Source organism: Camelus ferus, chromosome X, assembly GCF_009834535.1.
Source record: "Camelus ferus isolate YT-003-E chromosome X, BCGSAC_Cfer_1.0, whole genome shotgun sequence".
NCBI lineage: Eukaryota > Metazoa > Chordata > Mammalia > Artiodactyla > Camelidae > Camelus > Camelus ferus.
The window spans coordinates 82,127,347-82,199,435 of NC_045732.1; the positions used below are offsets into that span (position 1 = coordinate 82,127,347).

The 72,089-nt window shown below is 43.2% G+C and overlaps 1 protein-coding gene across 4 annotated transcripts; it reads right to left on the reverse strand.

Moving 5' to 3' along the window:
• Positions 1–21,513: 21,513 nt before the first annotated feature.
• On the reverse strand, positions 21,514–29,441 carry SLITRK2 (SLIT and NTRK like family member 2). 4 transcript variants are annotated; one of them, XM_032475084.1, is made up of 4 exons: positions 29,282–29,441; positions 25,560–25,613; positions 25,303–25,465; positions 21,514–25,083 (listed from the first exon to the last, which is right to left on the reverse strand). In XM_032475084.1, exon 4 carries the CDS (start codon positions 25,038–25,040, stop codon positions 22,503–22,505), a length of 2,538 nt encoding a protein of 845 aa, XP_032330975.1. In that variant the 5' UTR covers positions 25,041–25,083; positions 25,303–25,465; positions 25,560–25,613; positions 29,282–29,441; the 3' UTR covers positions 21,514–22,502. The 4 variants fall into 4 exon arrangements, with proteins under 4 accessions (XP_032330975.1, XP_032330977.1, XP_032330976.1 ...); XM_032475086.1 differs by lacking the exon at positions 25,303–25,465; XM_032475085.1 differs by lacking the exon at positions 29,282–29,441 and adding an exon at positions 29,011–29,106 and having other exon boundaries at positions 25,303–25,613.
• Positions 29,442–72,089: the final 42,648 nt, after the last annotated feature.

Below are 72,089 nucleotides of genomic sequence, written 5' to 3' on the forward strand. Positions count from 1 at the left end.
GCACATTGCTCAGGCCCTGTCCCAAATTTACTGAGCACCCACTGTGGGCTGGGTGCTGTGGAGGTTATAGAGTTAAGGTTTCCAAGACCAGCTTTTCCTTTGCAAAAGTCTTTATGGCTTGATGCGTAAAGAAACAGTTGTGCCTGTGCAGAGGTTTTCACTTCGTTAAAGGCTGTATGTCTGAATCCTGCTACATCTATAAAAGCAGCAACACAGTCACCCTTTCACTCTAAAGGACACTTGAAAAGGGGCCATGGGGAAGAGCTGAGGATCAGTGGCCAAACCACACTCTCAAGGACGCAGGTCAGGCTGCTGCAGTGAACGAACCCCCGGCGTTGACTACAGGAGTGAGCAAAGCATGAGTGGCAGCCGGGAGTTTGCAAGAAGATCTAGCCATCTCAGGAATCCCAACAAAGCAGTGAGGAGGAGGGCCAGCCCACTGACTTCCAGTCATGTGTGCTCGCTGGGAATCCCAGAATTGTGATTTCCCAGCTGCATCATCTTGGGCAAATTTATTTGGCTTCCCTGAGCTTCCATTTCTGCAACTGGAATGTGGAGACGAATAGTACTGGACTCATGGGGTTTTATTCTGGTTGTGTTATGTCGTCGTTAACATTTATTGTGTCCTTTCTACTTGCCAGGTGTGTTTCTAAGTGCTTCACACATGTGATTTTATTTCCTCTGGTCAAAACCCCGAAGAACGTATCCAAGCCACCCAGCCAGTAAGCGGTCAGCCTGGATCCAGTCCATCTGACTCCGGAGGACACATGTCTCTGAAAGAAGGTGGACGCCCCAGGCCTCGTCTCTGCCTCTCCCTTCTTTCCGCTTAGCGCGGTCGGCAGCTCCAAATGGACAGAAGCTACTAAATTGCCTCTTTACCAGCTAAGTCCATTAAATCCTCTCCATTATGAAAATGGCTTCTCTAGTTCCAGAAAGTGCTTTTTACAAGATTCATTAAACTCCCTTTCCCTGTGTACATGCCATTTTATGAGGGTGGCAGAAATACAGCCATTAGTGCCATGGGTTTTCACAGACTCATAGAATAACAATGTTAGAACTTGAAAGGCCCTGAGGCTTCATTTAGTCTATTGCTCTCATTTTACACGTGGGGAAACTGAGGCTCAGGGGGAGACGTGATTTAATCATGAAAACTCACCAAGCTTGTGCCTGAATCAGAACCAAAGCCCAGGTTCTCTGTCCCCTACGTCGGCGCTCATTTTACTTTATCACTCACTCACATCAGCAAGCAACCGTGCAAGCAGGAACCACTGGTGGTTTGTTCATTCATTCATTCATTTACTCAAGAGATATTTACTGAGCACTTACTGTGTGCCAGGCACTGTACAAAGCCCTGGGGTAAGAAGAAATAACAGTGTTTGGGTCAAGCAACTCACAGTCACTCTTCCTGGGACAGGTGGAAGGGGGAGGGTGAGCAAGGGAACCTGGAATGAGCAGTGCTTGACTTCGGCCTCATACTAGAATTACCTCGGGATCGCTTAAAAATGATAATGCCCAAAGCGCCTGGGGACCCATCCTCGACAAATTGAATAGGAATCTCTGCAGGTAGGGCCTGGGCATCTGTGGTTCCCGGGCAACTGTATTGAGCCCCTGCACTTGGGAACCACTGCTCTAAATGTGGGTCCTCCTGCCCGTGGTCAGGAAGAGTATAGAAAGGAGAGTGCGTATGCAAAACGCTAAGGCTCAGCCGGAAATCGCTGTTGTAAGCTAAGAAGAGTCTGGCTGGAGAGTCAATGGCTCAGCTCGGGGAACGACCGAAATATATTCAAGTGGAGCTCATGGCTTAGCACACTCAGCATAACACTGGCTACTTTCTCATTCTTGATACTGAGATTCTTTTCAACGTTATGAATCAACAACTGGGTGCCAGACACTGTAGGAGGCACTGGCACTTCCGTGAGGGCTGAGTGCCTTTAATCCTTGCATCACCGTGAAGTAGGTGCTATCATTATGCCCATTTTCCAACTGAGGAAACGGAGACTCAAGGAGATGAACTTGCTGAAGATCACAGAGGAAGTGGCAGAACCAAGGTTGAAATATATGTCTTCTGACTCTAGGACCCTTTTCCACCACATCATGTTGCAAAGGAAAAGCCCTTCTGGAAACTAAACAGGATGTGCTATTAGGTCCCGGGTGATTGCAACTGTGCAGTCAAGATGTTGCTCAATAGCCTGTTAGACTGGTCTCCTCCACCCTGCTTCTGCTCCCTCTCATCTTCCCTGCTTGCCAAGTGTGTCTCCCTGCCAAGCCAGCCAAAGGAGCTGTCGTGAAAGATGGAGAGTGCAGAGGAAGACGCTTGCCATTCAACCACCCTCCTCCAGGAGGCATGAACACAGCGTCTCTGATGACTTTGCAATCACTTCCCATAATAAGCTTTGCTAGAAAACGGGCACGAAGAATTGTGTCTTATTCTTAGCACATATTCTCAGCAAGCCTTTTAATGACTCCTGTGGAACCAGTTCCGTGCACGCTGCGTTTCTGTCTATTCCTGCACATTAGCAAGCACAAACAAACATTTCTCTACAATGCTTTGAAATTAGCAAGACAACGTTGAGCACATTTCTGCTCTTTTGTTGTTAAAAACTAAAATATGTATTTACTCTCTTCGGAAGTAACCAAAATTTTCAGACTCCACCGTGCCTGTCTGTTCTGGCTGCATTTAAGATGGAAAGGAAAGCCCACCAGTTGACATACTATGTCCTGTGTCCGTACTGTGTAGATCTGAGCCCTGGCCTGCAAGTATTTTCATCGAGTGTTTGGAGGTGGTAGGAAGAATGATGGAAGTATTTTTATTTCATCTGTTGGCAGCCCAGTTCCCACGTCCACCGTGCTCATGAGAAGTCTCTGCAATGAACAGCCAGCACAGGGTGTCAGAAGAAAGAAAAGGCAAACCAAATTTAATCTTGGGATTTTTCTGGGTACTGCGAGGGAAAAGTAAATGTCACAACGCTGCCTGCAAGATGCTACCACTTCCCTGCCAGCTTCCCTTTCCAGTGTGACTTATCAACAAAGTTTAGTAGCCACTGAATGAGAAGCTTTTCAGAATAAAAACATGCTCACACACACAGTAGCTCCCAAGACATTCACACCCAAACGAAGACAGACCCAATCTTGCAACCTGCTTAGTTTATACTGCACAGATGACTTTGGGGAGCAGGGGCCTATGTGAAGCCTGCCTTATCCCCAGAGTCATTCATGCTTAGGCCCGGGGATGGGCTGGGGGAGGCGTACTCGGAATCATACAAGAAACTCTTTACAACAAACAACAACGATGGTTTCGTGCTACCCTTCGCAGGAGGAGGAGGGCGTCTCTGTGCTCAGGTTGTCAGAGTAAATTAGATAGTCGAATCCAGCTTCCAGAGCTCTCACTGCTGCCTGAGCAGATAAGGGATTATTACTGTCTCACGAAATAATGTTGAGTTTACTGTCACTTTCCTGGTGACTGTTCAGAGCTGGTTTAACTATTCTGTTCACGGGATTTCAGACCTTATCTAGATGTGGACTTTTGTAAGCGTTGTGTTGATACAAGTGCTTTTTAAAGTGCTTGGGAAGACCTGGGCAAGGGCACTGTGCAGGTCGCCGAAAGCTCTTGCTGGAAAAAGAAACACTGTGGGGTGCGGTTCCAGGAGGGCGCTGTGCGGCGCCCTGCGGGGTCGTCCCCGGGGGCCGCGCGCTCCCTCTGCCCTCCGGGGCTCCTCTGAGATGAGTGTCTCCCTCGGTCCTGCATCTCCCTAAGCGGGACGAAAGTAGGCACAACGTGGGCTCTGCGCCCGCTGAAGCCGCTGGGCCCTGCGCGGACCGGCGCTGGGAGGAGCACCGGGCCACGGCCGCTCCAGGCCTGCGCGCCGCCCGGGTAGTTCCTGGGCATGAAAGGCTGCCGGGCCAGGGCTGACTGCCACGGCGCCAGAGGGGAGAAGCCGGCCAGCGACGGCGATCTCCCTTTTCTGTTCTCAGGACCTCAAACTAAAAGTGAAACAGGACACCGTGAACTGCTCAAAATACAAGCCAACACAGGGGGAAACACCCAGCCATGCACAGAGACACACACAAACACACACACACACACACAGTCACACAGCCACTCAGGGTGGGTGCGGACACGGCCTGGATTCACACCCACGGAGCACTGCACGCCGATGCAGATTAAGTGCTGTTGCACTGTTGTCATTGTTACTTGTGTTCACGTGGGCCTGTGCCTGTATCGGATCAAAGGAATAAAACACACTGAGTCGCTCAAGATATTTGCTTCCCAGTCAGGTATGGACAAGAACAGACCAAGTTGTAAGAGGACCCACCCTTGCACATTGAAATGACTACAGAAAGAGAAATGAAAGGACCAACGGGAGCCACCAAGCTCAGGCTAAGCACGGAAGACGAGGAGAAGAAGTGTGACAGTACCAAAGGCAGGCTCCCAGAGAAAAGCAGGCGTCCGGTGACCAAGTAAGATCACTGAACTTCAGAAAATGTTTTTAGAACCGCCTCCTCCCTTAACTATTAGGAGTCTTGGGAGCAGCCGTGTGATTACAGAGGGTACAGGTTCTCAGACTTACAGAAGCCAAACACTGGAGCTCTGCTCCTGTCTGCTCGCCTTCTCCTGGAGGTCAGAAGCCCCCACGTAGCCAGCGTGCCGGTCGGCCTGCCTGTGTCTGTGTAACACAACTCAGACTGAACCTTCGCTGTCGGACCTCTGCGTTCAGGAGAGGCTGTCCTTAGCTGTGATTTGTGAGTGGCCGTATCCACCAGGATGCTTCTTCCATGTAAGACTAATTCATCACCCTGTTCAGTTTTCTCTTCGAGTTACTACCCTTGAGACATATTTAGAATCCTGGAACGTGAGCGCCGGAAGGGGCCTTTGAGATCGGCTGGTCCAGCTTCCACATTTTACACTCACAACTGCATTCCAATTTGTCGCCAGCGTTGCTTCTGGCGTGATGAGGGCTGCTACCACTGGGAAAGGGCTAAGTGTTCCTCTTCCCCACGTTCTCAAAAGGGCCAAGGTCATAGTCACCCCTCCCCCAGCCAGCCTCACACACAGTTGTCACTGTTTCCTTTCTGCTGCTGTGTGAGGGAGCTCACAAAGCAAGGGCCCTTTGTTGCTGAGGGAAGAACAAAACCTCGGCCTCCCAGCAGTGGAGAGATTTATAAGAGATCAAGGAAGGTCAGAAGGGTAAATTACCCTGTGACTTGTATGTACCCAGCATCCTCCTAGCATACCACGGGGTGAGGCTGGTTACAGGGCAGGCAAAGGTGGGGAAAGGAGCATAAAGAATCACAGAAAATGAAGCTCAAAAAAGGTATGGTCCTCATCTTTTTTTTCGGACTTTACACAGCATTCTGCTAAGTCTTTTTTGGAAGAGTATTTAGGAAGAACAAACATTAAAGATTCTTTCTGGATTTAGTTAAAAGTAGGAATAGGAAAAAACTTGGTATCATGTGAGATTTTCTTTAATTTTAGTCAAGAAAGAATATGCCCGCAAGCTGGAGGGGATGGTCCAGAACCGAGAGCTGCAACTACAGAGGACTCACTTCTGTTTGGAGGATACCGCAAAGGCTTCACAGGGGAGGTGCGGCCTTCACACCTTTCCCCTCTTCCTATTTCATTCTTTATTGTTTTTTGCACAGATTTCTGAAAGAATGTGGTTATATTTAGGTAAAATTAGGATAAGCATCTCTCCTCTCTCTCTCTCTCTCTCCCACTCTCTCTCTCTCTCCTTCCTTCCTATACATCATGCACGGAAATCTCAAGTGCCCACTGCATCCTGGAAACTTCTGGTCTCTAGTTAACCCCACCGTAGTGCTCAAAGCATTGCACTGCAAATACTCCCCAGGACACAGTAAGCTTCGTGAGGGCAGAAACCTTGTCTGTGTTAGTTACCACTGTGTGCTCAGCACAGAGAAAGTGCCCAGTCAGAGGAGTGAATGAATGATTATGGCACCAGCTCTTTGGAGAGCTGTGTGGCTATGACTTCAGGTGAGACTGAGAATACATTTCTAGGCAGTGTTTTTCCAAATCCCCTCGACTTTTATAAGGGTCACTGCCCATCTGCCTTGTCCATGCAGGGTTCCAGTACCTGGCACGGGCGGGCGCTTGGATATTGGTGTAATGACATAATGAATACGTTATAGAAATCATTTAGTAAGGCGACCATAGTAGACTTAGAGGTTTTAGGATAGCCTCTTTTAATATCAAATAAGTAAGCCCTTTTAAGTAACAAAATTGAGAAAGAATGAAATGTAAGTAATAACTCAATTACAATTCTCTACTTGAATGCTTTCCAAGCGTTGCTGTGTGTAAGACATGACTGACATCCAAATTATACTGACCTTCCACCTAACAATAATCCCAGTTTTGCAGTAAATTCGCATATTACAGGTTCCCATAGTCTGTGCAGAATTCATGTGCTCATACAGGTTCAGACTCAAGAATGGACACCAGCTAATGTCATGATATGGAGGAACTGTTAGTACATTCATTAATTAGGGCATTTATTGATGTTTCTGTTGGAAGTAAATCCATTTATTTAAAGCAAGTCATTTATCTACAAAAAGCCTTCAGTGAATGTGAAGAAGTAAAAATATCCATGCTTCTCATAGGTACTTTGGAATTCCACGCACAGACAGGGCTATGAGCTTAGTAAATGCTTTTCACGCCAAGATTTTCTTTCTTATACGAAGCTTTAGTTCAATATATGCGAACATCCCGTATAATATAAACATGCGGGATTCTGGAAGGATTTGACTCCTCCACTTTTCTCACCTTGCGAAGACAGCTAGTAATAGGTCCTCCAGCTCCTCACCTCCTTTTCTCACGGGGGCTTCCGCACCCCTAGTTCCAGCTGCTCCAGCTCCTGCTTTGACTTCCCAATTGTTTTCCCACCTCCGGTTTCTCCCTACCCTAGCCCATTATTCAAGGCACCAAGGAGATTTTTCTAAATATAGGTTTGATCGTATTACTACCCCGCTCAGACCCGCAATGCCTCAGTCTCCTTAGCACGACGACCGGGGCCCGCGTGACCTGACTGCAGCCTCCTTACCAGCCTCATCCTCGCCAGCCTCCCTTTAATACTCGAGTCGGAATTTAGTTACACCAGGTGTCTCACCTCCACCAAAAAAGGTGATGCGTTTGTCTACATCTATGCCTTTGAATCTCCTGTTCCCTTTTCCACCTTTTGCAGCCAACACAATTCTCCTCACCCCTCTGGGTCCCGCGCTAGTGTAACTTTTGCTAGGTCTCCCTGCCCAGAGCAGGCTAGTAGCCACCCCCGCTCTGTTCCCCATGCACTGTGTCTCCAGCCCTCCTGGCATTCACAGCTCTGCATTAGCATTCGTTTTATGCATGGCTTTCTGCACCACTTGATTGTGAGCTCCTGGAGGATTAGAGCCAGAGTTTTGCGCAGTGTTTAATAAATGTTTGTGACATGAATGAATGAATGAGTTAATGAGTTAATTATTTCCTCCTGCTATGGACATTAGTCAGCATTCAAAACAGTCCTTTTCCATTTGGGAGTCTCTTTATTTCCATATGGTAATAATGAGGCCTCTTAAGTTTACCAGAGGTCTGGGGAAAGGAAATGTAATAAATGGCAATGTATTTTTAAGTAGGCATGTGTGGGCATTAGCTTAAACCTTTTAAATACAGAAGTTACATTGCAGAAAATATTATGAATGAGAATGTTGAAAAAATAATTTGTTACATAATAGCTCAGAGTGAAAAGTTCTTTTCTTTAACCCTGGGAACAATAGGTGATAACCCGTATTTCACCCCTGCTGCCCCGCTCCCCACCGCAAACTCTTGCCAGCGTTCACCGTGCCATACGAAAAGACTCATCAAGTTCTTCCATCCAGACTGCTGGTCTCTAAAAAGTGAAAAGGAAATATTTTCATATTAATTGTTCTTGATTTTCATAATTTTATGAAGACCAGGTAAGATCTACAAATGTGGTAGCCTGGTTTAAAAAATAAACTGCTTGCTGTAGGTAAAAATTATTTGTTCAGCTTACAAAACCATGGAGGAAATTTCTTCATCCAAAATTTAATTCACAGATTTACTTTAGTGTAATTCTAATTATAGCACAATTTGTACAAAAGCCATACAATTGTGCATTTTTGACCAAAGAGGTCTTAGGACCATTTTTGTCCAATGTAGGTGACAGATTTGGGGAAGTTTTGATGTCATTACTACTTACAGAAAAAAATAAGACATTTGCAATATAAGAAATGCTATGTTTATAAAAAGCAACACAACAGTTTTTAATCTACCAGTTCTAGGGATAACCAAAAATAAAACTAAAGAATTCTTGATTTGTCTTATTTAAGCTCCAGGACCAGATGGCTTCACTGGGGAATTCTACCAAACATACAAAGAAGAACTCATACTGATCCCTCTCAAATGCTTCCAAAAGCTTGAAGAGGAGGGAACACTCCTGAACTCATTCTATGAAGCCACCATCACCCTGATACCAAAATCAGACAAAGACACTACAAAAAAAGAAAATTACAAGCCAAAATCGTTGATGAACATAGATGCAAAAATCCTCACCAAAATATTAAACAAAATCCAACAACACATAAAAAAGATTATACATCATGACCAAGTGGGGTTCATCCCAGGGACACAAGGGTGGTCCAACATATGCAAATCAATCAATGTAAGACATCACATCAACAAGAGAAAGGACAAAACCCACATGATCATCTCAATAGATGCAGAAAAAGCATTTGATAAAATTCAACACCCATTTATGATAAAAACTCTCACCAAAGTGGGTATAGAGGGAACATATCTCAACATAATAAAAGCTATATATGACAAACCTACAGCCAGCATAGTACTCAACGGTGAAAAACTCAAAAGCTTCCCACTAAAATCTGGGACAAGACAAGGATGCCCACTGTCACCACTCCTATTCAACATAGTCTTGGAAGTCCTAGCCACAGCAATCAGGCAAGAGAGAGAAATAAAAGGGATCCAAATTGGAAAAGAAGAGGTAAAAGTGTCACTATATGCAGATGACATGTTACTATATATAGAAAACCCTAAAAGGCCCGCACAAAAACTCCTAGAGCTGATTGAAGAATTCAGCAAGGCAGCAGGTTACAAGATTAACGTTCAAAAATCAGTTGCATTTCTTTACACTAACGATAAATCAACAGAAAAAGAAAGTAAAGAAACAATCCCCTTTAAAATAGCACCCCCAAAAATAAAAGACTTAGAAATAAGTCTGACCAAGGAGGTGAAAGACTTAAAGGACATACAAATGGCCAATAGGCACATGAAAAAATGCTCAGTGTCACTAATTATCAGAGAAATGCAAATCAAAACTACAATGAGGTATCACCTCACACCATTCAGAATGGCCATCATTCAAAAGTCCACAAACCATAAATGCTGGAGAGGCTGTGGAGAAAAGGGAACCCTCCTACACTGTTGGTGGGAATGTAGTTTGGTGTGGCCGTTGTGGAAAACAGTATGGAGATTCCTCAAAAGACTAAAAGTAGACTTACCAAATGATCCAGCAATCCTACTCCTGGGCATATATCCAGAGGGAACTCTAATTCGAAAAGACACCTGCACCCGAGTGTTCATAGCAGCACTATTTACGATAGCCAAGACATGGAAACAACCTAAATGTCTATCGACAGATGACTGGATAAAGAAGAGGTGGTATATTTATACAATGGAATACTACTCAGCCATAAAATGACAACATAACGCCATTTGCAGCAACATGGAAAGCCCTGGAGAATGTCATTCAAAGTGAAGTAAGCCAGAAAGAGAAAGAAAAATACCATATGATATCACTCAAAAGTGGAATCTAAAAAAAAAAAAAACAAAACAAAAAAACAAAAAAACACTGACACAAATGAACTTATTTACAAAACAGAAACAGACTCACAGACATAAAAAACAAACTTATGGTTACCAGGAGGGAAAGGAGGTGAGAAGGGATAAATTGGGAGTTTGAGATTTCCAGATACTAACTACTATATATAAAATAGAAAAACAACAAGTTTCTACTGTGTAGCACAGGGAACTATATTCAATATCTTGTAGTAACCTATAATGAAAAATATGAAAACAAATACACGCATATGTATGTATGACTGAAACATGATGCTGTACACCAGGGACTGACATGATACTGTAAACTGACTAGACTTCAATTTAAAAAAAAACTGTCTTATTTAAGCATTAATTCATAGATCTGTGTACCTATTTACCAAATCAATCTTTAAAATTTATTTTTATGAACTTTACTTGGTTCGATTGTTTATAACAATCATGAATGGGATTCAATAACATTAAGATTATGAGGATAAAACAAAACAAAACAAAACTATGCCAGAAGTTAAGTCACAGGCAAGCTCTCTACTGTGATTCAGCAGCTTTTAGCAGATGTAGAGCAGTGCTTTCTGAGTCTGTGGCCGTGTGACTAGTCCCAGAGCTCAAGGAGAGAGGTGGCTGGATCCACACTTCCACGCTTGAGAAAGCAAGCCAGCCAGCCCAGCAGCCCAGCCTGCCTCTCCTCTGGGCTCAGGGCTCAGGGCCTCTGCACCACTTGGCACTACTGGGATTTTGTCAGCCCAGGGAATCAATGGGCAATGTGCTGAGTGCTTTTATAAAAAAAAAAAAAAAATAGAAGAAGAAGAACAATGTAAGCCCTGAGCTTTGAGCCCGACATGCAGTCTGGACGTCCTAAGTCACGCCAGTGCCCACACAGCCCTTCAATAATTGATGCGTTTTCAGGTCAGAAAGACCAAATACATCAATCAAAGACACTGTTGTCCCTAGGGCTCATTCATTTGCATTCTAAGTAGCCCCATGGTTTGTGGGTCAGATGTAAACAGAAGACAGATATGTGGCCCAACATCTCAGGCTTCCAAATGCTCCGGGCTTCAAAGGCAGCTGTGAGGGTTGCCCACGAGCTCCTCCTCGGTGCCTGACAAACGCTTGATAGAAGTCAGTGCATGGGCGTCGGGGGCGTTTTTGCTTGTACAATGCTGTCATGATGTGACCTTTCTCACTTACTATTTAAAGAGTTTTGCTATGAATAACTGTGAAAATTTATCTGGGTGCCATTTAATAGAAATCCTCAAAGGCTTTGGAACAATTTCATTTGCAGTGAAGCCACAGAATGCAATCGAAATCTCCTCACGCCATGAATCAGCTTTTCATCGCACCCTGCCCTGCTCTAACTTGCTGTGTCAACTTTGCCCGGTTCCCTTCCCCTCAAAATGTTTCTGTTTCTTTATGTTCTTCAGTGCAGACAATTCTTCTTTCTTCTTTTCCATTTTCTGTCAAGGCTGTTCTGCTGATGAATGAAACCTGGGCTCACCGGAAGTTCTTCTCGTGGTCACAGCTTAGATGACAGAGGTAAATGGAGAGCTTTTAAAAGTACAGAATTTCTTTCCCACAACGCCATTGTTCTACCTGCCCTACAAAAGCCAAATCGCTCTTCTCACATTGCAACATCTTTTGCCCACTCTCCGCAGCTCCCCTCCGGGGAGGTTCCAGCAGGCCGTGCTGGGGACAGGCGCACCGCACCCCCGCCGCTACCACCCCGGCTTGCAAACCCAGTGCTTTTATTTCTCTTAAACACACACACACCCATTCTGAATTAGCTAAAAAGTGTGCAAAATGGAAATATAGGGTGTTTAGAGGGAAAAACATTCGCACTTTCATCAGTGTGAGACCGCACCCGTGAAAGGACAGTACAATGAGAGACACTCGGCCAGAAAAAAACGAGAGGGGGCAGGAAGCTCAGAAAGCAGTGGTCCTGCTAGAAACAGGCCTGTCATAGGCAAGAGGAATTTTTAGCAAGTTAACTGAGTCACCGGTGTCATAGACCCAGGACTGGGGGCGTCATCGGTGAGACCCAGTGCAAAATGAAAGTGTTGGGTCTCTTGTTCAGAAGTTATTCATAATCTCAAGAGCCAGCAGAGCACGAAACCAAGTATGGGACACTCCCGAGCTTGACCCTGTGCGACTGCGCAGCGTCCCCCAACCCCGCCCACCCCGTGCAAGCCTGCGAGCCCGCTGGCCTCGGGTTTCCCCTCTCATAATCAAGCCCGTCAAGGTCCTCTCCCTTCAGAATCCATGAAGAGACAGTTCTTTTTTCCTTTACCCATGTTGCCGTCTGCTTTTTCCTTAGAGAATAAAAATATTATTAAACTAAGAATCTGCTGATGATAAAAGAAGGATGTATTAATAATCATGGCTTTCTAAAAGATCAGGCTGGATTCCCAGCCTGTGGGAAGTCTGGGGTTGAACATAAGGGCCGGGCCTCTTGGCTGCATCCTCTCTCCTTGGCCCTCATTATGAGGACTCGCTTCCTTAATCCCAAGTCACCATAGCAGCCTTCTGGACCCCAGTCTTCTCTCTGCCCAAACGCTCAAATCACTCTTTCTGCCAGATGATTCATTGCTTCTCTATTGAGCCGGTGAGCCCCAGTGATGGAGTAGACCAGACATGGGTTTAAAGTCAGTCAGAACTGGTTTCAAATTATATCTTTTTCATGTTTTGTTTTGTTTAACAAATATGTTTCATTTTGCAAATATTAAGTCATTGATTCTCATAACCACCCTGTGAGGGCATTTTCACCTTGTTTCAGATGAGAAAACTGAAGCCCAGAGAGGTTAAGCGACGTGCCCAAGGCCACACCGCTGGGGAGGGGCAGAGCTGGGTCTCAGACCTCAGCATGCGGGCCCCAGAGTGCCCGCCCACCCTTGGACACCTCCCTGTGCGGGCTCTCCCAGCACTCCCTGGGCCACCGGGGCCAGCGCCCCAGCTCCCCAAACCTTGGTTTTGTCATCTTAACGCAGATACAATAATCCTGAATGGTAACGACAGGGATTAATGTTAGAAATGCACGTTAAATACTTTATAAGGCCCCACACAAGCAGGAACAATTCTCCAATTTTTACTTTACTTGAAGAACCCTCCATTATTTGTGAAATCGAGTCCAAATTTCTGACTCTGGTTTTCAAAACCATCAGAAGGCAAGTCCAGCCAGCCGTTCCCAGCTCTTCACTGTTCCTCGCAGGCCTATTATCTTTACATTCTCAGACTTGCAGATTCCCCAAGCCTTTCCCCAATTCAAGGCTCTTTTTTGCTGCCCCGCCTCCTCCCAGCAGCCTTCTCAGATAATGCCAGTCTCTCGTCTGCACTGATCCTTTTCTTTTCTGACCCTGATCTCTCAAACCCTTTTCAAGGACAAGCAGCTCATCTTCCCAGCTTGGCTGTTTATCTCCCCTGAGGGCAGGAGCCATGCCTTACTTCTAGTGTACATGGTACATCTCCCCAACATATAGGAGGGCCTTGATGCCCTGACAGTGGCTAGCAACTTTTTCATTCCCCACACCCCCAGTCTTGTCCCAGCGCTGGGCACATGCTGGGACCTCAGGAACACTTGTGGATTTGTTTTAGGTGTTCATAGCTTCTGCTCCAGGGCTCAGCACACAATGAGCACTCCATAAATTGCATTTTTAGAGACAATCTGTTACCACATAAGGGCTACCAGAAATTACTCATACTCTTTGTGTAAATGGATTTATACGGTGATGATGTTCAGGAGCCGGAATAAAGATGAGGGAAAGAAAATTGTGAGATTGTATTTTAAGCTGAAAGGAACAATAGAACTAGTCCAAATGTTTTGCTGGTGTGTCACAGAACAGGTGTGAGGATTGTTGAAAACAATTTGTTATTAATGATAGTTAATGTGTCAAGTTTGCAAATGATTTACTATTTTTTATGAATTGAAGTTGAGTTGAGGTTTCCCCAGTAGTAAGCTCATTTTTATTCAGTCGTTTTCTTGACTGGGAAAGCGAAGTCTAATTACGTTCCTTTTCAGATGAGGAAACCAGGGCTCAGAGATGGCAAGGAACGGGTCGAATGTCACATGGAGAGTCAGCAGAGACATGGGGACTAAATTTGAGTGCCCCTCATCATCTGGGGAATGATCCTCCTCCATCAGCAAAGCAGAAAGAGTCAGTGTGACTGAAGAACAAAACAAAACAGAACCCAGTAAAATCCGAAGTCTTACAGAGGAAAATGTCTCCTAGTCAGGGATCAAGGCTTGGGAAAGATTTCTTATGCGGAGACATGAAGATTTTTGAAACACTCCCGATTTCCTGGCCCTCTGTTAGAAATCATTCAACAAAGTATATTTACCCTCTCTTCCTAAGACTTTACCTTGTCTTTGTACAACTATCCATCCTTGGATATAGAGAGAAACTCAGAAAGTCCAATGAAGAAACAATAACTACGTTACAAAGGCAGAGCCTCCCCCCATGTTAGTCTGGAAGAGCAGAAGAATTTGCGTATTTTTAAAATTTCAGAACATTTGAACTGAACAACTTTCTGATGAATTTGCCCAAAACAAAGTATGACTAAATGCAGTTTAAAACTAATGAAATTCCTTCAACAAGCCCCACTCTCAAATTACCCAGATTATTGCTTAAAATGTACGTGCTTTTCCAAGATCAGTTTAGTAAATAAAATATATTTTGTTCCAAAATTTCAAGTGAAAAGTTTGAAATGTAATTATACTCTACGTGCTTAGTATCTCCGTGGCATCCTATTTTTCACATTTTTAAGGTGATCGCTCGGACAAGGATAGCCTACATTTCCTTTTCCATAACCTTCCGTAACACGGCACAGGAAGGCACAAAGCACAACATAGATGGAATTTCCTTTCATTCACTCATGCTTTTAATAAGCCCCTCAGAAACCTCTGGAAAGTAGAGGAGGTTTTTGAATGAATGATTTTTCCTCTTTTCTACCCTTGTGAAGACCATGTCAGCTGAATATTGCAAGATTGAGGGCTTGCTTTGTTTGTTTCTAGGATACATTAGCCCAGCAATAAAACTATGGCTGAAGTTTATGATCAGGAAGAGGCCAGACACCACTTGTCAGCTAGGAGCCTTGCTCATTGGTATGAATCACTGAATTTCTGAAGCTCAGCTGAGTTGTCCAAGGGTCCATTGGTTTCCCTGATGGTAAGAAACTTGGCAGCGGTGGCTAAAAGGGTGAGATGATCAATAGCTAAGTGACAAAGCTGCCTGATGCCCTGAAATACGATAATGTGATCTTTGGAGATAAAGTCATAGTTTAACTTTCTTAATTATCACACAGAATAAACTCACCAACCCGGCAGATAATTGCCCTGCAAACAGCTAAATGAAAGTCCATCCCCTCTCTCCCCCACCAAAAAGCAGTAGAATGTTGTGACTTACAAAGTAAGAAAAATGGTGTAAATAATTTTTAAATGAAGTTTAGGGAGAGAAAATAACCAAAAACAAATAGTGTATCTGAATCCTGTAAAAATAAAATCAGAGTAAGGCTGCTTCCAAATTAGACACTTGAAAGAAGAGGGTGTAAGAGATTTGCAGGCTTGAATTACCTGCATAGTTATCTCAATGCACTGTGTGTTTTGTGTGTGGCAGCCACTCCCCAGATAGCAGGAAAGCAGGAGTACTAAAGGTAGGCATGTCCACTGAGTTCGCCCAGTCCGACAGAGAGCGAAACTGAGACCCGGCAGGAACTCTGACGTGTCCTCACAGCTTTCTACCTGCATGAAGATCAGCACCTCAGATCCTGGGACTCTTTATTAAGAACCACCACTCAGAAGTTCTTATTTTGTACAAATTGGACTTTATGAGACAACAGTGTTCTGACAGAAACATTACTTAATATGGTCTGGATCTAAAGAATTTCTCTTCTATTTGGAAAACTTCGGAAACAAACCAAATACACAGATCCTAGGAAGAGACAAGTTCTGGAAGAATTCATCCCTCAAGCTTGTCAGGAAGTGCATTTTCTCTCAACTCAGAGTCTCCCAATTCCAGAAGCCAATAACAAGGCAATCGCATAGCTCTGCAGTAAAGCTACGTTTAAGTCTCGAATGAGGTCACTGGGTTCAACAGACAAACTTAAGTATCCCTCGAAATTGGGCCCGCATATGACGAACTTTGGATCTTGGCTGTGTGTTACCATAACTTCTCTGCCTCGTGTGGCTGTGTGTGTATGTGTGTGTGTTCCTCATAAGCTCCGAAAATGTTCCAACTGAATATTTGTTTAGGACTTCCTGGAACAGCTAAGGACCCACTGGAATTACGCTTTGACTTTAGATCCTTCAGTTTTCAACCCTTTCTTCAGTGTTCACATGGCAGCCCGAGTCTTATTGTTCATTTATTCATTAAGGAAATAATTATTGGAGAGTTACTATGTTCCAAAACACTGTGTCAGGTGTTAGTGACGTGAAGGTAAAAGGGGCTTGTGAGGTGAGGGTCTTGGCCAAGGGTCACTCAGAGTAGACTCCATTCACCTATCCTATCTGCCCAACAGTCAGTTTGTGAGCTTTGAAACGACTTTATATCTGCTGCTGCAGCCAACATTTTGTCAAGATCAAATATGTCCAAAAATACCAGGCAACTAGATCTGACAGATAATTAGCTCAAATATTCCTTTTTAGGGTAATGCTGATAGCACACCTAAAATAATATTTGAAAATCAAATGAATAAAAATGATGTATAACTAACCACATAGTGATTGCCCAGGGAAACACAGATCAGGTGCATTTCCAGCCCCCATTCAGTAATGACAACATCTATTTTGATGGTCTTTTTCAAATATCAACAGACATCTGACTTGCTGGTGTTCTATATTACATGTGTTCAGAATGGGGAGCTGTACATTACTTTCATTTCCATTCCACTTCAACTCATCTTTCTAAAGGATCAGATAATCTAGTGTACTAAGCATCAACTCTCTCATTCTTTAATAAAACACTCTAAAATGAGGCTACTCCAATTGTTTTACCAACCTGTGAAGGTCACATGAATAAACTGAATATATTGTGCATATAGCAAGTTAATAGTCTCAAGAGAAGATAATTTGTTTCAAGTCCTCTTGTCCATCACACGACTCTTAAATCCTTGGTTATGTTATACATTTGTGAATGGAGCATACCTGGCAGATATATTTCAATGTTTAACCAATGCAAATAGCCAAATAAGGCACATTGCTATAATGTTACCACAATTACAGTAACAAATGCAGCTCGCTCTCGCTCTCTCACTCTCCCCCTCTTTCTCTGTCCCTCTTTCTCTCTCCCTTTCTCCATCTCTCTCATTTGTTTTGACTCTAGTCTTTGGGACAACAGTGATAACATCTCCTTTAATGAATTCATAATTTCTTTTCCTTGGATTTGCATGTCAATCTGTCTCTTATTTTACAAATGCAAATTTATTAGATCACATATAATATTAGAATTTTATAATGAAAAATCATAGGCTGCTGTGTGGCCGGGGTGGGAGTGGGAAATCGAACTTTCTTTCAATTCCTAGAGAGACATCTCTGCTTTTATTGTTCTTTTTACCTTCAGTTTTTTAAGTCAGATACTAATGAACATTAATGGAAAAGTATTAATATGTTTTTTAAGGCTCATTTTACCTTTAATATGTAAATTATGATCATATATAAAAGACCTAAATTTGTAAACATTTGAACAATATATAGCAAGGCAAAGAAGATGGTTCCAGTAATACTTTGTCATTAATTCCTCTCAGGATTCTAAAGAATTTTTCTAACTTATCAAATGTTCGTTTTTAGTAAATATTTATTTATTAACTGAATGCTAACTACAGAATAAAATAACTATAAACAGCTTATCTAATAAACATGTCATTTGATCACATTTTCCATATTTCATATTGCCTATTAACAGCCCAAAATATGACATTCAGTTTTTGAAACAAGGTCACTATTTGGCACAGAAGTCTATTTACACGAGAGCTTATTTCATTTGCCATTTATTCCAATAACTTGAGAACAATTACTTGCAACTAAATCTAACAGTCTTTGTACAAGTACTTTCAAGCTAAAATGCTGCTAAAAAATTCCAACACACATGCAATTCACTATGTTTACAGAATAACATATATGTATTATAAAAACCTGTGACTCTAAGCACGTTATAGGATGTGAATACAGGAGTCAGTCTACCCTCTAATGAATCATGGCCACGTCTGAGAGAGGAGGCGCTGCTGGGCAGAAGAGTCCTGTGTTCAGTGGAGTTGAAATGGGTTGGCTGCTCAGGAATGTTCGTGTATGTTCGGGAATGTTACTGCGCCATCACGGAACCGCTCAATAGCTCAATTCACACAAAACTGCAGCCGATTTTCAAGGGTAAGCCCTTAGCAACCAAGAGTCTGGTAGCACAAGCGGCATTGGCAAAACACACTCTTATTCTGCAGGTGGGCTCCGTTTTAAGCAAAGTGAAATTCCAGACATACAAACCAGAAAAGTTAGAGAGTGATCATTTGTATTATAAAATGGTTTTCGGCTTTATAAAAGGATTCACAAGTTTCCTCTAAATGGCAGCTCCCCTAATGCGTTTAAAACACAGTTTAACTTACAAAACTTCAGTGTACGTGGGACTTTTTGCACAACCATTGTGAGAAGCAAAGTACGCCTATATACAGTAACTGATTTTCTCTCTCAGGATTTAGGTGTCTTATTGTATTTGTAAAAGACACTTAAGCCGAAATGTTATATTTTAAGCCACTGAAATGTAAAGTAAATATTGCCTCTAAAACATGGATATTCCAGAAAATGTAAGTATGTTTGCGATTTTGTATTTACAGTTTTGAGAGTCATCGTTACAACATAGATCTTTAGATAGCACAAACATATAGTTTTCTTCAGGCCATAATATTGGGCCGTATCCTGCAGAAATTTGTTTTATTCTATTTTTGTGGGGCTTTTTCCTTTCTAGCCATGTAAGTCTAAAGAGATGATGGTGGTCACACAGCAGCTAGCTTATGATATATCAGTTTTCTACTTCACTGCACAGAATCACCTTTAAAAACTGAAATTTTTGCACTACTTACTGTTCCCACCGTTTACTCTGGGTGATTGTCATTCAGATAAGGTTCTCCTTTATGCGCACTAAGCTCCCTGTGGGGGAGTGGGGGAGGTGGCGCAGAGACCCTGGCTACTGCGTCTGTGTGCCCCTCAGCACACAGCATAGCGCCCGGCACCCAGGAAGCAAGCCTCAATAAGCATTTAGCGAATGAATGAAGAAATGGTTCCACTGGGAGAACTGTCTGGCAGGCTTTCTTCACTCTAGCATCCAATCCAGTATGTTTCTGGAACGTGTACAGTCAAAACGAATTTCCAGAGTCTGAAGAGTCACAGAATCTCCCTCTTGTTGCTTACGCGCTTTTTGTAAAATCCATAAAATATTGAGCCCTTGATGACATAGGAATATGTAGGAAAATTAAACCACCTTAGAGGTCAGAGGACAAAGCAGAGGAAACCAAAGGGTCATTTCCTTATTCACCAACTACTAGAAGGAACAGACAAGGCACACAGGTTGACCAAAGTCCAGAACCAAATTAGACTTTTGGCAATCGTGTCCAGAATGAGAAATGGTGCTTCTGAGTGTCTCAGTACAAACTGAGACACAGGCATATTCAGAAACAGTGGAAACAACTAATCAAGAGCTAGAATCAAGGGGAATTACCATTTGCCAGACATACAGATCTGTTCCAGGCCGGGCCAGGGGAGATGGTGTTCTGTTGGCTGGAACCATTTCACTGTGCTGACGCTCACACCCATTACAAGCTGCATGTGAAATAAAAGTGGAATAGCAAAATCCAGCTGTAGAAGATAAAAATAAAAATCCTAAAATAAAATACGTTTGAAAGCACTTCGGTGGACAAAGCAAAACAATATAGTCAGTGGGGATGTTAATATGTTAATAAAGTGTTTGTTGACTGCATTAGAAAATAAAGCTTCCAAGTATGTGGTGTATGATGCCTTTAAATGAAATAGTCTGGACCACGTTCAAATGATTTCATCTTAAAAACCTAATACAAAATAAAATACAAATCAAAGAAGCATGATAATCTAAAATTAAACTATAATTATTAAGCAAGAGAGTTTATGAATCTGAGTTCTTCCAGGAGGCCTCTTTAAAATCATGTAACTAAACGAATAGTAAGCGATCTCTGTTTAAGATGAATGGATTCGTTTTTCTATGCATAATGGCATTTTACAAGAATGACGATTTTCAGGAGAATAAGAACACTGGAGTCACTGCATTAGTAGTTCTAGTCATACAATTTAGACCCAAAATGATCTTAATAGAATACGCAGACTAATTTGCCTAGCTCTGTATTCTGTACTTATCCTCGCACCCAACGAGGGCAGCCGCAGCAGGATGTTGGAACGTCTTACACGTACACAAGAGGAGGTGGTTTCCAGGAGCTAGCTCCAAGTTCAACTAGCGTGTACTCCTGCTCCTCTTCTATGAAATGTAAAATCTCTGCACATCAGCTTTCTTGTAGGTCATTCCAGCCCACCATTTTCAACTTTGATCTAATGGATTTAAATAGTAATTATGATTTCTAATCAAAGAATTAACGTGTTAGCTTGTCACTGCAGATATTCAGAGATTTTAGGGTATTAAAGGCATTTTTTTTCCCCTGAATGCCCTTTGCAGTTCTATCTACACAATTACCTTCTATTGTTTAAAAAAAAACTACTTTGCACCAGTAGTTGTTAATCCAAATAATTTGGATTTAAGTAATTTCTAATTGAAAGCCTATCACATGAATTGTTTATGGTGACAGACAATATACTATTAGTCATTTTAAAGCTTTAAAAGTAAGTTATCAGGATCCACTTCAATCTCCACATGATAATAAAGGATTATTATGTGCAGTAACCTATTTATGAAAAGGAAACAGTGTGCTTCTTTCAGACGCCATCAATTGCTTTAATAAGGAACTGAAAAGCTGGACTACTTTATATGCAGATCACCCTCCCAGTTGCATAAGGATTTACAATAGACAAAACAAAACTATTTTTTGTTGTAAAGAAGGGCTGTTTGTTTAAATCACACAATAATACTTGCATCTAAAAATTATCTACAGGCTATTAAGGCTTCGTAAATGTTATATAGACTTGGTTAGTTAAAATCATTTTAATGCTAAGACGAAAGCGGAAAGGTTGCTCAAGCTGACAAGGGAAAATTCAAGTAACACATGCCTTAAGAAGGCAGAAGAAAAAAGACGCCTACTTTCTTAGTTTAGGTACTTATTAATCGGGTTGGAGATGCAAATAGTACATGATTTGATAGCACCCCGTTAATACTTCCATAAACTCAAGAGGGAAACGCTGCTTTCTCTGAAAATGTGAAAATTGAGAAAGTTTCTGAGTCTAATCTTTGATCCTAAAAGAAACAGAAAGTAACATATACATTTGTCTCTGCCGCCTTGAATTTGCAGAGAACTTACTTGGGAAGTTTCAATCTCACCTTTGAAGTCTTCCTTCAAAGTATTTAATGGCTCATATGTCTTTATTAAATGAGGTGTGTGGCGGCCTCTACTGGTTGTGTTTATAGAAAATGTTTCGATAGGCAGAAAAAATATTAATTTCAATTAAAAAGTTAGAAATACAGACTCTTTCATTAAATATATAAAAATATCTAATTTAATGCAGAAAAAATATATTACAAGTTGTGTAATGTATTCTTAATTAGGAAAATAATCTAAAACACTGACCATGTTAGTGTAAAATAATGATTTACGGAAGGGCATTAATTGTTCAATTCACTCTGATATTGGGTTAAATATATTTTATTAATGAATTACTAATCCCAACTGAGGCGGTTTATTACCTCTAGTCCACTGTTAAATCCCCTTAGTTGACTTAAATAAAATCACTTAGAACAAACCCAAAGGAAAGGAAATATTTTACAGTTAAGTCTATAAAGTCCTACAACTAGAATCATTTGATGACAGGCTGGTTTCTATAACTCAAGCAAACTGTACGTTGACTTAATATAGCTGACAGTTCAATCTATTTTACAGTGTTTTCAATTTCAAAAATACAACACATTAAAATATGTTCAATTTATCAAAGCTAAAAGCAACATTTAAGTAAGGTACTTAAAGTGCAAAGGCACTTTAACACGAAGAAGTGATGCCTAGTGGCTATACTTGGTAACTGAAGACGGAAATACCATATATCATTATTTACAAAGGAATTTATAGTCTCAAAAGATCTTTGGAGATCTTCGACAAAATACACTAAATATCCACTTTCATTGGAAAGTTCGCTTACTCTTTTCTTCATTCACTATAATCTCCTCTTCCCATTCCCACACTGGAAAAATAAAAGAAGAAAGAAGGAACAAAACCATAAACAACATACATGAAAAAAATTCATGTCCAACGGTGGTTCCTAAGGAGAGAAGGGAAAAGACAGGTGGGGGTGGGGAGAGCCAGAGAGAAATAATTTAAAGGAAAACTTGAAAAAGCAGGATCATTGCTTCACCCCATCCCCCAAACATTTTCAGAGTCCTCCACTGAGGCTGGGAAAGGGAGAACACAAACAAACACAAAAGCAAATGCAGTGCTTCCAACAGTTTGGAGCAGCAGCCTTTGATGCCAGAGGGTTCTAAATGATTTCCCTTCACAGCTGACTGATTGCAGTTTGTTTTTCCAGAACTTCGAGGTAGTCTGGTTCTGACTGCGGCTTAGCTTGCAGTAAAGGGTGGTCTGGTTTGGACTGCCCCACAAAGCATTTCCTGGGAGTTCCATACAAAACGGTTTTATTGATTCTGTCTTGGTTTTGGCGTCGAGATTCATACGAAGGGGCGAACTGCCTTTTAGGTAAGGTACAAAAGTTATAGTGGACGAGCCCTGCGCTCGGGAGCTCCTTGACCCGCTCGGCGATGTTCTGATACAACAGCTCGGGCTCTCTTGGTGTGGCCTGCTTTTCCAGCAACTCAGTGGCACTTATCGTGTAAGCAAGTGTGGCTGGCTCTTCTTTTTTCTCCTCCAGGTTGCTGTAACTGAACTCTTGCAGGTTGCGGTAATAGGCCACTGGGTCTCCTTCCTTCTGCATGTAGATGGGGTTTTGGCACATCTGACCCACAGGCGGAGGGATGTAATTATAGACGTGGCCGTCGGCTTTCTCCTGAGTCTCAGTGTTGTAAGACCCATACTGTAACTGGAAGGAACTCACGTCTAAGTTGTTGGCACTCCTGGGAACACTTGGCACCCCCTTTCGGCGTTTCAGGACAAAGACGAATAAACCAGCCCCGAAACAGACAGATAAGATAAAGACAACGAGCAAGCCTAAAATTAAGACGGAGAGTGGAACTTCAGTGTGGAGTTCAGGATAGGAACTGGGAGACACACTGAGCGAGCGAGGTGTGTCTGTGTTGTGATTCATAGACAAAATGGTTCCGTCTGACAAGTTGGGACTGTCTGGACAGATCGCCTCCCTCCCCAGAAACTTCAGTATCTCCCCTGCGTGCTTGGCGGGAGATTCACAGGTCACCTCATTGATGATGACGGGGGAATTGGCGTGCTCTGTCCAGTCCTTCAGCCCCATGATGTCACAGGTGCAGTCCCATGGGTTCTCTTGCAGATCTATCTGGATGAAAGCTGGAAGCTGGTCCAGGACCCCTTTCACAGGCAGGTGAGAAAAGTGGTTGTTTCTCAGGTTCAGCCTGGTGAGGGCCGTGCCCCCAAATATATTATCGGGTAAGGACCGCAGCAGGTTGTTATTCAGAAACAGCAGCTGTAGGTTGATCAAAGCATCGAAGGTCAGCGGCTTAATTTCCTTAATGACATTATACTCTAAATAGAGATACTGCAAGCTCTGCAGTCCGTCGAACATGGACGGATACAGCACTTCAAGGTAATTGCCGTTCAGATAAAGTCTGCGTAAACTGGTCAGGTTTGTGAAGGCACCTTCCTGAATGACTGCGATCCTGTTGTTCCCTAAATGCAACAGATCCAAAGAACTATATTCGAGGAGGTCGTTCTTATAGACAGTCTGGAGATAGTTCCCTGTTAGGTAGAGTTTCTTTGGACTGGTAGGTTTGGGCTGCAGGTCGGAGATATTCGTGAACTTCCTTTCTTGGCAGTTGACATTGAGACCGTTGTCTGAGCTCTGAGAGGTGCAGACACAGCTACTGGGGCAGGTGAGGGGCACCGGGGACTTGGTCTGGTACACCATGATGGGTCCAAAGCTCTGCCTGTCCTTTGACACGGTGACCCGGGGAGTCGGACGATTTCTCATTTTGGGAGGCCGGCTGGCTTTTGGAGCCCTAGTGGGGTTGAGAGCAGGATTCACCGTCGGCGACAGCCTCTGGACGTGTGTGTCAGCGTGGCTGCCTCTCTGACTGGCGTCACCGGCACTCTTTCTGGGACAGAGGTCTTGCCTGGTCAGTTGGGTCACATCTTTCCCATGCAATCTGAAGGGAGTTTCGCAAACAATCTCCCCGACAAAAACAGTTATGGTGTCCAGCCAGGCCTTGAGGGGAAGCAAGTCACAAGTGCAATTCCACGGGTTCTCCTCCAGCTGAATCTCCATGATCCCTCCGATGTGTTCAAGGACGCCGGCGAAGGGCATCACTTTCAGCCGGTTCCCTCTCAGGTCTAAGTGGGTCAGCAGGACGAAGCGGAACACATTGCTAGGCAGGGACAGCAGAAGGTTGTCATTCAGGATGAGCACTTTGAGCTTATTCAGTTTGCTGAAAGCGCCTGCCTCGATGGCGCTGATGTAATTGTAGTCAGCCTGGAGGTACTCGAGGCTCTCCAGGCCCAGGAAGGTGTCCTCCCTCAGCACCTCGAGCTTGTTGTTGTTGAGGTGCAGTCTCTTGAGGGTTTTCAGGCCGCTGAACGCCCCGGTCCGGATCTCCTGCAGCCCGTTGTTACCGAGGTGGAGAGTCACCGCGTTGGAGTAATTGACGAACTCGTTCGGGTACAGTCTCGTCAGGAGGTTGCCATTGAGGAAAAGCTGATAGATTCGATACTGGGGGGGCTGGAGCAGGCTGACAGTTGTAAATCCTTTGTTTTCGCAGTTAATGTTCAGCACGTTTTCCTTCTCCTCGCACAGGCAGCGGATCTTGCAAATGTCTTTGGCAGTTTTGCGACTCTCCGTCTGTAAGATCCCGGCCACGGTTAACACACTGAGGAACCAAACGCCGCTCAGCATCTTTAGGCACCGTCGGTGTCAGCTCAGGTACCTACAGGCAAACCTTGGGGAGGGGGGCGGGAGAGAGCAGGATGCGGGGGAGAGAGAGACACGGAAGCCCGATTAAAATGGCAAAGCGAGGGGGCGGAGTGGGAGGGAGGAAGGATGCGGGGAGTGGGCAACACGGCAGAATGAAATCACTGCGTTTCTCCGGGCGATCTCTGCTCTCCTCCCCTCCCCCCAGCCCACCCACACGCGCGTCCCGGCACACACATGCTTGCACCTGATTTCCCGGCGGGTCGCCGCCAGCCGCGGAGTCATTAGTAACCGAGTTGTCCTACTAAATCCAGCCCATCTCCTCCGCCCCTGGGGTATCTTGAAGAGATCTCGGGCGGCTCGCCCATCCTGGGCTCGCGGCAGAAATTGCTTTACTTTTTTTTTTTTAACTGCGCAAAAAGGGGGTGGGAAAATCAGGGGACTGGTGGCGGGGGAGGGGAGAGGGTGGAAGAGCAAAGACAGCGCGGGGTGGGGGTTACTCACACATCAGGAGAAGACGGGACCCCTCTCCTCTGCAGTCCGCCAGCAGTTTAGCATCTTCAGAAAGAGAGGGAGAGCAAGGTAAAAGACGCCGCTTCCGGAGGGATGCCCTGCTTTCTGTTGGTAGATTTAATTTTTTTGCTGGGGGATGCGCATAAATTAGAAATCCGGCAGGCGGTAGGAGAGGAAGAGGAGGGTTGGGGCGGCGGGGCGCTGAGCCGACGGGACCCGGGGGTGCGACTGCGCAGGGAGGTCGGGAAGCGGGCCGGCCGGGTTGGCGGGCGGCGGCGGCGGCCGAGCCTGGGCGCGCACTTCCAATCCGGGGGCAGTGGCAGCAGTGCGCCCAGCAGTTTGAATTTGAGAGGCTTTGCAGGTTCCCCGGGACAGGGCTGGGGTGACGTCACGGGGGGAGGGGGCAGGCTGTGGATCGAGGGCGCGCAGTGGGGGAGGGAGGGGCAGATGCTTCCCTTCCCTGCGAGTGGCTTCGCAAAGCTCAAATCCCGGCTGCGTCAGTTGATTCTGAGCTACCCCACCTCCAGCCCGGCGGGCGGCAAGCGGCTGGCGAAGCTCCTGGAGACGGGGTTCTCCTGGAGGGGCCTCGCTGAGGGGCTGGCCTCAACGGGACTCCTCGGGCCCCTCCAAGTGGTTCCTCCCACCTGTCCCTCCCTCCTGGCCATTCCTTCGGGGGTTCTCATTCCAGATTCCTGAGCAGAGCAGGGGTCCTGATCTTCCCAGTAATGTGTGTGTATGTGTGTGTGCGTGCGCTCGTGTGTGTGTGTGTGTGTGTGTGTGTGTAGATGTGTCTCTTTGCTACAGGACTGCGGCCCGCCTGCCAGCCTCCTAGCTCAGATGCTGTCGGTGATGGAGAGCGGGGTGTGTGTGCACCAGCGCGCCTGTGTAGGAGGGCGAGGAGTTCTCCCAGGGGCGTTATGCCTTACATACAGAGCTTTGTTTCCGTACTGAGAGAATTACTTTCTGGGTGATGACTGGCCAAAGAGACATTTGCCTGGTTTCCTAAAGCCAGTTCAACATTAGCTTATAGCCTGAGATCAACAACAACAAAACCCTTCTCCCCCTGAGGTTTATACTTAGTCGGATAATGAGGTTTAAACGTGTGCTTGTTGCCTGAAGGAAGGAGAAGAGGAGTGGGTGTCGGGAAGGCACTGCCAGGCTGAGCGTCAGCTGGGAGTAGGAGCCCACGGTCGGTGCCCAAGCCCCCCAGGCTGCAGGGGACAGGGAAGCTGGGAGAATAGAAGGCGGCAGAGCAGGAAGACTGACTGGCTCCTGAGAAAGAGGGCAGGGAGGAAGGGAGTCCTGGCCGGAGGCTCAGTAGACCTGGCTCCAGATCCGGCTCGGCTGCCAGGCACATCACTTGTTTCTGGATCTTCCCGCCCCCACTGGCAAAAAGGATGGACTATAGGGCCCTCCCAGCTCAGACATTCAGTCAGATGCAGATGACCTCTCCACGGGGTTATTAGTGGCCAGGTGTTGGGTTTTGGCCTCCATTATCTCGCTTCTCCTCTATTATCTTAAGGTCCCGTGGACCCGGGAGTCTCCCGGTGTGGAGTACATTGGCAAGCTGTAAATGTCTGCTGTCGCCTGGAGGGGCCAGGGGCTGACTCTGGTGGGAATGAGAGAGAAGAGGCAGCAAATGTAGGCAAGGAAAGAGAATGGGGAAAGAAAGTGACCAAGCGACGTGCCTGTCCCGCCAAACACTTTAGCTTGCTTTCCCTGCCTCTTCAGTCCCAGCCTGCTGCAGTCAACACAGGGTCCCACTGCGGGGCCATGTGTGGAATAGAAGCCACCGCATCAGCAAAAGGGGCCTCCTGAGCCCCCTGCTTCTCTCTGCCTTCCCTGCTAAGCTCAGGTCCTAGGATTGTTCCATCCACACCCATTCTTTCCTCCCCAAGGGCTCTGATCCTTTATAAACTTGGGCACTGAGGCAACCTGTGGCTCTGGCAGTCTTGTCTGCAATTTTTCATGGGCTTCCTTTCTCCTCCCTCCCCTTTTCCTTGGGTAAGAGCCCAGGGCCAGACATCAAGAGCCCCTCCCCATCCAGCAGTTCTTGCTTTGCCTTGGGCAACATCCTTTCCTTCCGGGTCTTCACATTTTCCTCCTCTATGCCAAAGGGCCACACTGAGAGGAGCTGTCCGCAGAGGGGGAGGCGGCAGCCCTGTACTGGCCTCCCACTCTCCAGGGCAATTGCATCATTAGGTACAAGCGAGTGATGCAGGGCCAGCCCCATTAAGCTTCCTTTCATAGCAAAGGGGCATTTGTTTCTACATATTTCCAAATCTTAAATATACATAGTTCCTAGAGAGGTACGGTTTTTGCCTTCAGTCATTCATTTAACAAACACTTATTAATTAGGTTAATATTTCACTGAAGTAGAAGCCAACATGAGAGCTGGACAAGACCTTTGAAATCAGATTCATTTTCTAGATTAGGACGTTCCTCAACCAGGGGAAGTGCTGACTTGCTTAAGTTCAAGAATCTATAAAATTAGAAACAGAACCCAGGGATTCTGAGTCTCAGTCCAGCAGTTTCCCAAAAAAACTCTCTGCTGCTTAGTGTGAATCAGAGAACTGTCTGCCTAAACTTACATAGTGGCGGTGGTGTTTTACCTAAATGTGTTCTTAAAAAAAAAAAAAACTATTTGAAAGTGAAATACCAAATATGAGTTTTAGTTCTCAAATAGAGTAATTTTCTTCAAGACACTGATGACTCTGTCAATACTCCTTGAGGTCAGAGCCGATGAGGAATTTCCAGGGAGAGGGGTGGTAGATGGATGGGGGCCGCTGGGGCCCCTTGAAATCTGGACATTGCGGAGTGAAGGAACCGCGGCGGAAAGTCGGTGGGGGGAGCGGGGCCGGGGACCCTGCGGGGGTGTGGCAGATCTTCCTGCCGCGGTTAGAGGCCTCTCCGGGTCGCCGGACCCTCCCACCACTCCGTCTCCTGCTTGTCCCTGACCTTCCACAGCCGCCTTCCCCAGCACAGATATTGGGAACAAATCAGCCTCAAGCCCGATAAAGCACTTTGAGTAAGTTTCCTCTGGCCCCGCGTCTCGGGCGGAGCGGCCGCCGCACCCCGCTGGGCAGAGCGGGCTCTAAGGCGGCGGAAAGGTTCTGGGTGAACTGGGAGCCCAAGGGAGGCAGAGGCGGACGCTAAAATAAGGCAGACGCTCCCTCTCCTCGCCGGGGCGAGGGAGGTCTACACCGGGACTCCGCCGCCTCGGTCTCGCTCGCATCCTCCCGAGTCAAGCCGGGCGCGGGTCTCCGAGGCGGCCGCGGGGCGCAGCCGCCCTCCGCCCCCGCCGCCCGCCCGCGGCCGCCTCCTCCCCGCGCTCCCCAGCCCCGGCCCACCGCCATTCCCCAGGGGCTCTTCCGGGCGACCGAGGGGCCGAGCGAGTCCCCCGTGGCCGGGACCCGGGCGCCGACCGCTCGCGCAGTCCTACCTGCCCTCTCCCCCTGCCGACGCGGGGCCGCGCGACGCCCCGAGCCGGGCCACGCCCGCGCAGACGGTCCCGGAGCCGGGCAGCCGGAGCTGGGGCGGCCATCGAGGGCAGCCGCCCGCGCGCGGTCCCCGGCGGATCACGCCGTCTGCCCACGCCCGTTCCCTCCGCGGGGGGGGGGGGGGGGAGGCGGCCGGGAAAGGCCCCTGCCTTTCCCTCGCCGAGCCCGCTCTTCGGCTGCGTCGCCGCGGCGTCCCCGGCGCTCAGAACTTACCCGGCGAGCGCGCCGCTCCGAGCTTCCCCCGGAGGCGCCCGCAGCATTCGCGACCCGGGGAGGCGCGGGAGGCGGCACAGCCTCGGACCGGCGCGGCCCCGGAGCGAGGGCTCGGCGGCGAGCGCGGGCGGCGCCCCCAAGGGCAGGCAGATCCCCGCTGGAGCCGCTCGCCACCGGGCAGCGCTTCTGGCAGGAAGGAGGGAGGGAGCGGGGAGGGAGGATGGAAGGAGGGCGGGAGGGAGGAGGAGGGAAGAGAGGGGGTGGGAGGGCCGGCGGCCCCTCTCCCGCACTTATCAATCACCCCGCAGATCTAATGTCCCCGCCGTGCACCCGGGAGGGGGATGGACCAGCCCACAAAGGAGCCGCGGCTCCGCTTCTCTGACCAGCGCGGCGGAGCGCTGCTCACGCCTCTCGGCCCCTCTCGCCTGGAACTCTGCCCGGCCCTTGCAGCTCCTACCGTGGGCTGCGGCTCGGACTCGGTCGAGTGAAATCAGGATGGCACTCGGTCAGCACCGTATCCGAGGGGACGCTAAGACCCCAGGGTGGAAGTTACGGACGAGTGAACCTGCCAGCCCTCCGAGCCGGACCCCCTCCGGGAAGGCTGCTTCCCCTAACTAGTGAGCGCCCAGTCCTCGGAGTTCGCAGGCAGATATTTAAGGACCTCCTACGAGGATGGTAAACAAGGAATTTCCTTATAATGTAGAGCTGAGTTAGACTAGTGCAAATGTGTTCAGAAAAGCCAGCCCTTAGCACCATTCCAGTCCCTGTTTTCATTTGATTCTTTTCATTCTTCACGACGTTGCCTGGATCTACTAAAGCGGACTTTTTACCGCCTTCCCTTCCTTTTCCTCCTTTCCTTTTTCCTCTGATTAGTAGTCCAGGTGGTCGTGCTTAGATTACAGGAAGGCGCTCTGCGAAAGAGTCACTGTAGTTCAAGAGGTAGGTGCGGGTTTTGCCAAGATCACTGCAGCCGCCCTTCCTCCGCCCCCATACCTGCTTTCCCGAGGGCCTCTCCCCTCTCCGAGTTCTTGAGGGATAAAGTTGCGGTTGTCTTTATTTAAGAAGGAAGCAAGGAGTTTATTTGATGGCACCAAGACACTTCCCCCTCAATCCTGGAAGAGAGTTGCCTTAATTAAAGTCGTCACTGTCCCCTATCCTTTTCATACCCCCTACAGAGTCTATAAAACCCTCAGTTCTTCGGAATATCCACAAGACTGATGGTGGAGACTAGGACGGGAGGGGAGGGGGTGCAAAATTAGAGTAAAAATTAGCTCTCGGGCTAATGAGTCTGCATTGGGATTTGTCTGTTTCAAGGTTATTTCCTATACTTTTAAACCAGGTTCTCAGGAGCGCAGACTTTACCTCGTTCTTGTCCTTACTCTGGGGAATCTTTTGTGCTTCTTCCTTCTCTTCTTGGCTTCCTTTTCATAATGGTTTTCTAAGGAGACCACACTGGGCCTTTTTAAGAAAATTACTGATAATCTTATATTATGAACATACGCAGAGTTTACTTTAGTAATAGTCCAAAGAATTATCTCTTATAATCATATCTCTGAGGTTTTAAGGGTCATTACTGTTCCTTTTATTTCAGTCCTGAGAAAACCCTTTTGAGATTTCCCTGCCATTCAGATAAGCAGTTTCAGAATAACACAGTTCTCACATATGCACACGGGCAGGCTATTGACAGTTACATATTCAGAAACATTGCCTTTCTTTATTAATACCTTATTTGTGTAAAACATCCACCGTGCTGTTCGCTACAGACTATAGCAACAGCCTGGGAGCATCAGATTATCACTAACTGAGAACAGTTAATGCTGTCTCTTCTGTCTTTACCTCGTTTCTGACCGTGCCATCTTTTCGTGTAGTTATTTAATGGGTGCTGTAAACAACCACAAAACCCAGAGCTCAGGAGCTATTCAAAGGCCGAAATAATGAGACAGTCAGGCTGAAAAAAGGAGACAGTTTACTGAGAAGGGTGGTGTGTCCTAGCCAAAGGGAACAGACACAAAAGCCATAATTTATATACAGATTAGATGAGGAACAGGGTATCAGTGATAAAGACCGACATTTTATTTTGATCCAGTAGAAGCATGTAAAATATGGCACGCATCAATGTTAATTTGCTTTGTAAGCAAGTCTATCATGTTTCTCAGTTTTCAGGAAAGCATTTAGCAGCCTGCCTTTCTGTGCAGGACCACACTGAGAGTAAGATGAAGAAAAACAGTGTACTTTTCTTTTTATCAGCATAACATTTTTCAAGTAGGTGGGTAGCTATTTCGAAGGGTGTCCTGAATACACACACACACACACACACATACACACACAACAAGCAACACGGAGCTCTCCGTGAAGGCTGTTGCGTAGATAATTCCAGTAGAAGACAGCTTGAAGTGAGTGAAAGTTTTCAATGTACCAACTGATCTGAAAGCTGCTTTATAGTGACTTTTCTGAAAGTTTCTGTGTTAGGGGAAAATTCCTGATATGACTAACTATCAAAGATACGCATATTAGTGTACTTTGTGAATTAATAAAAATGACATGCTTAATTCCTTGGTGTAGTGACTTTGTCAGTGCATCTCTGTGTTTGTGTGCTCTTCTCTGTGGATTTGTTCACTTGCTAAAGGGCTTAGAGATCCCTGATTGCAATGCTAGTGGGGAAATAGAGAAATACAATTACATTTTGCTTGGGTTTTTATCATTTCATTGTAAGATTAGGAGAAAATCAGACATTTCATCTGGGATGAATTTTTTAAATGTGCATACATTACTGAGACGATGCAAACGTTCCCAGTTCCTATGTAGTACACAGTTTGCCTGAGAATGTCACTTCTCCACATTTTCCACACCTACCCAGGGCTGGAAAGCTTTAAAAATTTTTAAAAACAAGACAAAGTAGAAACCTCATGCAGAGTCACTAATTCTAAGACAGATGGGAGATGTTTTCTGAGAATACTGTCCCTTTGAACCAAAAGTTTCAAAGAAGAGTTCAGACAGAGACAGACAAATTCCTAAATAAAGAAACGAGACACAGAGGGCATGCCATTAATACCAGTAATTATAGTTTAAAGGACAGTGTAGACGTTGGTTCTGTGATGCTACTGAAAGTGTGGATATTTTTAAATTCAATTCAATTATTTTGATTATTTTGGCAGGCATGTTGGCTTGGTTGGAATAGTGCTGGGCCAAGACCCAGAGTAGTGTGTGTTTTAATCAAACACATATCCAAGCCCTTGGTGATCAATGACTTGGGTTCAAATCCCAGTTCTGCTTCTTACTTGCAGGAGGCCCCACGCAGGCGCTGTGCCGCTCTTCGTTCCCCCTCATGTAACACTGGGTGCTAGCACCTGCCTTATGGAGTCGGTAAGGATGAGATTCACACCAAAGCCCTTGAAAATTAGGAAGTGGTACACATACGTGAGGGGAAAGCTTGGAATGAGGACTTCCTCAACTCGCTTCTTAAGATAAATAAATTATACAAAGCAATGATTTTCATGAGAAAAAGTTTGAATTAAAATGGGATAATAGAATCAGAATTAGGAAGTTATTTACTATTCTGGTTGGAGCTCTGCGATGTCAAACGTTCAAATGAAAACTTAAAAACATTTCACCTTTTCCCTAGATTTTTCCAAATAGCTGGATATATGTGTCTATCCGGGCCGCTCAACCTCAGAGCTATTGACATTTTGGACCAGATACGTATTTGTTGTGGAGGGCTGGCACGTGCAGCGTGGGAGGCGTAGCAGCATCCCTGGCTCCCGCCACTCTCCAGTAGCATCAGTGCATCATATATTTGTATACAGACACTATATACATATACCATATATTATATACATGTTTTATGTATACAAGCAGGATGTGTATATGTGTGTGTATAAACACCTTACATTTATTTCACACTTAAACAAATCGAAGGAACATAAGGAGCAAGATTGCAGGCTCCCTGCTGACCTGCTGTGTGGTCGGCTGCGCCCTGCTGCCTGCCACCTTTTCTACCCATCAATGCAGACAGACAGTGGAGACTGGTGCCGCTCTTCCCAGAGAAATACGTTCTCCATCATGACTCAGGGCACAGTCATGGCTTGAAACCAGAGTTTCGGAAACAATGTCACCCTTGTCATAGCCATGCCCCCTGAAATATTCTACGGTAGTTGATTTAAAAAACTACTGGCCGTAGCCTGCTAACTTGATTTCATGAGGGACTAATAGGTCGTATCTCACAGTTTGAAAAACACTGACCTCCTGGATGGAGCAGAGAAGGGACAATGGGACAGAACAGAGAGAGGGGGCAGTAGAGAAGAGGAGAATAGAAACAGAGCAAAAAAGAAGTGCATATGGTGTAGAGTAAAACTTCTGGTTCTCAACCAACTGTAGTAAAATCAAATGTCACTTAGTGATCGCCCCTGCCCCGCAAGAGTTCCCGCTCTCCCTCCGTGTTGGCTGGGCAGACTGACTCATCAGTGAGAGCCGTATTTGAGCTCACCGGACTTGGGAGTGGATATATATGGCAAAAGCCATAGATTTCACAGATAAGGCTTAGGACTGCAGTAGTAGGTATGTCATTTATCCTGACATTTTCTTTCCTGTTAATCTCACTGCAGCTGGAAGTTAGGTTTTGGTCTGGAGTTACAACCTAATGTGCTCAGGAGGAAACCAAATTTATTGGGTTTGACACTGCACATTATTGGAACGGTACAACGTCGTGGAGCCTCTGTATTAAGTGCTGTTGATTTGATTTCTGTATTGATGTTCGGCTAGTATAAATATATGGTAAAGTGTGTGCTGTGGTAGGGAGTTTAATGCTGACTCGGCTGGAACATTCAAAAGTGTCTGCACACAAGGCGCCCAGTTCTAAAGAGTTACAGCCAGAAGAGCAGCTAGGAAGGATTTACATTAAGTATTTCTGATTTTTAAAAAAGTCATCATTTGTTAAGAGGACTAGGTTATTAATATTCAAAAATAGCAAGGGTGACACACTCCAGATCCACCCTGAAGTTGTGATTTGCACAAAATGAAGCAGGGTTTAGAAATTATGGGTTCAAAGGGGAGATGGGTCAGAGTTAGAAAGTAAATAAAAATCATTTCCAAGGAATAGCTGGACGCAGCATTCAACCATCATTGCACATCAGTGTGAGGAGAAAGGATTTTCTTTTTTTTACCTTGAATCTTGATTTATTACTCAGATGTGATATCGGTTCTTTTTTTTTCCCCTTCCATTTTTCATCTTCCAGGAAGTTGCCTAAGTGATATTAACAGTGCCACCTGGCACTCACCCCTATTCACCTGATTATTGCAGTGAGGTCACCTTTAAGTCAAATGTAATGGCCCCAGGACATAGATCAAGCAACTTCTGAGCTGTTTGCGGTCTTACTATGGTTCCTAGGCAAATTAAAAAAAAAAAAAAAAAAGGCTCAAATTTCATGACACTTTTGATAACCTAAATATCCCTGAAGTTCTCTCAGAAAAATAGCCCGATGTCTGTCTAGGGTGGCGAAACTATATGGAGTTTCTCGAAAGCCTCACTATGGGGCAACCTCAGGAAACAATGACAAAACTGCTATCCCCCACCCTGGGCATGGCCACAGCAACTCAAGTACAGGAGTAGGGTCGGTGTCACTTTATTAATATTTTGAAAGGAGGGAAAAGCAAGCTCATTTTGTGCTACACATCATTGCTTCAGAATAATGAGCTCAGTGTGCTGATCCTTTAGCTCTTTATATATTGATCTAGTTGGTACAGGTCAGGAAACAGCACTGTTTGAATTAGACAACTTATTTGCTGTCATTTGAATATATTGAATTGTTTTAATGCATTTTTTCAATAGAAATGCTAATATTTAAGAAGATGTGTATAGTCTTGCTAAATGATGAGTGCTGGTTATTGTTTGCAGCAAATAAGGACAATTGACAAATTAATGAATTGATGTTTAGCTTACAATTTTTACAAATATAATCAATCAACCTAAGATAACTCCTATCTCTTGAATGCAAATAAGTAGTACATACCAATTTTGGGTACGGCCAAGTCCCTGATTTCAAGTTTCCGTTGCTTGGAATTCAAATACATGATTTATTCAAGGGTCTGAAGAGATCTGCTGTGATTTACATGGACAGCATTGGGGTGTATGAGGCAACTGTGGAATTGTTTGTTACCCCTGCTTTGGCCATTAGCCAAATTCAGTCTTGAGCTGAGTGATGATATTGATCACAGGCTACCTGGCTTCATCAAATTGTGCTTCTCCACTGATTTTTAAGTAAGTGGTTTGTCCAAAACGAGTCCTAGAATGCTAATGAACCATAATACCTATATGGAGTTAAATGATCCAATTTCTTGATCCATTTCAATATTAATAAGCAATAGCACCTAAAGTAATTTTTAAAAATTACTAGGATATATTAATTTAACAAATAATTCTACGTAGAAAGATCTCAAAATACAAGAGAGCAGGGTGAGTGATTTACAGTTAAACTCTGCAGGTTTACAAAGCTGCTTTCATGCATGTTCCATTGTTATCTTTCATTGAAATACCAAAGTAATTAGTCATCTTTAAGACTTTTCTACTTGCAAAATGTCAGTGATTATTTTGGGTATAGACATGGACTGAAAGTACTTGATAGCCCAAGAATTTGTGTTTCGTACACATGCCTGCCTGCTTTCCTTCCTTCTTTCTTCCTTTTAAAGTTGATTTAAGAATTCATTGGTCCACAATTAGATGTTTTACCAAAGAAAACTTTCAACACCTCAGGCAGCAGTCTTTATCGTGAGAAGATGATTATTTGAAATGGGCCAACACCACATAGAGGTTTCTATAAGAAAAACACCATTTGTGATCACTTTTTGTCCTGAATTTTCCATGGACTAGAAGGAAGGGAGCGCCAGAAGGGATTTAAACTCAGAGGACTGTACTGTGTGGTTTGCATGCACTGCCAGTATCCACATCCCCTGGGCCCTTGGTAAACAGGCAGATTTCTGCCTGCCCCCTCAGATACACTGAATGGAATTCTCTCAAGGTGGAGACCGGGAATGGCATTTTTACAGGATTCTCAAGGGACTCCGACGCAATTTGCAGGGCCAGCTCTAACCCAACATCTCTTTATAAACGGGGACACTAAGGCTCAGAAAAGTGAAGTGACTTATTCAAAGTCACACGGGCAGAGCAAGAGTAAAACTCAGCTCTCTTGACGCTCATGGAAATGCCTCTGCTGGGTTGTTTGATGTTTTGATACTTTAGTTTTAGAATTATATTTTTCAGTGACAATCAGCATTACAGTTTAATGCAGCACAATCCACTCTGCTCATGAACCGTGTTACAACATGCCCTTAAAGGCGGCTTCATGTCAGCCACAAGAAGCAACGATATTTTACTTGCAAACTCTTCTGACTAAAAGTTTATTGCTATTTATTTGTGCTTTGGGTGATAAACTATGTAAAATGGAATAAAATGCATGATAAATACTTATTGAATTGGAAAAAAATGAGCGCAGACTTCAGAATTGAGTTTGAAAAGATTTACTTTATTATTGGCACGTAGATGCTAAAATGTCATACTTAATGGAATCTGAAGAAGCTTACTTTTCATGTTTTCTGAGGATGTTGCAGGAAGACCAGGGTCCATAACACTTGTTCTTTTTTTTTTTTTTTTTTCATTTTGTTTTCTTCTCGACTTCAAAATTTTGAGTAAAGTTGTAAAACCCCTTCTGAATAGGCTTCCTAAGTGTGCCGGCTGAAGACGCTAGCTTGAGGCTCTCTTGACCTATAAGTGTCAACTTCAAGAAAATTTCTGCTAGAAACTTTTGAAGATAAAATAGAACATCCAATTAACATTTAGAAGTGGAAGATATATATCCATTGCAAGGAACCTGACCTGGATTTCAGCAGCAGGATCTCTTCTTGACACATTTGTAACTCATTTTAATTGCTAATAGGTCCTGTGTGTACACACCCAAGGCAGAATGGGACTTAACCTCTCAGAGTTACAAAGGTGAACTAACTTAAAATTAAACAATAAATTTGTGTGAAGAGACGTTTCGTTTGGCATAATCTAATACTGAATCAAATGCATGTGATTGACAAGCACCATTTATTCAAGAGAGTTGAAAAGACTAGTGACATTTTTATGACCCGTCTGCATCACTGTAATTATTTTCAAGGGAAATCAGGTGATTTCATGGGTCTGAAGTGTGGAGAGTAGAAAATGTGTGGCCTTTGGAGTCACATAGACCTAGGTTTGAATCCCAGCTCAACCATTTAACCAGGAGCCTGAATATGAGCACGTTACTTAAATTCTCTGAGTCTCACTTTACTTTTTTGTGGTGTCTGAGTAATTATGCTGACTTTGTGAGGGTTGTTGTGAAAAACACAGAAAATAGATACAAAATGTTTCATACGGTGCACATTTTAATAGGGGAAGCGGGAACCATGGTCTCCTTCCAGTGTCCTTAGCTCAGTCCATCGAGTAAGGAATACCATCCTCCCATCCTTTTTGGAAATAACTAGAAGACAGCTTCTCTCTCTTTCTTTCTTTCTCTCTCTCTCTCCCAATCCCCAAAGAGAAGTGACCTTGCTACTGACTTTGAGTGAAGAATCTGACCGAGCTTAGCTCAGTGCCTTTTATGTTCGCTTGTTCGGGGCCACCACCTACCCTCACGGTGTCCTGAGCACTGCCTGGGACTGGGCGGCTAAATTCAGTTCACTGGGATGTCCCACTGCGGCCAAAGACCAAACCAGCTTGCGGAATTCCAGGTTAATAGCGTGAAGCTGGCGTTCTGAGCTCCATCTATATGATATCTTCATTTACTTCTCAATTAGTTGTGAGCCCAGAGTGGATTTAAAGGCATGAACAGCTAACACTCCCAAATCCCCAAGAGAAAACAGTCAATAAGCTATAGCTACTGTTATCAAAGGGGTTTCTGACTGCACCTTCCTTCTCTCTATAGTAATCTGATCTACTCAAAATACACAATGTCCATAACCTCGTGAACTGCTTATAGGACATGACCGTATATTCTAATTCTTTATTAATTAATTAATTAGGAGAAAAAGTTGACCATTAGTAACTTTTATCTAAGTGAGTAGATAAAACTATGGGTTTGGCCCATAGTTTGTCAAAACTGAAATCCTTTTTACAATTTCAAAGCAACAGGAAATGCTTTGTTTGGTGCTTCCCCAAGGTCAGTTCTGCTTAGTCATACATTCTATGCATTCTTTTTAAACTCAGGAAATGCCTGATCCATCAAAAGTTACTGGATTTCGAGGTATTATGAGGTAATAATCTTTATCATAGTAAGACCAAAGCTCCTATTGTAGCTTCTCCTGGTTTGTAAGAATGTGTGTGCCTGTGTGTGAATTTAATTGTCATTTATACTTTGTGACTTGAATACAGTCAGTGGCAGAACAGAAATGTTTGGGTCCGTGGGAAAATATTAGCAGTAGGATCCTTGCTCCTGGGGCCAAAAATTAGGTATTACTTCTTTTTTGTGAATTAAAAAAAGTGAAAGATTGAAAAAAGAAAGAGGGAGAAAGGAGTAACACAGAGTATAACAATATAACAGCAAAGACTTCTGTCCTCATTACCCAAACTGATGATGTAAAAAAGCCCGAAAGCAAATATGAATGCTATTACTAATATAAAAATAGACATGCGGGGATTCAGGTGAACCCATGCGTGCTTGCATTCCTTTTGCCTCTCGCTAAAGGCATTGCTGTGTATGTTTATTATATTATATATTTATCCATGGACAATCTATAGGCTTGTTTTGGGAGAAAACACTGTATGTGTTATAATTTTTTTAATTTAACATTTCTTTTCGGTCTTTCCATGTTGGTGCGTAGAAATCTAATTCATCAGCTCAACTGCTATAGAGTAGTCATCATATAAATAGATCAGGTTATATTTATCAGTTCCGTGGATGGTACATATCTAAGTTCTTTCACCAAAAAAAAAACTGAGCCACAGCCTTTCCTTGTCACCTTTTCTTCAGTGTTATCAGTAGGTGCTCATTTTTCTCCTCTAGTGCAGAGTCCTGTTTATTTTTCCCATGGCATCTAACACTATTTATAACAATGTGTTTCATTATTTTATTGATTATGTACTTTTTGAAAGAGCTGCCTCCCCCACTAGACTTGGAACTGTGTTGTTGCTGTCGGTCACCAACGTGTGTATGTTCGGTGACTGATGTACAGTGTCTACTCAAAAAATACTTGTTAAATAAATGAATGAAATGAAAACAATAGATGAATCACTTTTTCCTTAAGGTGAGTGCTGCCAGGAACTCCTCAGTCCTTTACACAAATAGATGTCTGGCAAGCCTGCTCCCTCGGTGACCTAAAAATAGCCAGACTCGTCCCGTTCCCCGTGGCAAATGAAGCTCGGATTTCTGCCACATGTGGCATCATCTCCCAAGAAACCAGACCCCGTATGGACATGTCATTTCCCTGAATTCTAGAGTCACTGGTAGTAGAAGTGGCTGTCATTCTTTGGGAACATAAACTTGTCTCCGAAGTCTTAGGACGGACCTTAAAACAAGGAGCGCTACTGCAGCAGATGCTGCTAGCAGCCTTTCAGTGTCTGTTCTCCGTTACTTGCTTAGCCAAAGAAGCCCACTTTTTATTCCAGCGCATTTGTCTCCCAGAGTCAAGATGATCATTACTAAACTTCTTTGCCACTAAGCTTGACCATGTGGCTGAGTCCTGGCCAGTGAGAGTGAAAGTGTCATTTGGGAGTTCTGGAAACTCTCTCTAAAAGGTGAGGTGAACCCCCTTATTCTGCCCTACTTTGACCCTGTCCCTACAGTCACCTTGGATCTTAAAGGCTAAGGTTACCCTCTACGTGGTGGAACACATTCTTAGAAGGTGTTAGGTCCTAAGGACCACGTGGAACCATCATATCAGCCCTCAGTTGTTTACCTGTGTGTTTTTCTTTTTAATGTGAGAATCAAGCGTCTGTATTCAAGTGACCCTAATCCAAACAGGTATATTTAGCTAAAACAATACCATCCTAAGACCCTTGCCTTTTAAGAACAAATATCTAGGGGGAAGGTTATGATATAGCTCAAGTGGTAGAGTGCATGCCTAGCATGCACTAGGTCCTGGGTTCAATCCCAGCCCCTCCATTAAAAAAAAAAAAAAAAACAGTAAGCAAATAGAGCTAATGACCTCCCCCCAAAAAATCAAAAAATGAAAAAGAATAAATATCTATAGACCCTGGCACAGGAGCCACTCAGGATCAAGAGCTGTGTAAACCAAGTGACTCATTCTCAGAACCAATTTTTTTTCTTCTACAAAACAACAGGATAAGCTTAAGGATATATAAGATCTTTGCTAGAGGCTTCTGTGACCGTATCTAAATATAATCACTCTGGACTGTTGAACTAGTATTAGTAAGAAATGAAGTCAGTCTTTACAGTTTGGCCCCAAACTCATTAATTTGACTTTTTTTTTTTTCTTTTTGGATCATTCGAAAGCAGTCTAAGCTCTGAAGTTTATCTTTCTACTATCTAAAACAAACAAACAAAAATCCTCAACAAATCTGCAGGGTAATTGTTGGCTCACTTTAGAAACCAACTGCTTTCTAATTGAAAGTTGGCAGCTTCCTATTTGAGTAGAAACAGTTAATGTACTAATTTTAAATGATTTTTAAAAATCTATTTACTGAAATAGTCTGGCAAGACCTTATTCGTGTTACTCATATTGTAGTGAGGTGGTTCAAAACTGAACCTCAATATTTGATTCCTTGATGACTAGCAACAGGGATAAAATTGCTTTTTAAAAACTGCAGGAAATTTGCTTCCTGGAGCTGGAAGAGTGAAGGTGGGACTGCGCCTGGGGAGCAGGCAGTCTTCTCTTTGCTCTGGAAGGGATTACTCATGAGCGTTATTGACATGCAGAGGTAAGCTAAGTGCTTATTCTTTGACCTTTGATATTGGAAGTAATCATATAAGTAATTCAGAGTGCAATGCTAACTTGTTTTAATAATGCAAAAGTTGACTTTTGGTGGAGGATGGAGGGATGGGAATTTATGCCCTCCTGGATATCTGGGGATTTTCTATTTCTTCTGGCATGCCCTGGGACAAAAGCTTAAGAGTCTTGGAACTGGGAAGAGAAGAGATTATGGGAGAAGAAACTCTGAGAACTGGTCTGCAAGAGACCTTCCATATTGGGGCATGTCCTATGGATCTGGGAAGCAATGACGTCTGATACTGAACTAAATTTTCTTTTTCTGCATTGCAATCAAGTTTCCAGCAGAAGTGTTCACCACCACAACCTCGTTTCATATTTGTGTTAGTACTACCTTAGAGAGGGGAAGAAGGGGCTCTGTTTCTGTATTCAGAGAGAGGTTTTTGAGAACTGGAGTGGCTTGGCTTAGTGGTAACTAGATGGACCAAAATTAGAGTGAGCCAGAGAAATTGGAGGCATCAGTTTAGAGCAAAATGCCACGAGGAAAAAGCAGGAGAGAGAGATTTATACTCCCCAGGAATCATTTGAAATAAAATACACAGGAGGACTTTGTGTTACTCATGGTCATCTAGGATGAGTTCTCAAGTTATTTTATTTGGATATTCAAGAAAGTTGATTCTGAGAAGGCTAGAAAACTTGGGGCACTAGGGTTCCATAATAATACAACTACAATTTCTATTGAATATCTACCCTAGTATCTAGGTAAGACACTTGATACACACGACTTCATTTATTGCTCATAACACCTGAAAGGCAGCATTATCTTCATTACCAGGAAAGCAACTGCTTAGAAATATTTTAATTGGAAATTTGTCCTATTATATGTTATTATAATGAAAGTGTTTTTCTTTACCTCTTTTCATGAGTTCTTAATGATCCTCCTTGCAGTTAATACGAATGTGTGACATTTTGGTAGTTAGATTATAATACAACTTTCATGAATTACCTATCAATAGGATTCACTTCTAGGAGGAACACAGAAATATTTCTGCAATCCCAGAGTTTTTGAAAAATAATATTTATGCTTAAAACATCTAACGGAAGAGTTTTCATAGCTCACAGTAAATATAAATGATTATTTTTTAAATAATTATATATTTTATTTTGAATCATGATGCAAAATAACAATGAGAATATTGTGTTTAATATTCTAGTATTAAATGGTTCATGTTTTATCGCCATGTCCTAGGATGAGTGGTGAGTGTTGCTATTACAGTATACTGTATGCAGACTTACAAAAAAAAGGCAGCAAAAATAAAGGGCTACATTAGTAATGGATAATAAAGTCAGAGGAGCTTTTAATGGCGAGCAATCTTACAGTTGCTGAGTCTGCTGCTTTTCTTCAACTTATTTATTTATTTACTGTATTACTCCGGAGGGCTTGCCACTTATTTCTTCTTTTCTTCTTCCTTAACCAACAAGATGGTTAAAGATTATATGCAGAGACGCACTCAAGTGTAAGTGGAAGTGCCTGGCAGTAAAAGTCGATTGGCCTTTTCTAAAATTAGGAGAAATATTTATAGCTATCCAAAAAAACCAGAGTTGTTTGATTACAAAAAAAGATTACAGTGTGAGCTTAAGCAAGTTTCTTGAGGGACCTTTTTGTCACTTTGTCATATACACAGTGGCACAGAATTGAGCCAGTAACTTGGTACGATTTGAGAACGGGGTGGCTATGGTATTCTTATGACTCTCCTGCCCCCAGTACCTTCCAATCCCTCATTGGGAAGCCCCTGGAGTTGGATGTCCAGTGTGAGGCAACACTGTAGCCTGTCGAGTCAATTAGGATTCACCCAGAAGAGGGAGGGGGTCAGGCTGCCTGGAGACAAGAGTGTGTCATAGTATGGAGAGAACTTAAGCTAGAGGTGCAGTCATGTAGGGAAGGCCCTGGAAGAAATCCAACTAAAGTCTTGTTCTTAGGCAGCAGGTGAAGCAGTGTCAAACGATTTGGCAGTTTGAGGATGATCCCAAAGAGAAGTCGAGGCAGGAGCAATAGACAGGAGACTCACGCTGAGCATCAGGCAGGAAGGAAGCAGGCCAGGTATCAGACTTTGGTATTAGGGTTGAGATTCCAACAGGACTAGTTTCTAAGGAGTTTCATGGCTGCTCTGGGCGTTTACAGCAAAGACAGCCTCCTAAGATGTAAAAGGTCAAAGTCCCTTGGACTGATGGTCCCTAGTCTCCAGGGAAGGAGGCTGGATCTCTGTCTGCTGAGAAGCCCCAGTGCCCATTGCGTCTGATGATACTGCACTCTCTGGGTGTAGTATGGACCGGCCTTGGCCTGGGGGAGTGTTTCTGTGCTACCTGGATACAAACTCCTTATCAGGGTCATTGCCATCATTTTCTTTACAAACTTCTCAGCCTGGGATTCTAACTTCCTCTTCTCTCTCAGGGCTTGACAGCTAGACTCTTGGTGTGTTTTCCAGGATGATAGTTACTTGAGCCTAGTGACACCTCAGCTACATAAGAAATGGATTGGCAGTCTCTCTGGTCATTGACTCTGCCTTCTCCAACTCTAATTCAAGGCCTTCTACACATGTCAATGGATATTTACTGAGTGTCTTTTTAGATAAACTGATGTGTATTCAGCAGTATGAGGGATAGCAAAAGGCACATGTGATACAGCAATGTCCACTGAGGGCCATTCAATCTCAGAGAAAGACAGAAAATATACCCACAGATATTTCAGTAACAATTCACGGCAGTATGCAATTAGGGACCAAGTTAATTTGACAGCCAGTAAGGATTGATTGTGGTCTGGAGTTGTCCCAAAGTTTTCACGGAAGAGGGGGAATCCTCTAGGGTTTAAAAACTAAATGGGTAGGATTGAGATGGGGAAAAAATAGGGTAATAGAATCTACTTATTCATCTGACAAAGCTGTGGAATGCTTACCGTTCCCAAGGCACTGTTTTGAGTACTTCACAAGTAGCCACTCATTTAATGCCCACTAGCACCCTATGAGGTAGAGCAAATTACTAGAAAACCAAGGCATAGAGAGATGAGGGAACTTGTGGGAGATCACATAGCTGAGTAATGGAGCTGGGAGATGGACCACGATGGCCTCACTCCAGAGCAGCACTGTCCAATCCGACAGTCGCTGGCGGCTATTTAAATATAATGCATTAGGATTAAATAGGATTCAAGCTTCAGTTCCTCAGTTGCATTAAATACACTTCAAGTGTTCAGTAGCCACAGGTATCTGGTGGCTACCATAGTGGACAACACAGATTTAGAGAACAATTCCATCATCATAAAACTTAAAAATTTTTTGCATCTTTTTGTTTTGATTTGGGGGGGAGGTAATTAGGTTCATTTATTTATTTATTATTGTTTTTTTTTTTTAATGGCAGTACTGGGGCTTGAACCCAGGACCTCATACATGCTAAGCACGCACTCTTCCACTGAGCTATAGTCTGCCCCCATCATCATAGAACTTTCTGGTAGACAGAGTTTGTTTATTATCTGTGCATTTAACCATTCCTCCAGGCCATCTCTTCCCAGGGTAATGATATGAGCGAGTATCGGGAGGGTGACCACGTATTTATGAGTCCTTGCAGAGAGAGTTATCTTGGGCTAGAAGAAATAGCAGTAGACAACAGTTTTTACAAACAAGAAGTAGAGGCTGGTTCTGAGTGTCGGGCAGGCAGCCAGGCTTAATCCCTGCATTGGTTTTCTACTGCTTTGTACCAAAATACCACAAAAGTAGCAACTTAAAACAACACTCGTATTGTCTCACAGTTTATGTGTGTCAGGAGTCCAGCCACGGCTCAGCTGGGTCCTCTGCTCAGGGTCTCACCAGGGCGTCATCAAGGTGTCAGCCAGGGCTGCAGCCTCATCAGAGGCTCGGGGTCCCCTTCCAAGCTTGCTGGTTATGGGCAGGATTCAGTTTCTTGAGGCTGTAGAATTGAGGCCCTCAGCCCCAGTCTGCCTGATTTTTACAGTTTGCCTGCCGTTTCCTGTCACATGACTCTCTACATAACATGGCATTATGCTTCTTCCAGGTCAGTGGGAGAATTGAGTGTCTGCTGCTCCTACTCTTGTCTCTGAATTCCAATCTCAGTTTTAAAGGGCTCACCTGATTAGGTCAGGCCCACCCAGGAACATCTCCCTTTTCATCACTTAAAGGCAACTTTATAGGGACTTAAAAAATCTGCAAAATCCCTTTAGCTTTGCCATGTACAGGTGGAGCTGTTATGCTTTCAGGAGGGTATTTCCTTTTAGTTAGCTGGCCTCCAGTTAATATATATAATGTCAAGTTAAAACCTTGGTCTTCTGGTCCAGCTTCTTATCTATTAATACATAGTCTCGAAAGGAATATTTACAGAATTTTGAAACCTAATTATGCTTAAAATCAAAATAATAACTTTTCAGCTTAATTTTTAAATACAAAAGTAACATTTGTTTGCTGTTGTTTTTAAAAAGTAAAATGATTCAGAAGCCCATTGACTATACAGTAAAATATAAAATTCACCCATCTCCCACTAACCCCCCCTTCCCACTCCCCAGAGATATTCCTTCAGATTCTTTATTAAGCTTACACAGGCACACATATTCTATATATTTATTTTTACACTTATTTTCTGCAATGCACTATGAATGGAGACAATCTTCCATGACAAAATCTATAGATAATCCCTATACATACATAGGCACACACACATACATACAACTGTCAATATATATAGACAGATGATACAGATTATATATATATATATGTGTGTGTATATATACAAATATATATGTATACATACATCTGTATCCGTACAAAACCATGAATGAAATATTGGAAGAGAGGTCATTCTAAAGGAACAGCTGTCCTAAAGAAGGAATGCCCAGATACAGCTCCTTGTCTTACCCCTGTAACAAATTGTTATCTGGTCTAACCCAGGTTTTAGCTTCCTTAGAATGAAGGGGAACCCATCTTTAAACTCACCTGAATCTTTAATCTTTGTTTTATGGCAAGAGCTATTTTCAGACCATAATCACAGCTCTGGAGCTTTAAAGCATCGAGGCAATGTGATATCAAAAGGATTTGATTTTATTCTTTCTAGGGGGACAGACAAAAATGCCTGCGTGAAATAATCAAATGGCAGCAGAGTTGGATCTTTCTAATCCCTGCATTCTCCCTGGATTAGGGAGGATGAAGAAGAAATTGTTCAAGGAGAAGAGAACTATCACAGCTCTTTGAAGTCTGCAGCCATCTCTATACCCTCGGCCGCTTCCGGGGACTCAGTCCCATGTCTGGTTCCCGCACCAGCCCTGTTTCTTAGGCAGGGAAGACTGAAGAAGCTCCGAGTCAGATGTTTTACTGTAAATCAGCTTTTTTGCTGATGCTCATCTGATGACAGAATTCTAATAATCGGCCATGCTCCTTATTATTAAGGTGCCATCTGGGGACATTTTTGTGAGTGAAAAGGGGTGCTATTCATAACTGACCTGGGAAAGCAGGTATAAACCTGGGCTGCCCTCTGCAAACTGGACGCGTGCTCACTCTGCTTCTGATCAAGCAGTGCCTGGTGCTGATGAAGGAAGATCATGTGACGACACTTTGATGGAGCACCTACAAGGCCTTGGACTCAGCACTTTACTTACAGTGTCTCACTTGAGCCCCACAGCCAACCACCCAATCAGATCGCAGCTGTTATCCTTCACCTTTTACAAAACAGGAGCCCAAGGCGCAGACGAGTGAAGTCACCCGAGCTCCCACGGCTAAGTTCCCATTTGCAAAAACAAATTGCAGGGGCTTGGAGAAGACGACTGGGAGTATCCCTTAGCTTGAAAATAAGGAGGAGGGGGCTGGGATGAGGGACTGAGTGATGATATGGATGGTCCCTACAGGTGGTGTGGCAACAGCTTCAGCTGGGATATCTGGGGGCTGGAATGGTTTCTCAAGGAGGCCAGGAGAGTGTGGGCTAATGGACTATTTTGGTTGCAGGATTCAGTGACTGTTTCCTGAATGACAGCACATGTGGGTGGAGATGCGAGCCACTCAGCACCCCAGGCTCCCTGCGGATGCCCAGGGATCTCATTTGTAACGTGCCAGGCCGGCAGCACAGCACGATGACCGACACTCGGACTGTGTCAGCGGTTCTCCGGCACCGTCCTCCTGGAGCTAAGACCTCTGTTAGGAGCTAGCTAGGCCCAGTGATTCATGCCTGTTTACGGGGTCAGCATTCTAGGCGCACTCATCCTCTGTATCCCTCGCTTTCGCTTTAAACTCTCTGTCATCTTTTATTACCCCCTTGGTAAGCCTTGTCTCCCCAAGCAGATGGTGAGCAACTTAAAGGCAGGGACCAAACCATTTCAGCATCTCTCCAAGTGACCGTCACAGCGCTGAGCACGGAGGGACATTCGACAAGAATTGTTCTGGTGTTGGTTTTCTCATGTTGCCATAGTAAGTTACTACAAACTGGGTCAATCAATACAAATTTCTTATCTTACTGAAAGTCAGAAGTCTGAGATGAGTCTCACTGGGCTAAAATCGAGATGTCGGCAGCACCATGTTCCTTCTGGTGGTTCAGGGGGAGAATCCACTGCCTTCCCTTTCCCAGCTTCTAGAGACGCCCACCTTCCTTGGCTCCTGGCCCCTTCCTCCATTTACAAAGCCAGCAGCACAGCATCGTCACATCTGGCTGATTCTAACCTTGCCTCTACCTCTCTCTTCCACTTTTAGGGACTTTTATGATGACATTGGGCCCATCCCGATAATCTAGGATAATCTCCCATCTCAAGGTCAGTTGATTAAACAATCATAAGTCCCCTTACCTGTGTAACATAACGAGTTCACAGCTTCTGAGGATTAGGACATGGACATCTTTGAAGGGCCTAATGCACCTGTGCACAAGTGGGAAGGGGAGAGGATGCATGTTTCTCCCTGTATCAGTTTCCTGTTGCTGATGTAACACTTGTACAGCAAATTTAGTGGCTTAAATAGCACAAACTTATCATTGTACAGTTCTGTAGGTCAGAGGTCTGAAATGGCTAAAATCAAGGTGTCAACAGGGCTCCATTCCTTGAGAGGCACTAGCACAGTATCCATTTCTTTGCCTTTTCCAGTGTCTAGAGGCCTCCTGCGTTCCTCGGCTCACAGTCCCATCTTACATCCTCAGAGCCAGCAATGTGTGGTCAAAACATTCTGATCTTGAACAATTATAACCCTCTTTCCAGCATCTCCAGCATCACATCTCACAGCCCTGATTCCCTGTTGTACTTAAAAGGACCTTGGATTACATGGGACCTACCCAGGTAATCCAGGATCACCTCCCCATCTCAGGAGCAGGTGGTCAGCAAGCTTAATTCCCTTCTGCCCTGGAACCTAAAACCTATAAGTTCTGGGCTTAGGACGTGGACATCTTTGTATTCTGCCCCACATCTTCTAAAACCTTTCCCAAAATATGTTCAAATATGCACAAAAGTAGAGAGAGACAGAGTACCATAAATCCTCATGTACTCATCCGTAGCTTTGGACTTCATTTTTGAGGGTTATTCTGTGAGTGGCTGGACTATTATTTCATACAATGACTACTAGTTAACACTATTTCTAAGTTATTTTTGTTTCTTGTTATATAAACATTGAGATTATAAAGTATTGTTTAAAAGTCATTTGGTGGACTTTACTACTAATAATGGTTGTAAATGATATAAAACAGTACTTCTAAATACCCTGAAGGCAGAATATTTATTTAAAAATCATGAAAAGTAGGAAGGACACAAAAAACCTAATATTCTGACATCTGTCCGTACAAAAGAATATCCCTGGTCAATATTCGTAACACCTGGTATCTAGATAGCTATTGAGGTTTGTTCGGACCCTTCCTAGCATCATCTGGACCAGTCTTCTGCCTGGCGGAAGCTGGAACCTCATCAACAGCATCCCTGACGCTCCTTTAATAAAAAGTTTTTTTTTTTTTAGTTAAAGAATGAAGAGAGATACAAATTTACAAATGCCGAGATAAATGTATATCTGTATGCAACTTATTAATATTTTAACATCAGTTTTATCTTTCAAGTCATGGACTAGCATGGCATTATATTATTTTATGGCACGGAATGTTTTTTTGCTCATTAATGAATTTTGTTCACATTAACCAGCATTTTTGCAAAATATGCATGAGCTATAAAACTAGAATACTTAATATTCAGACTTGTTATACTTTAATATCTTGGCTAAGAGTTCAGAGAAGAAATGGCATTTGTGTCCTGCATACGCCAGTATTTCTAAACCTTACCATTCATATTCGCATTACAGATAAGTGAATGAAAATTAAAATTATCTGGAAATTGAAATGTTTCTGCGTTAAATTTGAGGTTTTCATTTTCTAGAAAATATTATTTTATGATTTCAGCTCTTGTAATCTTGCTATTACCATGTAGCCAATACATCATATATAAATTAGACATGTGGAAAGATGTGGTTTGGGGGGTTAGAGTCGGGTAGCCAATGGAGAATAAAGAAAAGTTGTAGATACTGACAGGCGTATGTAGAATAGATAAACAAGATTATACTGTACAGCACAGGGAAGTATAGTCAAGATCTTGTGGTAGCTCACAGCGAAGAAAAATGTGACAATGAATATATGTATGTTCATGTATAACTGAAAAATTGTGCTCTACACTGGAATTTGACACAACATTGTAAAATGACTATAACTCAATAAAAAATGTTTTAAAAAAAGAAAAATCAACACAAGTTTTGTAAGATTATTCCTTCTTCCTACCGAGGGAGCATCAGCGCTCTCTGCAAGGCTACGGTGGGATGAGTACTGTTGCTCCACACTCTTATCCTGTTAGCTTCTGCACATGTAAGTAGAAAAATTCTTGGAGAGCATGGTATCCCCAGCTTCTGTCAAAACTCTTCCTGTGGCTATGTGTCTCCATCGTAGGCTAGTGTTTGTTGAAGCTACATTGCTAGAAATGGGGTGTACACATCTTATACCATATCTACGGTAACAACAATGGCAACAAAATAACAAGGATGACAATTACTGACTTGTTAAGTGCCACCATTCAATTAGTGACTATGTGCCAGTCACTGTTCAAGGCAATTTATATGTATTAGCTCATTTAATTTTCAGAACAATAGTCTATCCATCTCTTCTGTTCTTTTTTAAGAAAACATTCCCAGAAGCCCCCAGCAGGTTTCCCCTAAAGTCTCATTGGCCAGAATCTCTTGCCCATGCCAAACCAGGCATTTACCAAGAGGAATGCTTGGCTTAGAAAGTCTAATCAAACGCTCATCACCTAAGCAAGAGGAAGGACATTGCAATTCAGACAAGACTGAATGACAGCTCGGTTGTGCCAGCCAGGGAGAAGGAAGAGGTACAGCTATCGCGCAGGAAGCCAACAGTGTTTACCACACCAGCCAGGGACAAAGAAATAGACATCAAGACAATCAAATTTGGAGACATGGCTCAAACACTAAGTATCAAAATGAAAATAAAATTCCATTAGTATTTATACCATTAAAAAATAATGAACATTAACCAAACCAGCTGCAGACTTTCTAGGCATCTCTAATGAATTTCTTCCTAATGGCTTGCAGTGTAACTCCAGGCAAGTTAACAGAAGCATTTGACATTTCTTCCCTGAATATGACAACCCAATAATGAGACTTTTTAATTCAAGAAACTAGAAATGTCATTCTGTGCTCTGTCTTGGTCCATCCCAGATGGCTTTAACTATTTTACTTCTTCTCATCGCCAGGATCCAACAAGGGCAGGGAGAAACATTTCAATAACCACCCAGTTAACATTACAGCAATTTTGTCCCAACCTTCCCAGGCATCTGGGACTGCCCCCAGTTTGCACAACTGTGGGATGCCTGTGAAATTTGGCAATCCTGTAGGAATCACTTTCTCTGAGACAGAGAGACAGTGACAGATTTTTCCATATATAATATTTATTGTAGTTGAAATCATATCCTATACAATTGTTTCCTGATTTATCAGCTACCATCATTCTCAGCTTGTAAATGTGTTAGATTTTCCACACATCTTTCTGGACTTTACCCGCGATCTGTGAGTCTTGCCCTGGAGCCAATGCTGCGTCTACACGTCACCTCCCTTGCCTGCCAGCATTCCCAGATCCCTCTTCCCTTAGAAGTCCATCTCCCTTGCTCATAGGTGACCAATAAAGCACCATACTGTGTTTCTGTCCTTGGGAGTCACAACTGACAAGACCCACCTTGTGGGCAAGACCCTTGTGGACACTACACACTTATTTAAGATGTTGAGCCAGTCTACTTTGGAATCACCTTTCCAACTATTTTTCCAGGAACAGATGAAACAAATTTTCTCAGGAGCCATGGCTTTTGACTCAAAGAATAATGCCCAGGTTGATCATTCACTTTTTTTTCCTCCAGCTTTAGCTTCTAATGGCATCTGGATTTCTCTGAAAATTTACCTTCAGAGGATGAAGATCAGCCAATGAGTATGAAATATACTTTTGAATAAAGGATGCTATAGGTGTTTTCAATCGTTATGTTTGAGAGTGTGCTGGGGACTGAAATGTACTCATTGGTGGAAAGTCCCATCTCAATCCAGCCCCCATCCCAGGAAGCAGTTGCTCATTGTTGCCAGAAGTGATATTTCCCTCCTTGGCCCTGTGGATCACTCATAAGGCACTTAATTATGTATATGCAAAGTGTCATGCAAAAGCAGGGCTAATCCTTGTGGGCTGACCTGAACGTCAGTTTGTGGACCAGGCAGCTCTCTCTCCACCTTTGTGTGCAGCTGCATCTGCAGAAGCAGGACTCGTGGGCAAGACACCCCCAGAGCCCTCCAGAAGCTATTTTATCCGAGAGGATTTTGTAAATAACCACAAGGTCTTCTCATCTATCAAATCTCCACACTCAGCGTCCCCTGTGCTCCCTGGAGAAGTGCGCCTCCCCAGAGGAGAGAAGAAAGCCTTCAGCCTCGTGCTTGACTCTCACCCCGAGCTGCCAACGTCTGCGCGCGCCGTGACAGGTGACTCCTGATTGCTGAGCGCCTTATCTTAAAGGAAAAAAAATTAGGATTGCGTTTCCCTGCATTGCACTTTATCTGCATTTCCAGAAATAAAGTGTGCTTCAGGGAGGGAAAAAAAAGGTCATTGGACCACATCCATTATCCGGAAAAGAAGACTGTAAGAGGCATTGGGCCATTCAGACTAGCTTTGGAGTGAGAACAAAAATTTCTCCTTTATAATACCACGTATTTAAAAAGACTCTGGAGCTTGAGCTTCTTGATGGCGAAGAGGGAGAAGGCTGAGAAGGGGGCCTATTCATCGAAAGATAATGAATAGTCAGGTTGCCAACCACTTGGTCCTGACCCCTGTGTGCTCTGTGTGTGTCAGGGGTGCGGATGGGTACTGGGAAGTCACGTACCTCAGACTCTCCGGGGCAAAGCCTGCCTCGCCATTTCTCAGCCTCTTCTTGGCCAGTTAAGTCGCCCCTGGTCTGTCCTGCCCAGAGGAAGCTCTCTGGAGCACCCCAATTCTAAGAGCGCTTCTCAAACTGCCCATCGCCTTTGCTTGGCTTTCAGAGACTCCGCTGATGAACAGAATGTCCCACAAGAGTCAGAAGAAGGAAGGTCGTAGCCTCCGGGGGAGAGGAGGGGCTTCATGTATTGCACTCCTGGATGGAGTTTGTATTGTTTTGCTGGTTGGTTGGTTTTGTTTCATTTTATTTGTCCCTTGGTGCTTCACGTGAAGACTCAGAGTAACCACAAACCCTTCTTCTCTTTCAGGCCCTAAGGTCTATACCGAGACCCACCTCACTCGGAAAGGGGCTCTCAGGACCCGGCGCGCTGGGCGGAATGCCGGAGACGAGCGCGGCCGGGCTCAGCTACCCAAGTGCGCTCCCTTCCCCACCGTCGTCATCGCTCCTTCCTCTTCCCCTCCACTGTTTGGGTTGAGGTTTGGGTTGAGGTTTTCAATCTCTTTTCCTCAGTCAGTCCCATCTCATCTGTGTTCTACTATCTTTCTACTCTCTGGGATATCTTCGAAATCTCTAGTCCACTGCCTGCTGCCTTTCTGATTTCTCTGGCACTGCAATAGCTTTTCCTCGCCCCCCCACCCCCGAATCCCCGCAAAAAACCTTTTTAATAATTTCAAGACGATCTTGGGAAGGAAGAGAAGGAAATGTGTATTCAACCCATCTTTTAAAGCTGGGAGCCAGATTTCTTTTTATCTCTTTTGAAAATCATCTGTTGGTGGGAATGACCCCATGCCTTCTCTGTCAGACGGAAAGAAGTCCAGCTTAACGCTTCTATCTGATTACATGACCGTCATCTGTGCTAAGAGCCTTTCCATCAGGCCCAGGACCGATTCGGTAGCTTTCTGTGGTGATTTATGCTCTGTCCTTTTTGGTGATGTCCTTTCTAAATATCATAATTACAGAGATAAGGTAAGGTACTTAATTTGAGCACAAAAATGTTATAACACCATCAATTTTCCTACCATTACTTCATTATCAGTCTGTTGAACACAGGTGTGGAACATCCAGGGTTCCTGGAGGTAACAGATTTTAAAGGCAAGTTGAGCTGAAATGTCCCATTTAAAAAAACACTCTCTTCCTTTACAGTTGTGATTATTTTTGGATACAGAGATAAAGCCAAGCTGATTTTATTTCCACCCTGCCCACTGCCAAAAAAGGCTCTTTCTACAACATTCTATAAAGTCATTTTCTTTCTTTCTATGTCTCCATTCCACTGGATTTATGCTGTGGGCATCCATCAGATTTCTGAGTTACATAATCTAATGCTACTGAATGTAAACAATACATTTATTGGAAAATATCAGTCATTAATTAAACTGGATCATTGACATCTTCTCTGCTTGCTGCAGCTACTTTTGGACTTGCATAACAGGGCTGCGCATACATAGAAAAAAACTGCTTACTGTACAGAAATCTTAATGGTTAATAAAAATCACTCCATCTGGAAACACCAGAGTCATCTTCAGCACAAACATTATTTACCCGCTAGTAGGTTCACCCAGTCTTCTGTTCCCTGTGCACTGCCAGAGCCCCACCGCGGGGCCTCCGCGTGTCTTGGCTCAACAATTGCAACAGTCCCTGACATGCCTCCTTAACTAGTCTGGTTCATCCATTGCCAGATTATCAAGTTGCAATGAAAAGCAGCATTTCCTTGTTTCTCATCTCTCAACCATCAACCCTGTTCCTCAGAGGGACAGCTTTGTAACTTTTGAAACTATTGCTTCTGGTTACTGATAAATTTCTAAATAATTTGTGTGCATGATTCTTTATTTATTGGTGTGGTACATTATACATCTTCACCTTCTGCTCCCCAGCCTCCCCTCAGTAGGGTTTCTTTTCATTCTTTTTAGCTTCTCTCTTGAGTACCTGTTAGTTTTCTAAGAGGAACCTAAGTTTTGGCATGTTTGAAACCTCATTTTATCCTTTTCTCAACCTTGAGAATCCCTTCGGCTCTGTATAGGTTTCTAGCTCAAAAATCGACCCTGCGCTTTGATGGCATTGCTCCACTGTCATCTAGCATCTACTGCTGATGGTGAGAAATCTGCTGTTAAGTTGGCTTACCATTCCTTTATTGGTAACCTCACGTTTTCTGTGAAGGCTGTGCCATCTTATTATCCTGACAGTTCTGAAGTGTCACAATGATGTGTCAAGGTGCGGGTCTTTTAACTGCTGTTCTGTGTGGGCTGGGCTCCCACATTGTATAGTGTTTATCATTTAACAAATTATTGTAGTTATAGTTATTTTCAAAACTTTAGTACTTAATCTTTTTCACTTGAGTTAAGTGACACATCACAATTTCACAGTACTAGAGTGTTCTGAATTTGATTGTATACTTACTTTTACTGGTATGTTTCATGTTTTCATGTTACTAATTATTGTCCTTTTGATTCTGCTTGAAGAACTCCTTTTAGCATTTCTTGTAAGGCGTGTGGTGAGCTCCCTCAGCTTTGTTTGTTTAGGAAAGTATTTATTTGCCTTCAATTAGCTTTGCCTATCTGGTAAAGCATTCTTGGTTGGCAGTTTTTTTTTTTTTTTAATTTTAGCATTTTGACTATATCAACCTCACTTCTTCCTGTCCTGCAAGATGTCTGCTGATAAATATGTTGATAGCTTTATGGGTGTCCTCTTCTATGTCAGGAATGTTTTTCTTTTGCTTCTTTTAAAATTTTCTCTTTGTCTTTGATTTTAGATAGTTTTATTTCAATAGATCATTTTGGATTGGAATTTTGGAGTGAACTATTAGCTTCATGAACTTGGATGCCCAAATCTGTCCCCAAATTGGAGAAGTTCTCAGTCATTATTTCTTTAAAGAAACTTCCTGCCCCTTTCTCACTTTCTTGCCCTTCTGGGAACTCCAATAATGTGTGGACTGTTTCTTTGAATGGTATTCCATAATTCATGTAGGTTTTCCTCACTCTTTTTCATTTTTTTTTTTCCTTTTTGCTACTCTAACTGAATGATTTCAAATGACCTGTCTTCCCAGTCGCTTATTCTTTCTTCTGCTTGGTGAAGTCTGCTATTGGAGCTGTCTTCTGAATTCTTCAGTTTATTCTTTATATTTGTTAATTCTAGGATTTCTGTGTTTTTTTTTTTAATGGTTTCTATTTCATTGTTGAACTCATTTTGTTCAGGCATTGTTTTCCTAATTTTGTTTAGTTGTCTATCTTTGGTTTCTTGTAGTCCGCTTAATTTCTTTAAGAGAATTATTCTGAATTTTTTGTCAGATAGTTCACAGATCTCCATTTCTTTAGGGTCAGTAATTGGAGTGTTACTAGTTTCCTTTAGTGGTGTCATGTTTCCTTGATTATTTATCGTCCTTGGGGCCTTGTGTTGGATTCTGCTTATTGAAGGAAGTAGGCACCACTTCTAGTCTTTACAGACTGACTTCAGCAGGCAAAGCCCTTCACCAGTCAGCCTGCCTAGAGATTGTGTGTGGGCCATCTGGTGATGTCCAGGGGCAGGCTTGCCTCTGGAGTCACTGGGTGGGCAGGTCTGGTGCCCTTTACCTTCTTACATCCCTAGGCAATGCTGAGGTATTAAGGTGATCATGTGTCCAGTAATGTTTTCAGCTCTCTGCTTCCTGGACTTCCTCCCTTTTGGGTCTTTCTTTGGCTCCTCAGATGAGCAATGAAATGTCATGGATGCTGGAGCCTCAGGGCCTTTCTTTAGCCTTAGAGTCCTAATGAAACATCAGTCAGACCCATTCTCAACTCTCCCAAAAGGAACCCCTTTCAGTGCTTTCTTAATATATTATCAACACTAGAATGGATTTCAGAGATAACTTTTTAAGACTTCTTTCCTCAGGGAGAATCACATAAGGTGGCATATAATGCACAGGGTCAGCATCACTGTCCTATTTTTTAACCAAATTCAAGTTCCTATCACATTTTCCCTTGTTATTTTTGTAAATATAAATAAAGGAAAGACTATTCAGAGATGAATAACAGTGAAAAAAGAACTGTGTGCAAACAATGAGTAAAATTGACACCTCAGAAAATTGAATTAGTAAATAAGAAAATAAACTTGAGAAACTCCTAGAACACAGAGAAAAAGAGAGCTGAAAATAATGAAAGTGGTGATAGCAAACATGGTGGAGAGATCTAATAGATCGCAGCTACAAACAAAGACAGCTACAAGACGGGTGGGAACATATGAAACAGAAGCAACACTGAAGAAAAGCACATGGGAAAATGTTTCTGCTCTCAGGAAGGCATTGAATCTAGAAAGTAGGGGCATTCATTGGGTTCTATGAAACATAAATAAAAACAGATTCATATCAGGTAAAAAAAAAATTAAGTCAAAGAATCCTGGTTGTCAAGTCTCTACAGCCCACCAAAATAAAAAACTAACATATTAACCTAATAATAGCTAAGCACAAAGGGACAAAATCAGACCATCCTTAGTCTTCTCCAACATACTAAACTGAAGAAGACAGTAGATTACCAACTGTAAGAGTTGAGAGGACAAAGGATGTGAGTTAAGAATTATACATTAGACCGAGGTATCAAATTTTCATTCTTCTTTGAATATGTTTGAAAGAAATAGTCTAGCTCTCTATCTCTCTGTATGGAAATATCTTTGAAAGTTTGGGCAGCCAGAGACAGGATCCAGTCACACAGGACTTTTTCTGTCCCTTGAACAAGCCAATTTAAGTTCTTTCCTTTGGGCTTTTTCACTAGTTCTTACCTCTGTCAACAATACTCTTCTCTAAAAATTGTACATGACTGTCACTGCGATCTTGACTTACCTCCGCATCAAGATCACCCCTGAAACTCTTATTTGAATAGCAATCACCCCCTAGTCATCATCACATTCCCTTATTTTAATCCTCTTCAATACAATTATCTTTATCTGATGTTGTACTTTTTACTGATATTTTAAATCATTTTTGTTTTTCTCTGCCGACCAGAATGTAAGCTCCATTTGGGCAGGGTTCTTTGCTCTTTTTTTTTTTTTAAAGTACACTACAGTTTCCTCAATACCTAAAATACAACCTGGCACATAGTAGGTACTCAATACATGTGATGAAAAAAGTGAATGAATGCTTAAGTGAACACCAGTAACAAAAAGTAGCTGCCTACCTTTCAAATCACGGAAGAAGATGGAAGCAATTGTATGACGTGCTTTGAATTGGGAGTACTTGTAGGGTGCACGGTAACTTTTTTCTTTTCCTCCACTATTCTTTTAAATCCATCTTGTGGGGTATTTTTTGAGCCCTGAAGGAAATTTCAGACAGTTGTTATAGCTCATCTGCTCAGTCTCAGCTGATGGAAAGTCCTCTGGTTGCTTTCATTTGTAACAGTTTCATTTTGGTAATGAATATGTACAGTCTAGGGTAATAATTTTAAAAAACCCTTTGAACTTTAAATTTGAGGGTTCTATCCCTCATGTGCATGTCTCTTCCTAACACATCTCCTCTTTTCTCCACTCCCCTCTTCCACACAAGCACGTGGCTCCAGTTTCTGACGTCTCCAAGATAGAAGACAGGTTGTGGGGGAAGGTCAGGGCAAGGAAAGGTCTATCTTGACCGTAACTGAAGATGTCTGGTGTTGGTGTCTCCAGTCTTGGCAGATGTTTAAAGCTGCCTCTCCTTAGGCTTGGTGATGATCAAATCTGACTCTTCCTTGGAGGTTCATATATGTGTATTCTTTGAGATTCCCCCAGTGGCAATAGTCAATACCACTTACCTCTTTTTTAACCAGAGAATTCAGCATACTTATTTCTGCTGGGGTCATTTTACCTTGATAGGCAGTCTGCCTGTGCAGGATTTTTAAAGGCTTCAGGTGAATGGCTCTCCTTACCACTCAGCCCATCTCTTACATTTGGTCCATGAGACCACTCCTGCATCTTTGTCCCCACTGAGTGATTGCATAGCTGGGTTCCAATGCTGCCTGTTCTTTCAGCAATGCCACCTTAGGGCAATAGTCATAACCCCTCTGGATGTTAGATTCCTCAAGTATATATGTCTACTGTGCTCTGCAGTCCCAGTACCTAGTTCCAGTTCATAACTAAACAAATATGTGAAAAAGGCATGACAATATTATTAATATTCATGTAGTTCATTTATATCAACATACAATATATTAATATTATATAATCTTAATCATACAAATATACAGCTGTTAAAATATAATATGTAAAAAACTATTAAAAAGTAATCTAGAAGTGCTAGATTATCACAAGAATGACAGAAATATGAGACTGCCCACTAACAGAATCCTACCAAATATATTAAAAGAAGTGTATCTGCCAAAATTTAAAGCCTAGACTTGAGATACAGCATTTGTTTAACATTTATGTAGTCAAATATGTCTTCTTTGATATTTCCTCCACTGCTTCTAAGTTTATATATTCCTGATCCTTAAGAATTGATAAACATTCACTCATGATTTTTATGTTTTCAAAACTGAGTGTCTATTTTCTTTACAATTAAAAGAATAAACTAGAGTTAATATTGGAATTAATGTTACACCCAAATTATAGACCTATAAACATATTGAACAATCCTGTACAACCTGACCCCTTTGTCTTTAAACTTAGCGTGAGACTAGGCTTCCAAATACTTCTCTAGTAGTCCTTGGAAGGATGCTTTGTGTCTATGTCATCAATTCCTCCTGTGTAGTGGAAAGCCTGTAACAGAAAGAGGGTAGTGGAAAGAGTAAAGACTTTAGAGTCAGTCAGATCTAGGCTCAAATTCCAGCTATGTCATTTAGTAGCTGTCCGACTGTGGCCAATTTGCCCAGCCCCCCTGAATTACACGTGTAAAATGGCAGCAGAACTAGGGTTGCCATGAGCATTAAATAAAATAACATACATAAAGCATCTAGCACATAGAAGATGCTTAGTAACTGTCAGTAGTCTTTTTCTCTCCTCCACCTGTCCCTCTGGGCATTTTGCAACCAGCTCAGCACTCATTATTGACATGCTCATCAGGGATAGTTGTTAAAATTACTTGCTTTATGAACTAAGGGCATCAGTTGGCTCTCCCTGAATTAAACATTATAGAAGTTGTATGTTCCACACAATATAGCACAGAACATTCTGGTAGAACACAAGCTCAACTGAGAGTTAATTCATGAAAGCAAAGCAAGTTTCTTTCCAATGTATTTTGCTTATCAGTCAGCTTTTATTAAGTTATCCTGTGGTAGCAAATAATAAGCCTCCAAACCTCAGTATCTTCTAACAAGAAAAGTTTCTTTCTCATTCACCTTTCACGACTTTTATAGGTCAAGACGTGCAGCTCTACTCTATAGCCTCTTCATCCTGAGAACAAAGAAGGAGCAGGCCCTTTCAGAGACGTGCCCAAGATGGTTCTGAGAGCATCTGCTCAGAAGTGGCACATGACATTTTAGCTCCAATTTCATTGGCCAAACCAAGTTACATGCCTGAGTCTGATGTCAAGAAGACGAGAAGAAGAATTCTCCTCCAGGGATGACCCAGTAGTGAGGCTTTAGGCAAGGCTGGGGGCAACAGTATTATGACAATACAATTTGGTACATACAGTCTCGCAAGTGTAGAGCTTTCATTTAAGGTAACTACAGAATATCCGAAGCTGAGGTCAGACAGCTGTAACTTGAATGAAATGGTGTCACAGGTGTGCAATTCAGTCATTTCTGGATTCTGTGAGGTCTGTCACTGCAGTGCGCTTCCAGGATCTCTTTCTGTGTCTTAGTATCTCAGACTGTTTTCTGCCCTGCCAACATGCCTCCCTTCAGCCAGGACAGGATGTTACGTCCTCTGGCTCTTTAAAAGGCCTAGACAAGAACGGCCCATTTTGTAAGCAGCACTTCTGCATCTTTTGTAAGCGTCCACCGTGTTTCCCCTTTTGGACTTGCACTGCCAGGAATCTTAGTACCCAGTTCAGTGCCAAATTGTAGTCACTGACTCAAGTCAGCTGCCTGGTAGAATTTTCCCTTTCTGCTGATTTTAAATAATTCCTGTTCCATTCAATCCCCTGATTGGCCAGATTTGCAGTTTTTAAACTTCTAACCTGTCTCAAATGTTTTGGGAAATAGTCCAAATACTGAATCCTGAAAAAAATAAAAATGTGAACCACAATTATAAACTAATTCAGAAGAAAATGTTCCAGTTCTCACTACCATATCTACAGAGAGATGGAACATATTATGACCAAATTTTAATTCACTGTAAAAACTCCAACTCTTAAACCTTAAACTGAAAAAAAAAATTCAAAATAAAATGTTGCCTGGACATGCTTTAATGTGCTGAATTCTTCAGCTAGAATGTGAACCTGATGAAGACAGGGTCCATGTCCTACTTGTAGTCCGGCATCTGCCACACAGCCCCAAAGAGAAAGCAAAAGAAGCACCTCCTGCACATCGGGAGCCCTGCTAGGTGCTGGGCTCGGGAGGATAAGTTACTTTCCTGGGGTTACAGGGCTGGGAAGCGGCAGAGGTTGAATTAGAACTGAGCGCTGGAACATTCCAAACTCTGTGCTCTTTCCTTATAACAATATTTCTCCAAGTGAAGTAACACGTGTAAAATTGGTGAAGCACGAGATCGGGTGGTAACATGTTGGAACCTTTAAAATTGTAAAGCTATGCATTTGTTTTCATGTGTGTCAACATATAATGAGCATAGAACACCTCTGACTTCCTGGGTATCACGAAATAAGATGAAACGTCGTTTATTTAAATAGGAAATGTGGCTCAATTAAAAAAATACGCTTAAGTAATCAATAACAGATGCTTGGCCCCCATTTCCTTCCAGTTGACACATTTATCACATAACAGATTCATCCTATGATACAACATATTTAATCCGAGATCGGCTGAGCGCCCCTCGCATGCCAGGCACTTAGCTGGGTGCTGAGAGTACAGATTCCCGGGTAAGGCGCCATTCTGTGTCACGCTTTTGGTAAGCACCTCAAAGACACCTGAAATCAGCCACATCTATTGTGGACAGAATTGTTTTTTTAAGCTGCAATCTATGGACATTTCCGCCCACCAACTCTAACCATGTGTTTGGAACCTCTCTCCATTATAAGCTTGGTTTATCTTCTATTGCGTGGCAATCTCCTTCTTCAGTTTAAAATGGCAATTTTGATGTAAGTTAATTCAACTGTTCTGTTCACTCAATCCAAGGCCACTTACCAGCTCTGATTAAATAGGGTGTTGTCTCTGCATTGGTGATACTGGCTTTGAAAACAAGGATGCCAGAGCCCCAGATATCAGGTGAATCTGTGCCCTATAAATAGGACAGATAATAAGGTACTTTGGCTTTCTGCTAGTAAAACTTCATGTAGGGTCTTGGTGACTAAAATTACAGGCATTTAGGATGTCAGGAAGGGGAAAAAAGTTATTATGGTAAAATAGCACAGAGTTTGCCCCTCTGTAATAGTTCTGCGTTTTTTCCTCGCTTAAAATAACATGATTTTATGAGCTTACAATACCTGCTGGAAATTAAGAGGAGCACTGCATTTTGCAGCTCATTAAGTGTTGATTACGTAAGTATTTCTGGGTGAAGCATCATTTGAATTTTCCTCCAAAAGCAAAACTGACAGTATTTCTCCATCCTTTTTGTGATTATTTTCTCAATTATGTGTTTGTAAAGTACATAATTACTCTTAGTTATTCTCAGGAGCATTCATTTTCATATCTAGCAACAATCTTAGGTCTGAAAAAGTTTTGCAAAAGACTCAACAGAGAAATCTATGTACTGTTAGCCGGAATTAGCATTTACGAATATTTTAGTTGAATTTTCCATAGCTAGTTTTCATTATCACCACATTATTTTCTCTATCATGTCTTAATCTAAATACGGATTAACACAAATTAATTTAGCTTCAGCGGGAGAACTCTTTCAACCACTCTTTGGCTATGGCTCTGGTAGTTATATCTCCAGACAGAAAGTGGTTGAGGATGAATCTTGGGCTAAACACCAGTTACTCACACAGCTTCCCCAGAAGATGAGAGATTCAGGACTGGAGGCGGTGGACGGGGAGGGACTAGCATTTCAGACAAATTCATGCAGTTTAACTAAGCTGGGCGTATCAGTGAGGGTCTAATCAAAGGACAGAAACCACATTGTTTTGGGGCCTGAGACGCAATGAGTGGTACCCGGCATGCTGGGGTTTAGCTCTGACCACCTTCATGGTGCTTGGGCTCCCTGCTTCCTCCTCCCCCACCTCCTCCCAGTGGACTTTGAATGTGGCAGCCAGGATGAACTTGTTAACCTGGACATTCATGTGGAAATAGGGTCATATCACTCTTCTTTACCAAAACCTCAAGTGTCTCCCATCTTACTCAACCGAAAGAATTAAAGTCCTTAAATCTACCAGGTCACGGACAATCCTGCCCCCAACCACCGGCCCTTTATGTCTCTGACCTCACCTTTTCCCAGAGCGCTCTTCCATGCCGGGGGCAGGGGGACGGGGGCGCCTCCCTCCTGCACTTCCTTGACTCCCATGAGACCCGCCCTGGGCGGCTGTCTCATGTGGTGCAGCTTGCTTATCCCTCTTGTGTGCAGGGTTTCTCTTCTTCCTCAACACCTGGAATCCTATGCATCCATCATCATTCATGTCAGCGTTATGCCAATACCTATTTTGTAGGAATCTTGTGAAGATTTTATATCTTTATAAATATAAAAGATTTTATATATATATAATGTATATAAATTATAGGCCATAACACAGAACATTCAAGAAATATCAGCTACAGAGAGCTGACAAGCCCTAGGATGGATGACCTATGAGAAACTGCCCGTGACCTTCAGGAATCCCTTTCTGCCTGGATGACAGGCAGGCGTCATCTTACACTGAAAGCTGGCCAAGTGGCTGTCTTGGCCCACACTTACACTGAGACGCTCAAGACCTTAACCTCTGATGGCAGGAAGAGGTAAGTAAAGAGAAACACTAGGAGAAGCGTCACAGGGAAAGAAAGAGGGAGCCCTCTGACTGGACGCTGCCAAAGAGGACACACCAGCGGGAGCTGGCCAAGGATATAATCGTGCCCTGGTCTGACTGCAGGTAGAAGTGAGTTCTGACAAGAGCATACCACGAGCAGCCACTGGAGACGTTGTCCCAAAGTGCACGCACACGCATCCCGCCTGCCCGGCGCTGGTTTGGTGTTTGCACCATGGCCATCCATCCCAGCCAGCGATTCTGGGCATTTTGGATCCCTTCTTCCTTCCCTGCTTCTCACCCTGTTCATTTCCAAGATCAGGGATGCTGGCTTGTGCTACCTCCTTTCCATTCCCACTGCTCCAGTTCAGGGCTCGGCATTAGCCAGTCGAACTACCATAAATGACACCCTAACTAGTCCTCACACCCCCTAATCTCACATTCACGCAGCGCATTGCTCCGATTCTCATAAGGTGCCCTGAGCATTCACTGCATTTCATACATTGTTCCAGGTAGCTCACCTTTATGATTCATTTAATTCTCCCAACGACATTTTGAGCATAAGACGGGTAATAGTTAATATCCTTACTGCAGAAGCAAGCTCAGAGAGGTTAAACAACTTGCGCCATGTATTTCAGCTCAACAGTGGCCAGGTTAAGTCTCGCGATTTTTGCACCACCTCATACCTGCCTCTCACACATCTTCCTAAAATACAGATCCCTTTGCAACATGTAATTTTACAATCTTGGCATTCAAAGATCTTCAAAACCTACACCGAGCCTACTTAACCTTTATCTCCCATCTAATTCATGCTCTAAGTTAACCAGTTGACCGCTTTCCTCCCAATATTCTAGGGACTAAAATGCCCCTGTAACTTTGCACGTGCTTTCCCTCTGCCTGGAGTGCGCATTCCTCCTTTTTAGACCAACAAAAGTCCCATCACTTTTCAGGTTAATTGCTCCTCCCTTCATGAAACCTTCCCCAGTGGCTCCTGGACATGACTCACGGCATTTTCTTCTGTGCTCCCACAACGCTCTGCATTTTTTCCGAATACAGTATCTTCCTCATTCTGCCTTCCATTACAGTTGTTGTTATATTTGTCTCCTCTCTCCAGACCGAAGGATCCTTCGGGGCAGGGACTACATCTGATTTATCACTCAGTTTTCATCACCTAGCAGAGAGCCTGGTACATCAAGTTTCATGATAAAGGCCTGGTGAATGTGGGATGAATACTGGACTTCTCCAAGGCAGCCATGGTTCTGAGTTATCAGGCAACCCCCTCCTCCATCTGCTGTAACGAGCATACTCGGCCAGACCCTCCAGTCAGATTACGAGCTTCTCTTTCAGGCTCCCAAGATCTCCTATGCATGTTGAACACGTATTGTAATTACCTGTTTGTGGATCTGCCTTCCCTGTTAAGTGTCATGTGAGAAGCCCTGTGACTGTGACTTAGTGAATGGGTTTTGAGTGAATAAATGGAGGCAGGCTGGACCTACACAGTGCCCGGTATCCTACCTGGGCTGAAGGGATAGGCTTCCTCTCATTGACGCCCTTCTGATGCTAAACTACTGGACTCAGTCCACAATAAATCACACAGTGGTTGGCAGAGAAATGGGCAAGTCAGCTGTCCTCTGGGGGAAATGGAACAGCTTGACCTTAATGGCGATCAGAATGACTAGAAGTGTGTTGCTGCTGCTTCCCGTAGAGACCCCGTCTGAAACCAGTGGGCGGGATGTTTGGCCAGCGTAGGCATGTCCATGGTCAAGGTATTAGTAAAAATGAGTATCTCCTTCTCATCTGCTATTAAGAGAGGTCTATCAGTCCATTTCCCATTTCAAGAATATGAAATTCTGACAGTTAATTTCAACAAAATCCAACAGGAGATTTGATATTTTACAAGAATAAGTACATGGAAATAGGCCCAGCAGAACCGAACAATGTCATAAGGATGGCCTGTGACATTATCAGCATAATGCCTTGACCTTAGTTATTCCATCTCTTGATTGAAAAATACAAAATATTGGCATGCGTAAATCCTTCAATAGTACATTTTTCTCTTCTGAGATCAACCTATCTGGCTTCAGATTTTGTAAACCAGGTGACTTTTTGATTCTTACAAACATGACATTTTTATGAACATAATAACACAAAAGTATGTATCAGTGCCAACACATCTTTAATATTTTCTATCAAACTGTGACCTTTTCTGTTCAGAGTAGTATCAGAATCTCTTTTTCCTTGTGTTCACAAAACACGCTGGGAAATTCAAATGATATAATCTGAAATGCAAAGGTATGTTTAGTAAAACTGGTTAAACCCGGATGTTTATTCAAGGATGCAACAGCTAGACATAGCTGCTGATTGAAAATGGAGATTGGAAATGAGTGAGGCCACAGGACAGATGGAACGTGTTCATAAAGAAGAATATTTAGAGGAATCGGAGGAGATCCCCCGAGGGGTTCTAGTCCACAGGGCACTTGGGGGACATCTGCTCCCCCTCCTGGGAGTGTTAAAGGTGCCTGGATGGTATGCATGCACGTGGCTTGTGAGGGCGTACGCCCACTCCATCCTTTTCTGTAAATCCTTTGCAAGGTCTGAGCATGTTTAATTCAAGCCCCCTCTCCCTCCCAGCAACTGGAGAAACCGTGCAAACTACAAATGCTATATCAGGACGTGTGTCTTTCCTGCTTCCTCACTGCAGAATCCACAGAAGTCCTCACAAAGGGACTAAGTGATCCTATTATACAGTAAGTAACTCAAGAGAAATGCCCAAGGCGTAAAAGTAACCAGCTTCTTTCTGTAAATAGGGTAAAAGCTCTTCTCCCTCCCTCCTGACAGGCTCTGCCTCATCTATCAGAGCCACGCTCAAATAGCCTCTGCCGTGGAAGCCTCACTCACATCTCCCGCAACGGTCATTCCCGCCGCCGGGCTGCCCTCCGCGTGCCAGGGGCCACGTGACGCTCACATGAAGAAACATGACCCTTGCTCTCAAGGATCTTCCAGTGCAGAAGGAAAGATAGACACATGAACATACAGCCCAGAATAGCACAGGGAAACGCTAGCCTAACGGGAATACCTACAGAAGGCAATAAGAACACAGTGCCTCGGTCTGCCTGGGAACCTGACGGCAGACTTTTCTGAAGTGGGAAGACTAACTCTTGATGTTACTTAAGCAAACAAAATAATTTATTAAAAGATTTCAAAAGATGTCTCAAGGATTCTGAGAACAAGGGATTGAAATACTAGAAGGGTTCTTGTTTTAGCTTCTCATCTTCACTAATTTTGAAGAGTTGACTCCAGTCTCTCTCTCCCTCTCTCCTTCTTTCCCTCCTTCCCTCTCACTCTACTTTTCTCTTCCAACCAGTGATCAATACTGCAACATATCCACAGTAAAAGGTGGCCATCTGAACTGACAGCCTCATTTACAGAGTGCTTCCCAGGAAAAGAAAATGAGTCTGGATGGCCCTAGAGATGATCATACTAAGTGAAGTCAGTCAGACAGAGAAAGACAAACACTATGTGATAACACTTATATGTGGGATCTAAAAAATGATACAAATGAACTTATTTACAAAACAGAAACAGACTCACAGACATAGAAAACAAACTTGTGGTTACCACGGGAGAAAGAGAGTGGGGAGGGATAAATTGGGAGTTCAGGATTTGCAGATACAAACTACTGTAAATAAAATACATAAACAACAAGGTGCTACTGTAGAGCACAGGGAGCTATATTCAATACCTTGTAATAGCCTATAATGAGAAACAATAGGAAAAAGAATATGTGTGTGTGTGTGTGTGTGTGTGTGTGTGTGTGTGTGTGTGTGTGTGTGTGTAAAACGGAACCACTATGCTGTATGCCAGAGATTAACACAACATTGTAAACCAACTATACTCAATTAAAAAAAAATTTTTTTAAGTCTTCCTGCTTTAGCTAGAGCTCTACTCATTTCCCAATCTCTTATCTTCCGCTTAACATTTCTTTGCTTTGTCCTGGTAGTTACTGGTTGTCCATCATCACTACCACCGCCACTCTGGTCCAGGGCCTCTTTACCTCCTGTGCCCCATGGCAATGACCTCAGAAGTCTTCAGCCTGCATGTTTTAGCACTTACCCCTCTATCTTACAAGATGAGAAGAAGGAATTTCCTCGATGACTGTTTACAGCCACTCACCGCAGCTCAAAGTCATGCCATCAACTAAGATTGGTGCTTCCACTGAACTACAAAAATGTGTTCGCCATTGCCTGATGCCTAAGAAGGGTGGCCTTGGAACCGTGTCTTTCAAACTTCTTTCAAATATCCCCAGTGGCAGAAGAGACGGATTGGGGCTGAGCCTGGAGCAACTCAATTCAAGCACAACATGTTTTTCAAGTTTCCCACTTTATCTCCAAATTTTATGCAAATTTTGCATTCCCATTCATTATATATCTTTATTTATTTTAGCATAAAATAAAGTTTTCCCTCAAGTCCTCAAGGGATATTGATTCTTCCAAGAAATGTGTCCTGTAGGCTGTTTACTACACATATTAGATAATGAGAAAAAGAAATGTGCCTGGACTCTATTATCTTAGCTCCCCATAGAAATGCCTTCACTATGATTTAATGTTATTTTTTGTACTTTTATAGAGGTCTGGCTAAGAAAAATCCATGTGAAAGAAGCACCTGTGTCTTTTCATCAAAATGTCCTCACAAATATTGTCTAAAATAGTACTCAATATCCTTTAGACCCGGAGCCTTGACATACATTTTAATCAAGTTTTCCCTATATCTTTGATGACCCGCAGGTGTCTGTTTATCTCAGTTTGAAGGTGTAAGACCTTGACACAGTGGTTTCTGAGGTGTGGTGCCTGGACCAGCATCATCAACTTCACCTGGCATCTTGTTAGGAACGCCGCATCTCAGACTTCCCCTCAGACCGATTGAATCAGAAACCCGGGGTTGGAACACAGCAATCTGTGTTTTGACAAGCCCTCCGGGGGATTCTGATGCTTGCTAAAGTTTAAGAGCCATTGCCTTAGTGGATACCTCAGGCCCTGAGGAAAATGATGCAAGTGGTACCCACTGGTCCTGTTTTCAGTCCCTTTGCAGCTGCCCAGTGCTCTTGTGTTTACCTCTTCCCACCCGTCCCCACCACCGCATACTGCTTTCTCCTTTGCCCTGCTAGTCCCCTTTCCTTTTCTAGAACACATCAAGATCCTGCCTGCCTTAGCGCCTTTACACTCACTGTTCCCTCTGCTGGCACTGCTCTTCACCATGGCTTTCGGGTGACTGGCACCATCTTGCCTTTTGGATTTCAGCTTACGTGACACCTGCTCAGAGATACCATCTGTGAACAAGGTAGCCAACCAGTCATTTCATAACATCACCTTCTTCACTTCTCTCCTTAGCACTTACCTCCATCTTCTGCTCCAATTTGCTTATTGTCTGTCTCCCCCACTGGAGTGAAAGCTCCATGTGGATGGGGACATTTGTATTCCTCACACCTAGAGTACAGCCTGGCACATGGTGGTAGCTCAGCAGATGCTTGATAAATGAGGAAATAACTAGTTAAAAGAACCATAACTAGAAGTCAGGAGACCTGGGAGTGATAACAAAAAAATTTAAAGAGTTTGAGCAGTTGTGCCCACAAGAAGTGAGTGTGAACTGGGAGTCTGGATCCTGAGTTGGTCTCAGTTCCTATTTGATACACATGGATTGAGGGCATAAACATGCTGGCTGTGATTTTTAGGCAATATAGTTCTTATATACAAGCCAAACTACTTATTCCAGTGCTTAACCCAAGAAACACAGCTATGTCCAACACTGGAGAAAAGAAATGGTTGTGCTGGACTTACTGAGAGATGGTATATAGGTCTCCAAGATGGCACGATCTTAAAAGATTTTCAAGAGTGATTTTGATTACAATGGATTCTCACAAGCGGGTTTGTAACTTTACCCTTGAGTCGTATGCGGCTTTACTGTAACTGTGCTTCAAGATTCTTTCAAATAACCTTAAAATTACATTAATGAAATCTCCCTTCCTTCCTTCCTCTCTTCTTTTTATCCTTCTTTTCTTCCTTCTTTGTCAAATGCAATCAGGCAGACCTGAATGCAATGGGAAGGCACTTTGGTGGCAGCTGAGGCCAATCAAGGAGGGTGCGCAAGCTGTACATGGCCCTCAGAATCGGGAGATTTGAGTAAATAGATTAAGTAAATATTTTGAGAAAATAAGTAAATATATTGAGTACAATGGGAGCCAGTATTTTTATTATTCGAGAATGGATTTACAAATATGTCAAAGGGGTAAAGCTGGCCTGAAGCCTGAGATGCTGGGTGGGGATTAGAAAGAAGTACTGGTGTGAACTCAGCGTTCAACTCACAGAACTAAGTATGGATGTAAGTGCATGCACATATATTCATGTGTGAGCATTTAGAGAGGGCTGTGCATGCGTATACACCCCCTACACGTATACACGTACATTTACACACACAGATCTCCTAACTCTGTTCATTGAGCAGTCCTGGGACCAGTGAGACTCTGGTAGCAATAAGCACACTTAGTGCCCAGATGTTGGATTTTAAATATCATGCATTGTCCAACAAAAGGAGCCAGAGCACCTCTGAGAAATGATTACATCAAGGACTAGGGCCAGAAAAGAGCCAGAGGAACCTGGAACCTTTCATTGTTCCCCAAATAAGAACGTTTTTGAAGAATGATGAGGATATGTCAAAAGGATACGAAGGCCAGCTTAAAGACGCTCACACTGGCCAAATCCAGGACAATTTTTTTTTTTGATTTTATGACTGCAGGATGATTTTTTTAAACATTTTTTATTGATTTATAATCATTTTACAATGTTGTGTCACATTCCAGTGTTCAGCACAATTTTTCAGTTATACATAAACATATATATATTCATTGCCACATTTTTTTCTCTGTGAGCTACCATAAGATCTCGTGTATATTTCCCTGTGCTACACAGTATAATCTTGTTTATCTCTTCTACAATTTTGAAATCCCGTCTATCCCTTCCCACCCTCCGCCCCCTTGGCAACCACAAGTTTGTATTCTATGTCCATGAGTCTGTTTCTGTTTTATATTTATGCTTTGTTTATTTTTTTATTTTTTATTTTTTTTTTTTAGATTCCACATATGAGCAATCTCATATGGTATTTTTCTTTCTCTTTCTGGCTTACTTCACTTAGAATGACATTCTCCAGGAGCATCCATGTTGCTGCAAATGGCATTATGTTGTCAGTTTTTATGGCTGAGTAGTATTCCGTTGTATAAATATACCACCTCTTCTTTATCCATTCATCTGTTGATGGACATTTAGGCTGTCTCCATGTCTTGGCTATTGTAAATAGTGCTGCTATGAACATTCGGGTGCAGGTGTCATCCTGAAGTAGGGTTCTTTCTGGATATATGCCCAGGAGCGGGATTCCTGGGTCATATGGTAAGTCTATTCCTAGTCTTTTGAGGAATCTCCATACTGTTTTCCACAATGGCTGCACCAAACTGCATTCCCACCAGCGGTGAAGGAGGGTTCCCCTTTCTCCACAGCCTCTCCAGCATTTGTCATTTGTGGATTTTTGAATGACAGCCATTCTGACTGGTGTGAGGTGATACCTCATTGTAGTTTTGATTTGCATTTCTCTGATAATTAGTGATATTGAGCATTTTTTCATGTGCCTTTTGATCATTTGTATGTCTTCCTTGGAGAATTGCTTGTTTAGGTCTTCTGCCCATTTTTGGATTGGGTTGTTTATTTTTTTCTTATTGAGTTGTATGAGCTGCTTATATATTCTGGAGATCAAGCCTTTGTTGGTTTCATTTGCAAAAATTTTCTCCCATTCCGTAGGTTGTCTTTTTGTTTTACTTACAGTTTCCTTTGCTGTGCAGAAGCTTGTAAGTTTAATTAGGTCCCATTTGTTTATTCTTGCTTTTATTTCTTCTAGGAGAAAATTTTTGAGATGTATGTCAGATAATGTTTTGCCTATGTTTTCCTCTAGGAGGTTTATTGTATCTTGTCTTATGTTTAAGTCTTTGATCCATTTTGAGTTGATTTTTGTGTATGGTGTAAGGGAGTGTTCTAGCTTCATTGTTTAACATGCTGCTGTCCAGTTTTCCCAACACCATTTGCTGAAGAGACTGTCTCAAATCCAGGACAATTTTAACATCAATGTATCTAATAATAGTAATGGACTACAACTCACTAAAAATAATTAATTCATGGATCCATCCAGTTGTGAACAAATGAGTACATAAATGGAGGAAAAGAAGAAGCCCTTCCTTACAATAGAAAGTCAACTAATAAATGTAGAAGAAATGATCACATTAGAAAATCACCATTTGGCAGCCATCATAGAAATAATTAATTCAAGTAAGAAACAACAACAGATGCTAAAAATAGTGGGTGAAAACAGGATGAGGGATGGGGTTTTACATAGTTCCAAAACACCTCCCCCTGAAACATGTATTCCTTATTAAGAAGAAAAGAAAAACAGGGCAGATACCATATTAATCAAGTGACCAAATT

Bases quoted from the DNA above. Each gene is read 5' to 3' on its own strand.
- SLITRK2 (XM_032475086.1), bottom strand. From the start codon at position 25,040: ATGCTGAGCGGCGTTTGGTTCCTCAGTGTGTTAACCGTGGCCGGGATC.